The sequence below is a fragment of the Nelusetta ayraudi genome, unplaced genomic scaffold (assembly GCF_046127955.1).
Source record: "Nelusetta ayraudi isolate G7.1 ecotype Tasmania unplaced genomic scaffold, CSIRO-AGI_Nayr_v1 ptg000031l, whole genome shotgun sequence".
Taxonomy (NCBI): Eukaryota; Metazoa; Chordata; class Actinopteri; order Tetraodontiformes; family Monacanthidae; genus Nelusetta; species Nelusetta ayraudi.
In genome coordinates, this window is record NW_027466081.1 from 6,128,304 (window position 1) to 6,189,251 (window position 60,948).

The following is a 60,948-nucleotide window of genomic DNA, read 5'->3' on the forward strand; positions in this document are numbered from 1 at the left end:
CACAGCAGAGTCGGGGTCTCCTCATCCAACAGCGGTACCATGAGCGACGTGTCGGTTGGGACCGAAGAGCCGTTTCCCCCTTCTTTTTCTCTTCCTGCAGAGTAAATACAAGGCAGAATGATCAGACATGATGAGTACAACCAGCAAGCCATGCATTCAGTGACTGAAGGTAAATTAAATAGCTTGAAGAGGTTGTTTTTTTTTATGAACCAGCAACCTCCTAAACTACAGTCAGCCTGAGCAAGCTATGCAGGGTGAATGAGTGAATAAAATGCATCATTCAATAAATAATTAATTGCATCATTAATTAATTAATTAAAACTGAGAAAAAAATAATACAAAAAACATGAATTGATTCATTTAAACTCCTATTTCTTGATTTTGGTTAATATTTAATTGTTTTATGCTCGTTCTTGAGCCTGCAGCACCACAATGAAATCCTTCGTTCATTTCCACCAGTAAGACGGAGCGAAGTGCAGTGGATGATGAGAGGAAAGCCTCCACGTACTTACTATTGCATTGCTAATTTGATTGCACATATATATAATATATATATAATATAGCAAAAAAAATTCAATCTCTGCTTTGCACAACATATTGATTTTGCAGGAGAGTCAGTGGAGTCACTGACTGGCTGTCTGTGAAGGTATAACACATTAGAGCAAATGTGTGAGGACTGGGCAAAGACTGAGCCCAAGTGAATCCAAAATGACTCATAAACCAAATTCATTTAGAAATGTCCAAACAAACAAAAAAAAATCCCTCTTACAAGAAAAAAAAAAAAACTACAAAACACACTAACTAATGAATGTACAAACAATAATGACTCCAAATAGGAAATAATTCAATGGGCGCTAAGTATCAACCAAAAACTCGAAACAAAACTCATTCAATCCGTGACGTGATTTACACTAACAAGATGAACTGGGATAGGACAAAGACAGGCGCGTACTACACTGTAAATACACAAAAGGGAAGGGGGGGGGACACACAATCACTCAACAGGAAACATGACATGAGGCAACGATGGGGCAACTGTAGCTGAGGTCGGCAGTTCAAATCCCTCTCCATCCCAGTCTGCCGTTGTGTCCTTGGGCAAGACACTTAACCCTAAATTGCCCCTTGCATGGCAGCAGCCACCCATTGGTGTGTGAGTGTGTGAGTGAATGGGTGAATGAGAGGCCATTGCAAAGCGCTCTGGGCTACCGTGAAGGCGCTGGGAAAGCGCTCTGTAAGTGCAGTCCGTTGACCATTTTTACCACGACACACTAATAGGAGTCGAAAGCGGGCGGCTCTTCTCGGCGAACCGAGCCGAACGACCCGACTCACTGGAACCATCATCGCCAATCACCATGGCGATGGGCAATAACAGCCGCTGACGCATCCTGCGAGCGATTTGGCCGCTGACAGTCACTCCGCCCTCCACCCTCGGTGCGCTCCGCCTGACACGCAGCGCTCACATGGCCGGCCGACGCACATGGCGCGTCACGCCATCCCACCACCGCTTTAATTGTTTTTTTCTCTCCGTTCCCCTCCCGTCTTCCACGTTCTTCTCTTTTTTCCCCCCTCAGCATCCATTCTCCCCGGTCCCCCCTCGCCCGCTCCTCTCCCGTCTCCCTCTGCCGTGCAGGCGGCTCAGAAGTGCAAGTGTTATTACATGAAGCTCCCGCTGTAGCATTAATTGAAGGGAGATATGGCGGGACAAGGAGCGGCGGGGGGTAGAGCAGACCCATTATCACTCCAGCTTTCAACAGGTCTCACATTCGGATAGCTGCAAATTGCAAAAAAAAAAAAAAAAAAAGAAAGAAAAAAAAGAAAGAAAAAAAACTTGCAAGGGCAAAATGTTTGACATTATTTGATCTGCAGCCATATGGCGTAGGCGGCGAGGAGCGGCAAACACGAAAATAGATAAATAAGTAAACAAGAGTGAGAGAAAACAAAAAGCAAAAAACAAAACAGGGAGCGCGAGCGGGGGGAGGAAGGCGGCCAGAGTGAGCAAAACAAATCAAGAAAATAAATATCGCAAGGCAGTAATTAATGAGCGGGGGATGGGGAGGGAGGGGGGTGTTTATCCCTGCAAACGGCTCAGCCAAGTGCTTTTCCTCTCCTGCCTGCCACCCCCCCCCCCCCCCCCTGCCATGCCCTTGCCCATTCTCCAGTGACAACAGCCGTACTGTGGATGCTAAACAGCGCGCTGTGAAGTCCGCGAGGCAGGGCCACAAGTTCACATTGAGAGAGAGGAAAAAAACAAAAAAAAAAAACACGGCGCCTCCCTGCTCGCGACGTGCCGCTTGATCTAAGTTCGCCATGGTAATGAAGTCTGGACAGGCCCCACTCCAGCACCACCATCCTCCCTTAATTACCTGGCTCCTTCTCACCATGCTTGTCCTTAATCTGACCTAATGTGGCTAATAAGTGGAATTGGGAACGATCAAAACAGCAATTAGCAGGCGCAGTCCAGAAATGTTGCGCTCAAATTAATGCACTGGGGCTTTTGTTTGTGTGTCTTCTTCTTCCCGTGGTGCACGGACAGGACGTGCAGCTATCAATAATGTTTCTGTGGCCGATTCATTTAGCGATCGTCATCAACGTATCTATTCGATCTCAATTAACAATTCTATATTTGAATAGGTGAAAAATGGTAAAAATCTAAAAATGCCACAACCAGCTGAAAAAACAACAAGAAACCAGTGTAATAAAGACGAAAAATAAAAGAATGTCTACGCTGTCGTAAAAAAGCATTTGTGTGAAACACAACAGTGTTTAGCAGTGAAATGATTCGGGTTTTTTTTTTTTTATCATTTAATCGATTAAATGTTTTCGCTCTGTTGAGCTGGCCTTCCTGGTTTTATAGCCTGGAAAGCGTCAGGCAGGAATGAACCAAGAAGCAAAATAAGGACAACTTATGACGCACCGGGAACAGAGGTACAGGAGGCGATTACACACTCATGCTTACTCATGGGTGCAGATCATCATTCTTGGCACCTGAAGTATCATATCAGCGTCTTCATCTACAATGACTTTATCTGGTTGAAGAAAAAAAAAAACAAACATTCTAATTGGCCTTTTTAAATCCCCCTTTTGTCCAAATCAGATCTTCCAGGAGGTCTCGGTTTAGGCCGTAAAAATTCCTTGAAAGTGGTTGAGTGATACGGTCCCTGCGTGGTGCTGACGAAAACAGATGAGCGTTTCTCCTGAGGGAGAGGACGGCTGGTATGGAACCGGTTAGCGCTGCCTGTTATTGCAGCTGATCATAAAAAGGGGCCGCGTTGCATGGGAATTCCACTGTAAAGAAACGGAAAATGTTTGTTCCCATATAAAAAAAAAAAAAGGGACGTTAATGCAAAACAGTGAGGCGGAAGACGGGGCGGACGAGCCCGTGAAGGAAGAGGCGCGTAGGCGTGAAATAATTAAAGGGAACGCGACAAACGGGGTACGGTACGGTCGCGCATACGCCCGTGCGCTCGGCACAAAGACAGTTCCAGCCTTTTGGGTTTGCGCAGCCAAACTTAACAGCCACTATTGGCACACGGGACAAAGAGGCAAATCCTTATTGACGTTTGATTGAATTGGGCACCGCCTCTCCCGAGGCCCCCGGTGCTGCGTCAAACCGCCAATGGGGCGCGAGCTGGCGGATTAGCCGGGGACCCTGAGAGGAAGTTTAAACAAGAGGAAACATTAAGTTTGAAATAAAACACAGGAAGCGGGGTTAACTGCAGCTCCTCCCACCCCGGTGCCAGTGGCGGGGCTATTTTTTGCCCAATTATCCCTGGTTAACGGGATTAATTACTCTAACTTCTCTTTTCTTCCCCACGGAGCAAATGGGCAATAAATCCTTCTGTGTGCTGCATGTTCTGAAAGAGCCACTCCAATTAGCATAACAAGTTACAAAATCATTACACCTTTAAAAGAAAAAAAAAAAGTGCTTGTGGAGAAAAACAGCATCTGAAGCAGACAGGATGCAGGATGGGATTTAGGAGGGCTGTTAATTGAATAAAAATGTTTGGGGGAGGTGGGAGGAGGAGGAGGGACCCAAGGAGAGGTGTTACAAAGAGGGAGGGCAGGGCCACAGGGCAGAGACCCGACCTGCATGGGACCGAATGTCAGGATCTCTGGGTAGAAAAACACAACTTGACTTCTCCTCACCCACTCAGACGTGATGTAGCTTTTAAGTGCGAAAACAGAGTTGAAGGCTCTAAATTGTGAAAAAATACATTTTTACAAACAATGTTTTCCCACAGTGCCTCTGTCCTGCCAGTGAACTTCGCAGAAATGAGAAAAGTCCGTCCGAAAATGTGCGCCACGATGCAAAAATCTTGTAAATCAGCACTTTATGAAGCCATAAAGTGACATCACTCCTAGCCTGGTGTTGGCTCCGCCCTCTGGGGGCCGCCACCCCGGCTTGCTGCTGCTGTGTTTTGTCTCCGTCAAACGTAAAACTCAAAAGTACAACGAGGCATCGCTTTTAGCAAATGGCTGTCGCTGACTTGCTGCGGGGGGGGTTGTCAACGGAGGCTAAATATTGCGCTTTATGGAGATTTACGGACAGTTCATGCATCATGGAAGGCAATTGGGTGTGGAGAGGAGGTGAAAATGGCATTGACGGGGGGGCTTTGAAATTTGATCGCTTCCAAAACTGCTTTCCAAAGAAGTCAAAACATCTCTCAAAGAAACAGTTCATTTTTGAATCGCATCCTGAATCATCAAGTAAAGTGCTGCATGTTTAAACATGACTCGATCCTCTCAAAGGAGGCTGTAAACATAGGGCTAAGAATGCTGATGTGTGCGGTATAATTTTATGGACAGATTATTATGCGAGGCAACTGCACTGGACTTCAGGATGAAAAATAACATTTGAAAATAGGTATATCGTTTGAGTTTGTACTCAGTTATTGCACAGGTACGGTTGATATTGCACAAGTTTGTTTGTTTATTTATTTCTCTGTGAGTTAGTGTGTTTAAAGAGCTGATGGCTCTGGGGACAAAGCTGTTACTGCGGAAAACATCTCAGGACTGTTTGCTCACCTTGCAGCGAAAGACCAAGCCGCAGTTCCAGAGACCAAAAAAAAAAAAAAAAAAAAAAAAACCCAGCCGTTTCCCAGCCAACCTGTTTAGCATGAGTCCCACCCAGTCGTCTGCTTTCACTAACCTGTCCTGACAAGGACCCAGATTAACGTAATCTTATATCAGTGCAGAGGAGCAGAAGAGAGCAGATGGACCCCCTCTTCGCCTCTCCGCCCTCCACCTCTTCCACCTCTTCCACCGAGCACGCACACACGCACACGTGCGGCCAAATGCAAACCCTACCGCTCACAAACACACACACACACAGGCGTGCGTACGCACGCGCGCACGTGGCGACAGACTTTGTGGCAGAGAGTGCTTAGCATGCAAAACCTGGGCCACAAGCCACAGCAATTAATGTTCCTCCAGCAAATTGCCACAGCTTTGGGTGATGCTGTTTGGGGAATGCTAACTTGTGTCTTCATATGCTGCACCTCCGCGCGACGCCGCGGGCCCTGCTGGCGCGTGTGAGTGTGTCGGGTAGCATGGTCGTTCTCACAGAAGGCGGGCGGAGGGGGGAAATAAATTAAATTAATAAATAAATAAAGGTTCCCCCTTTTTCATTGGCAAACAATCCTAAATATATAAACAAATATTTTAATAGATAAGCAATTGGGTAAGAGTCAACAAGAGCACGCAGGCGGTGGAAATTCTTTTTTTGGAGGGGGGAGGTGGGGGGGTTCTAACACTTGTCATCTGCCGCGTGGAAGTGAGCTCGTCTTTTTACAGTTTCCGTGGTAAATCTCAACAACTTTGCTAAAGTGAACAGATGGGCTTGCTAATTAGCGGCGCTCAGGCTGTAAGTTTGTTTATAAAGAGAGAGAAAGGGTTCCAGACATCTTGACACATTTTATTAACATGTCATACCTTAAAGCTACGGCGCCTTGATACCCACTGGGCTCTTTTTTAGCTAGGTTGCGGGCACAGATTTTCACACGTGCACGCTAGCGCACACACGCGCACACGAACACGGCGCACACCGGGGAAACAATGAAAGTCAGCCTTGCGAAACGGAACACCCTGTATGTATGCTCATGAATATGCACGGCCAGGCGCGTGTGCACGTGCACGCGCGTGTGCGTGTGTGCGCACGAGCCAATGTTTTTACCGACGTGTAACAGGACATTTTGCACATGGGTGTTTCCGCAATGTATAAATATGCGACTGCAAGTGTTTGTTTATGAGAGTGCCACTCCGCGTGCCATGTGTCCTCGTCCTTGCAGTAACGGTGGCACGCTTCGCTCTCCTCCGCCCACCCCTCTGCTCTTGAATTCGCCCCCCCGCTGATTTGTCAGCTTTCACTGTCTCGTGTCGGGGAAGGCTGACGCGAGATGTCGTCACAAGGTGACGGGGACGCGTGACTCCAAATGGAATCGGCGGAAATGAACCGTTCCATGTTTTTTTTGGATGAGCTGTAGAGGCTGCGGTGGTATTTCCTAGCAGCTTGGCTTCAGTCAGAGCTATGATTCACTTCCTAAAATGTACTGGCTGCACACATGGGTTGAATGCATTCACAACCTGCTTCCCAGGACTAAAGCCATCCAAGCCAAATGCAACCATGTGTCTTGCGTGAGCCGGGCTTTCGGCAATTCTGGGCCGTTTATGCTTTTATGCTTCATTCCCCTTATTGATTGATCAGCTGTATCTCTAATCACGCGCAGAAGCAGTTTGGACCGGTGGGGCCGCTCACTGACATGAAACACCTACAAAGGCGAAGGAAGCAAACAAATTCTCAGCGAGGCAATGCGCCAGGCTAGTTGTCTAGGCCAGGCAACAGTTCTGGGGTTTCATGGGTGGAAGGACTACCATCCAACGGACGTCAGCATTGGCCAGGTCCTCCAAGGATGAGACGAAAAATAGCATGTGTTCATGTTCTCGTATGGTGTCATCCATCTGTCCGGAATATTACCGGTGACTCCAAACGGTGACGTCAACTTCAGCCTTTTTAGCCAAAATATCTGCGGCAGCCTCAGGGCCGGAACTGCGTGCACAAATGTGGAAGATCAAGAAGAACACATTGAGTGCATATTCACATGTTCTCAGGTGCTGTGGGGTGTGCACTCCATCTCTGCGTGAAGTAGCCCACACTCTGCAACTTCCAAAAGCATGAAGATAGGAAAAGTAGATATTTTGGCTCTGATATTTGTATAATCATTAAGTTAGAGTCCTTACCCACTAAAGACATTTATTAGATCAAATTCTCTCTGTCTGTGAAACTCCAGAATGGTTGCAAGGATTAGAAAATACCGCCTGAGTCAAACGGGCGTAAGTGATAAATGGGTGAAATATCATCACTTTGGGGTGTACTATCCCTTTAAACCTCCTGCCGGGCCTGATGACAGGGGGAGAGAGTGTTGCACTGTCCCACCATGATGATGCAGGGAGACATGCGGGAAGCTGCGCGGCAGAGAAAGGGAAGGAGGGAAAATCGGCACCGGTTGATGGTAAACTCGCATTGATCCATTATTGAAAAAATATATATATATATATATATTTTCCCAAAAACCGAACTCCCTGCCACAGAGGCACGGCGGCTTGGCGTCTGGGCCGCCACTATTGCCATGGTGATCCTGGTTAAGAGGCTTACATTCGGCCCATGCTGATGGTTGCTGGGGGGACACTCCCATTGCCATGGTGATGGCTAGCGGGAGGACACTCACATTGCCATGGTGATGATGGCAGGAGCCAGGCATGCCAACCAATGAGATGATGGATAGATGCCATGCAGGAGGCAAAGGGGAGGACGTGACTAGAATGTCCGCTTGTTATGTCTACTGCCAAGGAGACGCTTTATATAAATCATATGAAACTTCACACGCTCTTACGCCCAGTGGCAGCCGCCAAGCTTCCAAGTCACCGGGACCTTCATGTTTTTATAACGGTTAAAAATTATAATAACACGGGTGGGGGGACGGGCTGCGGTAACATTTCAATCTGTAAATATCACAGGACAAGTGCCGGGAGGTTGCTGTGAAGATTACAAACGAAAATGCCGCAGATTGCACGATCAGGATAGCAGATGACATGAATTATGGATGGGGAGCATTGAAAAAGGGGGTGGCGGCCAATTCAAAGCGCGTGTGAGGGAGGGGGAGGGGGGGAGAAAAAAGCAGAAGTGCCAAGTACATCACAGAAAAACACAGATTCATGCGAGATACAGGGTTGGAGCCCATTACGCATTCCGTCAGTAACAACGGCGACGCAGCGCAGTAAAAGCAGCTGCAATCCAGCGCTTTTATTCCTGATAATAGCTGAAGCCATTTCGCCCCGGCTCCAAGTAGAGGGAAGTCGGGGCCCGGGCGGGGGGATTAGCACCAGTGGGAATCAGGGGACTGGAGTGGCCTGAAGGCGTGGCTCCGGTCCAGGTCTGGCCTCGGGTGAAACGACTGTCAGGAGTCAGCGTACATGTGTTTGAGTTAGGAACGGAGAGGGTGGGCTGCAGTCAGGCAGGTGGCAGGCAGGACATTTTACGCTTGGGAACACACGCACGCACACCCGGCACAAATCACACCTGTGCCCCATTTCCCATGTTGTATTTTCTGTTAGCATTAGCAGGTTGTTCACTTCTTTGTTGTTTCCAATACTGAATATGCATTTAGCAGATGTAAAAATATATAAAAGCACATAGTTAGTGTATATTGAGTTACTCCATCAAGACAATCCAACACAAGTTATCATATTAAGTTTGTTACAAATGTTTGTACATTGATGTTATTGTGCGTCAACCTTTCTTATATTGGACATTTTGGAATTATTTCAGTATACTTCTCAACTCCAATTCTCCCAGAGATTAGCTTCATGGTTAGCGCCATCTTGAGGCTTTGGTCTGTTTTAAAAGAAAAACAACAAAATAAACAATGGAATCTCCTCCAAACAGAGGTGAGCAATGATTGGACCAGGAGTGCAGCATGTGCCCAACATCCATCCGCCTTCCGGCCAGGCAATATGGACTATATAGCCTATTTGCCATTTTTTTTAACAAGCGGTTTAGACTAACAAAAAATGTTTAAATAGTATGAAAAGGTATAAATCGAGGGCGCTTATGTGTTCACAGTCAGCCATTATTAGTCTTTTTGCAACCATTATTGGTGGCACCTGCTGGCCGAACAATAGAATGCATGTTTTTGGTACATGTAAGTTCCCCTTTTGCAACTGGAAGCTTCACTCATCCTTTAATACCATCAATGGCTGAAACACGTCGCCTTTGGTTGGTCACAAAATCGACAAGCATTGAGGGAAATGGAGTTTATGGTAAATGCTATGCTTCAAAATAACATAAGTTGCTCACTCGGGTGGGCCAACATAATGTGAATTTGTGAATGTGTCTACACTTCCATTTCAAGTCAACATGCGACATGCTGCGCAAAAAATAAAATCCATACGCCACATTTATGAAGATGAATGTTGTCGAAAATCCGAAATCTGAAACAATTTGCCTTCAGTCAAGAGGCCCGGACTCTCCAGGTGTATAAAACGAGGCTGCAAATATCAATCCAACCCAGCGTGACGCACACCACAACGGCCCGGGTGCCATAAAGCTATTCAAAGTAAATGCAATAATGATTTTCCACTTTTGAGCCACCTGTAAATCCAGTCAGAGCGGCAACTTTCCAATAGCGTGGCGTCGCACGGCCCAGCTAGAAAAAATAAACCTGTTGACAACTTTAACAACATGGTGCTTGCAGTGCTGTGTGTGAGAGATCCTGCAGCAGCATAGTGAAGGACGGTCAGCTAGTGGTTTGGTTTCCGTAAGAGTGATGCTACGTTGACATGAGATCAATACCCAAACGTGGAGATGAGCAAAGAGAGATATTCTGTGAAGGACAATGCTTAACCAAGAACATTTATTTGTGTTTCTATCTGAAATAAAACATGCAAGTGCACCAAAAAAAAAAAGAATAGAGCAGATTAACGTGCAAGTGAGTCTCCCTACACGGGGTTTGAGCACATTAGGACTTGATAAAGTGATGAGGTTATACAAAAATGTATAAACGGGCAAATCTTTTGTGTGGGAAGATGCTTCTACGGGAAAAATCACAGAGTCACAAACACTGTGTTTGTAATTCTTTTGTGATTTGGTGTCAACTCTCGTGGGCCCGGGGGAAGGATATATGTGTTGATAACACCTTAAAAGACAAGCCCAAATCGGGCCGGCCCCCAAGGAGGCCACTTGAGAGCTGCGTTACCGCAGTCCCCGCAGAGGCAACAAGCCACGGGAAGTGCGAAAGCCCTCGCCGAAACGCGTGTCTACGTTTTTTTGTTTTTTTTTCCCGTAAGAATGGAAATATTCACGGCGAAAGAGGAGAACAAGTGCACAAAGAAAGACAGAGAGAGCGAAAGAATGGACAGACCGCTGTTTGACAAATATTGTGAGACGCGGTCGAGGGGCGGCGGTGTTTTCATTGCTGACATCAACATAAATTTTCCTGGCGTGGCTCTCCTGGCCCAGCGTGGGCTCGGCACTGGGAAACTGGAGAGGAAATTCTCCAAGCCGCCAGGGAGAGGAATCAAAGACCCGGGGCTCTGAGACCTCTGACACACTGAACTGCTCGTTGACCCCTCCACTCTTTCTTGTTCCCACACACACACACACACACACACACACACACACACACACACACACACACACACACACACACACACACACACACACACAAGCGCGCGCGCGGGAGGAGGAGCTAGGTGTGTTAAACTGACAGCAATTTTCTGGATTTTCAAGAAGAAAATCATCTGGGCTAGGGCAAGGAAATGAGGGCTGCGTGACGAGTCATTACGTCAGTGGTCGTGCAACATGCAAGAAAATTGCTTTTTGCATAAAAGGAGAACGAAACGGCCCCTTAATGTTTCCTGTCGTGTGTCACCTGCTTGGGATGTTCGCAGCCACCCTGAGATGGTATGCAGCAGCCTTCACTCTTAGCCTGGAGAAATCAGACCTGTGTCCATAAGTGTTTGCAGTCATAAGGTTGAATTTTCTGCCCATAACTGGGGATTAGGAAGCACTAGGTGCTTATTCTGCAAAAAAAAACAAAAAACATTTAGCCTAATTTAAAGTTGCTTGGTTGTTTATGTTTAGCATTACTCAACTGTGACCCAAAACATAAAGTTTTATTAAAATAGCTTTTTCTTCAGAATTGAGCCACTTTACTGTTTACTCGTGCACGTTAATAGTAGAGTGAATAGTTACGAGCCCAGGTGTTAACTACAGCTTATTGTGGACGCTTGTTTGTTTGCAATGGAATTTTGGATGGACTTCACTTCACTGTGAATGTTGACCAGACGCCTCCAGTGGAATGTGGGAGTTAAAATAACGACCTCGACCACAAAAGCTAAGGCAGAGGACATCTGCGTTACGTGCCGGCTACATCAGCTCCAATTAGACAATACGATGCTAAACAATACTGTTGGGTGGCGTAAAAGCTTTTATTAAAAACCAAAGGAAGTTCACTTAACATACAGCTCTTTCCGTAAACTTGTCTAAATAAATCAATCAATCATTTACGGAAACACACCTACATTCTTGGCTCACATCAGAAATGATCCAAGACCGCAAGACGTTCAAGATCATTTGGGATGAGCGGTCATTAGTGTGTGTGTGCCCTTGTGTGTGTGTGTGTGTGTGTGTGTGTGTGTGTGTGTGTGATCAGTGTGAAAAGCACTGCATCTGTTTCTGGAATCTGATAAAGCAGCGTTTGTCCCTGTGTGGCTCTTGTGTTGTGTGTGGTGGGTTGTGGGGAGGCCACGGGTGGTGGTGGGAGGGGGTCAGGGAGGGGTTGAGGGGTTTGGGGGGGGGGGGGGGGGCACACTGGCCTTGCGTCAGAACTGTGAGCCGTTCAGCGGCGGACCAAAGGTTCAATGAGCCCTGTCTGAGGAGCCTCATTAAAACTTGACAGACACACACACACACACACACACACACACACACACACACACACACACAGCCACACAAACGCACGCATGTGCAAAAACCACATCCGGCTTGAGTTAATGATGATGTAAATAGCCGCCGCTACCCTTGAAACGGTGGTCGTCAGGAAGCGGCGACACGCTCGGCGTCGACTCCGTACAATGCATGCAATGTGCGAGCGCGCCACACTGCGCCACGCCGCGCGTTAAAAAGTTGTCGCGGAGTGCGGCCGCACAATGGCCACGGCGTTCTATGTCGCAGCGAGCCGGCTTTCCAGCTCAGCTCCCCCGAAAAGGAAGCGCAGCCACAATGGCGGCCGCCCGTAATGAGGAGCTCTTCCACGCCGTCGCACAAGTTTGACAATCTGAGCAGGTGTGGCGGACAACTGCTGCAAACCCGTTTTTTTTTTTTTTTTTCCCGAGAAGCGGATTGCCGTGAAGTGTGTATTTACGCATATTTGTGTGATTTTTGCCCCGCGCGTAGGATCCACACATCGCATCTGTGGATCATTCCTGGGCTCCAGGTGAAAGAGGCTGCAGCTGGCCGACATGAATGAACGCCCCCGCTTTGCCCGTGTGTGTGTGTGTGTGTGTGTGTGTGTGTGTGTGTGTGTGTGTGTATTTGTGTGTGTGCGTATTTGTGTGTGTGCATGTCCCTCACAGGGGGGGGAAGCAAATGGGGGGAGACTATGATGAGTGGACAAAGCGACTTTCAGATGCCACCACAAAAACACACCATCAGGCCCGAGAGCCGTGGAAGGGAGGCGACGGGAAGAAGCGGCTTTACAGCGGCGCTCAAGCATGGCAACTTGTTAAAACCTCCTTTCGGGTGTTGGGAGCAGTCTCGCCCCATCACCCACTGTTTGCAACGGGACCACAGACGGGTTTCCGAAGGGGGCGGGGGAGGCGTTTCAACTCCCTGAGCGCTGTTTTTTCTTTTTCGTTGAAACAACAGTTGTGGAATATAGGTAGAGAGAGAACAGATGAGATTCGATCATTTCTTCCAGTTTATTCATGTCCGTCTCCTCTTGGAGGATGGAACGAGGCGTCCAATCAGATCGCGGGGACTCACACCGAGGCCACACCGTCGTCAAAAGTGTGCGAGGCCCCCGGTTTTAATCCACTCTGCTGGAAGTCCCGATCTGCCCGTGGCCCGTGACACGGCGTGCACGTGCTAACGCCTGGAAGAGTGGCCGCGATAAGCCGCCGCCAGATAAAAGCCAGCGGGAACAATGATGTCATAGATTTCCGCAGGTTTCTTTCTTTTTTTTTTTTTTTTTTTCGCAGGAGGTCGATGAAGTCTCCCCAAACCGCCGCCGCGCACCGGCCTTCCAGCGTGGCGGGATTAGCCAGTCGCTGTGAAGCTCTTTGCTTATCCGCCGGCGTCGAACCCACCGCGTTAGCGAGCGCCGGCCTCAGAGCGCCTTTGTGATCCTCGGCCGCCTTCGCCCCCTTCAATCGAGGAGGGGAGAGGAGGGCGAGCAGAGGACTCCAAATAATGCAATTAAACACTGACCGCAGGGTTCAGTGCTGCTTATCAATACGCACAGCGGGGAAGCGGGAGACCCAGCTAAACCCGGCGCCTCGGCTCTCCCTGCTCCGCCGAGGACGCGCGTCCCGTCGGACAGCAAGCGTGGCCGCGCAGGCTCCCGGTTCCCGAACGTCGCCCTCGCCGGTCCCACTGGAAATCAGAGCCACTTGGAAAACTGTTCCCATAGCACCGGTGTAGTTCAAAGGGGTAGTTCGGCCCAAATTGAAAATTCACTCCTTTAACTGCTTGTCATGAAGTCAGTGGTGGCTTTTTAAAAGAAAAAAAATCCATATAACCATTCTTAGGTTTCACAGAATAAGAGAATCCCACCTGGAGGATATTGGACGTCTCAACATTCTTTCTTCTTTTTTCTTATACTGCTGCAGCCCAATCTGACTTCAAACAGGAAATGCTAGCACTGCTGTTTATAGCCAAACTGTCCACTGTAGCATTCTAGCAGCATCCATGTCTCTCTCACAGGTACAGCAAGTCCTTGAAGAACAGTTCCTCATCCTCCAAGGACCCACACGAACACACAGTGTGTGGATGTTTGTGGGTAAAAAAAAAAAATACAGCGTTAAATGTTGTGGAAAATACATGCAAAAAAAAAAAGTTTTCAAAACTACAGTCTTGACTCACAGAGGGGACAGAAGCTACAGTATGTTGACATGGACACAAATAATCGGAATACAGGCCCAATCAGATTAAAAATGCTTCATGTTAACACGTCAATCGGAAGATTCTGAGCCGATCCATTCGGAATGAAATGTCATTCCGAAAGACGGAGGTGGTTTATGCCGATCATTATTCCGAATGGCGTCCATGCACACACCCACTGGGATCCTGTCTTCCTGGTTTGGGCTGAAATTATCTCCACTGAGCATGTGTGCTACGTCAGCGTGACGCGTTTCCGCCTTTGCGGCAGCCGGTCGTTTTTCGGCAAGCAGAAAACACGACGGGAGGGAAGCAAAACTGGTCCATATAAAAAAATATATATATACATTGACAGACACTGCACCAGAGGGGAGGAAAATAAAATGTCAGGGGCACAAAGAGTGAACGAGCCGAGGATGTGCAGACAACGCAGCGTTTGTTTTCAGTTTCTTCCGGAACGATTAGACAACTCTGCACATTCCAAAAAGTGATTTGTTCTGATTAAATGCTTGCATACGCACGCCTTGATCGGATCATTTTATTTAGTGTCCACGTAAACAGTGGATTCAACGATCAACCAAAGTTTAGATCGGATTGGAGAAATTTGCGCATGTCAACATAGCTAGCGGGACACATCGTGTTCCTCACCTCAGCTCAATCCCGGTTAAATGAATTAAAAAAAAACAACACAAACCACGTGAGACTCCGCTGACATCAAGGTGAATATAGCGAGCAGCTGAAACTTCAACTTGGACCGAACTGGTCCCCTTTTTAAAAAAAAAAAAATGCCTGGAAAACAACAAAAGCTGACAATTATCACACAGCGGCCACCGAATTATCCGCAGGTGTGCCCGGGGCGACGCCCTCCTGGCGAGGCCAGGTGTGCAGCCCCGGCGACGCTCGTCGCTCATCCGCCCCCGTCTGGCCGGCACCGGCGCCGGCGCTGCCGACCTCGGCGGGAAGCTCGTCTGAAGTCAGCGCCAGATCGAGAGCTGCTGGGAGCTCCCGGGTCCCACCCGCCACTAAACACCTCCGCCGCTCCTTCGGCCGGTCGGCCCGCCGACAGGCGATCGGCCTCGCCCCGACCTGGTCGCCAGCGCACCTCCAGGAGGACGCGGCTCATACATAATAAACAGCAGCCCCAGGGCCCGGCGTGTGATCTCATCACGCATGTGTCCTCTCTAGGAAGAAATGTGACAGACTGCGGCGAGGAAGTGTGCGTCGGGGTGTGTGTGTGTGTGTGTGTGTGTGTGTGTGTGTGTGTGTGTGTGTGTGTGTGTGTGTGTGTGAAGAGCTGCGAGGGTGCCAAATAGAGAGGTACGGCAGCAGGCGTCCTCTCATGCTCGGCGTACACACAACAGCCCAACCTGATGCGCCCGGTGAAAATAAGGACGGCAAAAGTGGCGCAAGGTCATCCGCGGGAAAACGGGAAGCCCAGCGATTTTTACGAGGACGAAGTCCGGCGCAGTTTCCGGAATTCAAACGGCAGCAGAATCCTCGATACGACATTTAGAGAGAAGCTAGAATAATAAGCAGGGGGAGATTGAGGGGAAATTATTTAAAAAAAAAAAAAAAATTGATTGGCTTTCTCATAGGAACCCCGCTGGAGTGGTGGGCGACTCCAAACACCAGACTGGCGGAGGACTTTTTTTTTTTTCTTTTTTTTTGCGAGCGCTAAGAGCACATGAAAAGCACAGAAAAAAGACGCGGTGAGGTGGTCCGGCTGATTCATCCCACTCCAGGCAGGAGAATCAATGGGAGAGAGGCGGGCAGAGAGGGCATTCAGAGGAAGAGGAGAGGAGCATCCAAAAAAAAAGAAAGAAAAAAAAAGAAAAGTGCTTTTGGAATTTGTGTATTTTGTTTTCATATATACAAGCGCGCTTTTTTTTTTTTTTTTTTTAGATTGGCGCTCGTCTCTGTTGCAGAGCAGCCGCTATTGGCGCGACAGGCGAGGGAGAGCGGCTGCAGGCCGTCCCACGCCGACCCCGAGCTGTGGGGCCTCGGAGAGAGAAAAATAAGCAATCGTCCCTCTGCCTTGTGCAGCTGGACAAATGGACTATTGAGTCAGGTGGACGGCAGCAGAGAAAACACACACACACACACGGTGCAGTGCAGGAGAGAAACCTTATTATCATTGCCATCAGTGTCAGACCCCATGTTTTCCCTTGTGAAGAAGGAGAAGACGTCTCATTGGTCGGTTATGAGTGCTATTAAAGGTCCTGTATTCTACTTATTATCATTATTATTATTAGATTCAGACAAAGGCAAGTCTAAACTATCCACATGATTAGAAGGAGACAAAACAAAAGAGCAGAACAGACACCGGGCATGGGGTGTTGTCCTTCAATTAGTCAGGCAGCAGAGCCCTTTGTGACATCACCAAGAGCTGGTTTCAAGAACTCTGCAAGTCAGAGCCCACAATCTTTGGCAAGTGAATATTTATAAACCAGGTGGAGTTGTGTCAGTAAATCTTTGCATCATATTGGGGATCTTTATTGACTTTATTTAATTTCCCCAAAGGTTAATATGCTCAAAAACACTACTCGGCTTCAAAAAAAAGAAAAGAAAATGCAATGGCCGGCTACAACAGCGCCAACAGCAGGTTTCGCCAGCTGCGCGTCCCGCAGACAGGGCTCAGTGTGTCGGACGCACAAAGTCCAGGACAGTGTGTGTAAGAGGCGAAGCAATTAGCCAAACAGGGGCTCGCCGAGGTGGGCTTTGATCACAGGGGTGTGAAATATTTATGAAGAGATGTGATACATGAAATAAGCCCCGAGAATGAATATCTGTGGGGGTCCGAAGGAGGAGCTCCCCTCAGAGAGACCTTCAGGGGGAGGACGGCCGCTCGGACACACAGTGTGGGGTATCCCGAGGGCCGCTGCCCCCCATTCAAAATGAAGGGCAGGGGCCTAAAATGGCGGCCTGTTGTGTCGCTAATCCACGGTGTTTTGGGGGAAAAAGGGGAGAGGAGGAGGCGTGCACTGTGCTCGGGGACGGCGGGCTGCGTCTTTGTGACGAGTCTGACATGCTCAGTTCCACTTGGTTCCACTCAGACGAGGTCCAGGAGTTGTTGGGGTTTTTTTTTTCTTTTTTGGGTTGTTTTTTTTTAGCACGCTCAAGCATGCGCTAATTAAAAATCCACACTCTGCATCAGCCACCGCGGCAATCAATATGCTTGATTAATTTGTCCGTGCATCAGCGCCGCGCGCGACGGAGTGTCATTTTTGACACGGCCTGTCTCGGGGAGCGGAAAAAGAAAAAAAAAAAAAAAAACAGAACCTTGCGATAATTTCCAGTTGTAATTGTTGCTTAAAAAAAAACAGAAAAGAAGGAAAACAAAACGCGGTGTCCGCGCGCCATCTCCGTCATTAAATCGTTTATTTCTGCATCGGAGTCCGGCGAGGTGATTACCTATTTCTCCTGACGGGCTCTGGCATAATCAAAAACCATTATGATTCATTTCATTCACCCCCACCCCCACCCCCACCCCCCACCCCCCCTTTGGCAATCGTCGGGTGGAGTGTGCTGCGTACATGAGATATATTTCACCTGTGATTAATGTTAACTCGGCCTATGGATGGCTGCGCGTGTCTCGCCGCCGCTCCTCCTAATGAATTCGCCCTGAGAGCCTCGAACGAGGGAATAGTTTCATTTTCAGGGCCCCCGTTCTAATCACGCTGCCCACTGGAATGTTTTCACACTTCGGCATGGTGGGGAAGATGGGATTCTTAATGCGGTGCCCCCTCCTTCTCCAGGAAGTGCTAATTTGATAATATTTGAATATCAAAAAGGGGAGGAGGGGGTTCATTAATATTGTTTTGGTGTTTTTTTTGGCGATACAGGAGGGAAATTAATCAGAGTTCTAGCGAGGTTACTCACATCCAGGTTTGATTGTTTGTTTGTTTTTTCGCCCCATCCTGTTCTGATTAGGGAAACTATTGTAATGAAAGAAGGCAGACATCCTGCAAAAGGCTGAAAAAAAAAAAAAAAAAGAACCGACGTGTTTTTTTTTAGCAGCTAAAACACTCGCAACATATTTACTACAAAATGTTCTCCAGCGGAACTTGGGTCAAAGGTCAAACGCTTCAATTAAAGCTGCGTTCACAACAAATCTTTTTTCACACCCGTTGTCAGTGGGACTCCACCGTGCGCAAGTCCAACTTTCACACCAATCCAGCACCTAAAAACAAACAACAACAAAAAAACCTACGTCCCACTACGGCGATTACCTGCTGCAACAGTCCTGCCTCCACCGGACGCAGCTTGGAATTCTGTCGTGGAATTCACGCGCTTTGTCGGAGCTGCAGACCACGTTTAGCTTTGCGGTCTACAAGAGAACGAAAAAAGAAAGCAGAAAGCATTCAGGGAAGAATTTATCGGGCAGCTGCTCGTCTCGAAGGTGGCAAACATAAAAGCGAGAAGTTCTTTTCTTGCACTTGTGGCATTTAATGGCAGACTTGTCGTCCTTTCTAGCTCTGCTCGGGGTGTGTTGTCGCTCTTTTCTGCCTCTCCTTTGAGCCGGGGGGCCCACCGGCTCAGCGCTCACTCGCTGCACTTCTCCCCGCGTCTGGCGAGGCGGGCCGGGAAGGAGGAACCTTGAACGTGACCCTTCCCTTCACTGGAAAACTCACACAAGACGGATCTCTTGAACTCCCCGTCAACCCCCCTCCTCCTACCCCTCCTCCTCCTCCTCCCCCCCCCCCCCCCCCGCTCCCCCGCCCTTTATGTCCCCACTCTTTATTTAACCCTGACTATTTGCAGAGTTTCTGCTAAAAATCCAATTAGGTTAATTTGAAACAGGCCCGGCGCGAGAACTTTATCCCGTCGGCGCATAGATAACTAACCTAATTAAGACTAGACCTCTACCTCTGTCCTCTTTGAGCCCGCAAATTAAGAAAAGAAAAAGAAAACTTGTCAGAGATAAAGACTGAGATTAGGCTGCCAAAGTAAACACGAGAGGCGAGACTTCTTCTTCTTCTTCTTCTTGGTCTTACAAAAAAAGAAAAAGAAGCTCTTGATCTATTTGGAAGTCCTCAGCGGCAGGTTTTCACAGCCACCGACGGCAACTGGGTCGACGTGAAGAGGGGCCAGTCGGCGTAACGCAATAAGTCAAGAATAATACTGAAAATACAAAGTGATTGAATCAGGAGAGCGGTCGGGGGAGCGGCCGGCCTCGAAGGGACGGTTGAATCGAGGGCAACTGTGGCGGTCGGTCGGGCGCTGCAGAGTGAAGCAACGGAAGGGCTGTTCTAATCATCAACTCTCTCTCTCTCTCTCTCTCTCTCTCTCTCTCCTCTCTCTCTCTCTCTCTCTCTCTCTCTCTCTCTCTCTCTCTCTCTCTCTCTCTCTCTCTCTCTCTCTCTCTCTCTCTCACATGGTAAACACAAACACCAGGCCTGCTGAGCCCAGTTTACTCCTATCAGCTGGCTGCGACGGGGCCACTCGGACCACCCCGACTCCTCGGCTCCTCATCCTCGCTGGGACAGTAGAGGGAGGGGGGGGGGGGAGAGAGAGAGAGAGAGAGAGAGAGAGAGAGAGAGAGAGAGATTTAAATGGGGGGCGGGGGAGGGGGGCGCAGCAGCAGCAGCAGTGCGGCGCAGCGGCGGAAGCCCTCCAACAAAATTAAAACCCAATCAATCTGAATCTTCCCCTCCGCCTGGTCAAAGCCCCCCCGCCCCCACCCATCACCCCCGCTAAAGCCCCTCTCTGCCGGTTGCCCCACCCCCTCCCCCTCCTCATCATCCTCTGCAGTCCTCCTGGCTATAACCCCCCCCCCAGCCCCCCGACCCCCCCCCCACCTCCACCCCTCCCCCAAGTGCAGACACCCCTCCCCATGCCCTCTGCACACCCTCCCCCTGACCCACACTACTAACTACAGGCTGCTGCTGGCCTCTTTTTCCTCCACTCCACACCACCCAAAAGTCACCGGGGACAGGAAAAGCAACACAGGAGGATTTTGGAACGATTAATAAGGAAGAAAAAATTTGCTTTTTTTATTTGCTTTAGGAGACCAGCAAGAGACTGGCAAGACAAATAAAAGACGAAAAGATCACTGCAAGAGCTCATCTTTGTTGTGTTGTGCAGCACCTACACACACATACACAACACAACACATTGACATTTTAAGAGAGGGCAAAGACGCAGCCTAATTTCCTCATGTTTCGTTATACATAGCTGCAAGTTCTTTAGATATTTAAAGCATTTTAAACTTGTGCAGAAATTTACTTGCTGAACATTAAAGGCCCAGTCTGGAAGATTTAGCTGCATCTAATGGTCAGAAATTGCGCCGCAAAAACAACGTTTGCACTAAATCTCTGCTGTCAGCAGACTGATGCACGTGTTAAAAAAAAAAAAAAATGTCACACGAAAACAAGAATGTTGCACTTTTACTCCCTCTTGGCTAGAAGTTTGCATTATCTGTTCCATTTCCTTCCATTAAATCTCCAGATAAATTCATGCAGAGCGCCGCACAATAATTCATCCACAAAAATGCTTGTGCACCCATGCACAAAACACGCACCCGCCCGCCCGCCCGCCCGCCCGCGCATGCACACACACACACACACACACACACACACACACACACACACACACACACACACACACACACACACACACACAATTGCACACCACCTGCTGAAACAAAGATGGAGAGAGTCCTTGCTGGCTGAAGCCTAACAGTGGGGAACAATTAAACCAGAGGCCAGCCTTTGATCACTTGGTCATGTGAACATGACAGGTGACCATATGGCTGATAAAATGTAAATGACAAGGGGTGCGTGTGCGAAGCTCTGCAAGAGGAGGAGGAGGAGGCGGAGGAAGAGGAGGAGGCGGAGGAGGGGAAAAAAACAAGCAAAAAAAAAAGGAGAAGAAAAGAGACGGAAGTGAGGCGGAGGTGCGCTTTCCGGGAAAAACAACCTCTTCGCTGCGGCTGATTATCGTGTTTTTCCTCCAAATTCTGATTCTCGTTAAATTCTATATCCCAAGCAGGGGGATAGTGAGAAGCATCCTGAGTGGTTCGCATGCAGACAAGCGCGTAAAACACACACACACACACACACACACACACACACACACACACACACACACACACACACACACACACACACACACACACACACACACATACACACACAGGGAGACTCGTGAAAAAAAGGCACACAAGATCATTAGACTTTTATAGCAGGATGGGCAGACAAGGAGGGAAGGAGCCTGGCTAATAGTTGGCCGCCGCAAACAATCGCTAGCAGATGCTGAGGGCCGTCGTTACAGGCCGGCGCGGGGCTGAGAGAATGGAAGGTGAGGTCACGTACATATTTGTGGCAGGATGCAGAAGAATAGAACCCACTGTGTAATGTGATGAGATGGGGGGAGCCGGGTTACGAGTTCCACGCTAGCCGGGACCAGGGGTACAGTGAGACGTGCACGGGTTCACACGCACGGAGACACACACACACACACACACGCACGCATGCATGCATGCATGCACGCACGTACGTACGCACACAAAGTGAGAACGTGGAAGCAGTTTTCAGCAAGTAGCAGCAGGGGGAGCAGCTCCACTGTGGTTGTGACTTGATCCAGGCTCAGGATGGGGAGTGTGAGTGTGAGTGTGTGTGTGTGTGTGTGTGTGTGTGTGTGTGTGTGTGTGTGTGTGTGTGTGTGTGTGTCTCCCCAGAGTCTCTGCATGCTTCCAAGTATTTACATGCATGTTTATATTAAGGAACAAAATAACAACATTATGCTAAACGACTCTCCCACATGCAAACACGCCCCTAATTTCGGCTTAATGAGCTCAAAGGAGACTCCAAAAATGGGAGTGTCTGTTGCAATTTCTGGAAAATAGGCACAATACAACACTGACTTTCACTGTGTGTTGGTGTATGTGCGTGTGTGTTTGTTTTTGCGTGTAACAACCGAGAGTAGTCGCAAGTAGTCGCTTCTTAGCAGTGCGACGTATTGTGAATGACCTTCTGTCTCTTCACCCGTCCACTCCTGAGCGTGCTCAGTTTGCATCTCTGGCTAGTAGAGTAGAGCAGCGTGTTTCTATCATGCACCTACTCCTTTGATATGATGTATATTTTGCTTATTTACACTTACTGTACAAGCTTGGTAAGCTAATCAAATTTACCAAAAGAATTCCCCGTTTCTGGTATTTCTCTCACTAACGACACATTTCTACGGTAAAAGCCAATTCATCGACCAAAAAAACATTATAAAATTTGCCCATCTGTTGTTTTTGAAAACACACAACGTTGTCGTGATGAAACATAAAGCAGCCTTAGGAAACATTTAACCACTCTGTGTATGTAAAACACATTGGTGCATATTACTTTTAATTTGATAAAACAACCTTTAATCTCAACCGCTGCAACGAATCAGCGCCAACTAAACAGAACCAGGCCGCGGCTGAACGCAGCAGCCGGCTGCCGGCAGACGGCCGGCAAACGACAGCGGCCACGTGCGATCGCGCTAATTCGTTGTTTGCATATGTGTGCGGCGTCCCAAACAAGCGTCGCCGGGGTTCGTGTGCTCGCGGGCCTTTGTCTCTCGCTTCGCAGTTGTGTGAGGACGCCGGCGGCCGTTAACTGCGCCGGCGTTACAGCATCCGCATGCGGACAATTAAAGGGCCACTCGGCCGGAGGAGGCGGCTGAATGGCGTCGGCGCAGAAAGGAGAGAGGGCCCTCTATTCAACACCTCGCGCTCCTCTCTTTTCTTAGGCAATGCTTTTTAGCTGCCAAATGGGCCACTTCACCTCAAGGGCCGCTGCTCAGCTGGCTGAAGGCATGCGGGCACGCATACACACTTACACATACACTTACACACACAAGGCCAAACTTATTGTTGTGCCTTCCTTTTTTTCGTTTTGGTAAAAAAAAAAATCTGTTGACAGAATGCAGAGCGTTTTTAAATATGATACTAATTTACTTCATTAAAAACACCCTGAGTGGTTGGAGGTGGAGGATGCTGCTGCTGCTGCTGCTGCACGTCTCTGCAGTCCAGATGGACTTGCATAATAAATGCGATGAATAATGCTACAAAATACGAAAACAAATATTCTTAGTTTTGAAACACCAAGTTGTTACTCAACGATGAGTTCTCAGCACGCTTACCACAGAGTTCGGGAGTTAGAGCACTCGCAAATTATTGTCACAAACCCCCCTCACATCCTCTAATCTGACGCTGCGCTCGGAACAGAAACCTGAAAGCGACCGTTTAGGTTCAAATTGATCCTTTTTCCAGCTATGAGACAAAGCTGCAAGTCGGTCGCTGTCAGATGTTTGCTTAAAATATTAAATCCGAATTGAATTTAAAGGCCGAGGAGCAAAAAAAAAAAAAAAAAAAAAAACCTGGCAGCTAAGTTTGACCTGTAACTGATGGTTGTGGAGTCGACCTTCGACCCATCTTTAACCGGGCCGCTCGTGAAACGCAGTGATTCCCGTTAACGGGGACAGATGGGAGGACGTGAGAGGGGCCGATGTCCCGCCATGATTGTCTCATCTACAGGGACATTAAATAAGTTTGGGGAAATTATTATTTTTTTCTGGGCTTTTTTTTTGGTGGGGGTTGGGTGGTGGGGGAGGGTAGCGGCCCTGCAGACGCTCCAGTCGAAAATCCAGAGTGAGTGAAACGCAGCAGCGACCATCAATCTCGACCATTTTCTCCTCCCTGCTGAACAACAGACCAGAGTCATTTGCTGCCGGCCCTCTAACTGTGTGTGTGTGTGTGTGTGTGTGTGTGTGTGTGTGTGTGTGTGTGTGTGTCTGTCCGTCCCTTTGCCTCCAACAGGACCGATCACCTTGGACCCGGTCCACACTGACCTTGGCTCCTCCCATCAGCCATTAATTCTGCCTCGTCCTGTCCATCTCTTCCACGGAGCCTCCATCCCTCAAACCTCCTCTCCCACGGCTCGCGTGTGTGTGGGTGCGTGCGCGTGGCCTCCCACGGCCTGCCGAGCGCGTGCACGTGCCGGAGTCGGTCCCTCTGAAGGTGACACCTCGCGCCCCCGTGCCGAGATAATGAAGGCTTCAACTTTGCAACTCGGGCATATCGGATCGCGGTGCCGCGACACGAGCGATCCGCGCGGGTCGCCGCCCTCCGGTTGGCGTGCACGAGAGCGCTCACTGTGCACGTGCATGTGATTTTCCCAAAAAGGCCTCATTGTCATCGTCCTAAACATGGACTGATGGAGCAGGGGCGTCAGGAGACACGTCTCAGATCTACACATTTGCAGCAGTCGGAGGTGTGTGTGTGCGTGCATGCAAGTGTGTAACAACACACGAGAGGCCAAGCCTTTCAAACACCCCTCAACCGCAATGATTGGTTGAATAGAGGCAAAGAATATTGTGATCTCATCATGTCCTGAAATCAGAATCTATCGTATATTTGGAGCAATAAATGGAATTAGGTTTCAATAAACAACAGTTTCACACACAGAAGTGCAGGTTATAGTCCAGGAGCTGCTGCATGTTGGAAAAGGACCGCACTATTGCTTGTTTTCCATTGGTCAGTGAGTATCAGCAGCATTGCAACAGGGGAACAGTATCAAGATGTTCCAGTACAACAATAACTAATCAGTCTGTGGAACAAAAGAATATTTTTGCAATATATTTTTTTTAACAAGGAGACAAAGTATGTCTTTGACAGCGGTGCCGTCAGTTGCTTTTGAGAAATGATTGAAATACATGTGATTGAATTTGTCTGGCCTCCAACATGTCAGACTGAACTTGCATCCTTGCATGATTTTCATGTAAAGATTATCGTTTTTTTCTTTTCTTTTGCACAGCAGTTGAATCCATCACACATCCACTCCGCCGCAGAACAACATGCCTCCGAAAAAAAAAAAAGGAAAAAAAACTGCCAATGCCTCTCTTTTATCCTTTCTCCTCGACTCACCTTTTTCCTCCCCCTTTCATTCAAGAAGGGCTCTTTCCATAATAAAAGGAACCTGTGGAACTAATCCTTGCAAATCTCCCGTGCTTTCTGTCCTATACCTCCGGGCAACACAGGCGAGCGAAATCCTCCATTTGCATGCCTAAACTGCACTAACTGTGAATAAACCCTTTTAGCTGCTAATGTAATAACATCTCCATTTCAGGAAAAGGAGCGCGGGGTAGGCCGGCCCTCAGAGATTCGGCCCAGCTCGCCCCTCTCCCTCCCCCCTTTTCCTACCCTCTCCCTTTCTCTCTCTCTCTCTCTCTCTCTCTCTCTTTTTTTGAACCCCACGCTGCACAATGGGCCCCGGCATACAGATGCATCCAGCGTCCTGCCTTATCAGCCACATCTAGTTAGGGTCGGCTTTGGAAATGGAAGTGGCGTCCTGATTACAAGCAGATAAGCAAGAACACACACACACACACACACACACACACACACACACACACACACACACACACAGGGAGAGGACTGTGTGGCGGGATTAGAGGTGAATTTGACCGTGATATTTATTTGTCGTCGGTTTAATTCCCGCCACATTTGTGAGTTTTTTGCTTGCTCCATCATCGTCGCGAGAGGATATTTTCTTTGGTATGGGGTCTGAAATTTGTTTTCATGGAAATGAGGCGTTACGCGTTTTTTTTTTGTCATATGACCGAGTGGTTGTCCGATGACAAAATCCACCACAAGGAAAACGGCGTCAACATTTTGAGGATCGTAAAACAACTTCACGGAACATTTGTAGCCATGTTTTCTGAAAAGAAAAAGGCCACCAAAACTATTAATTACTAATAAAACAATTAATCAGTGATTGATCGATGATTGATGACTGAAAACTTAAGGTTGCAATTTATTTTTTTAATTAATTCCCTTCTCAAAACAATTTTTTAACCTCAATGCCATTCGTAATTATTTCTTCATTCTTAGGTGGAATTCTGGCGCGCGTGTCCAGGACCAATGAAAAAAACAAGAAACAAATATAAAACATATATTCAAATGTTTCACGTTATTTTTCAGCGCCGCTCCATCTCAGCTCACACGTTTCCCCTCATCTTCGGAAGCCGCTGACAGGCCACGAGAAACCCTCGCTCAGCCGCACTCGACCGCCTTTCCTCCGCCGTCATCTGAAGATGAGGGTCGGAGGAGATCAGCGGCTCCCGTTTGGCGGCTGCCTGCAGCCCCGGAGATGCCGCGATATCGCTTTAATTGTCCAATTACACGGAACGTCGCCGCTGCAACGCCGGCTCCTCCTCCCCAAAATCACACTCGCTTATTTATTTCACAACCAGTGCCCGTCCCCGCCCCCCACCCAGCCAGAACCAACAGTAGGGTTGTTGCTGTGGGTTTTTTTTTTTTTTTTCGCCCCCTCTCTCTCTTCCTGTCTCTCTTTCCCGTCGGTGAATTAAGGCTCGAGCGGCGGAGATAACTGAGACATCTCTCGCGTTTCCCCCCTCGGAGAGCCGGCGCTCGCTACCTCGCCGAGTTCACATGAATAACATTAACATCAAAGGGAATTTCTTGGAAAGCATCTGATCAAGCCGTATCGTACATGGCTGTGACATGCCTGGAACACTCCCCCCCCCCCCACACACACACACACCCATCCCGCTTCCTAAACACGCACTCTCTCTGTACATACTGACACACCTTCCATACATACATTGGTATTCTCCCCTCGCCGGGAGCAGATCCGCCTTCTTCAAAGGCCCCGATCCCACTGCGACTACTACTACCGCTGCTGCTCCTACTACTACTACTACTACTACAAACTACTACGACTACTACCACCACTGCCGCTCGGCGACGTGATCAGACGTCAAAACGCGGAGCGCGAGTCCCGTCGCACCGCGCTGGGGAACGTTGAAACGCGCCGTGACGTAACCCGGGTGTTGCAGCACCCGTCACGCGGGGAGCCGCCGGTGGCAAATGTATTCTGCTGACCCATTTTTTTTTTTTTTTCTTCCCCTCCCGTTCAAGATTCTTCTTGTCTTGAGTCTTCCCCGCTCATTCAAGCCCGGGTGCTTTTCCCTCTTCTTATTTTGATACCCACAAACCCAGTTGACGCCACTCACTGATTATTTTTCAGCCGGCATTGCGTATACCCACTTCTTAATCCCCTCTGCAAGCCAACTGGTTTGATTTCCCTTCACAGGTTGTTGACCCATCTGACGCTGCATCTAATTGGCCAGCGCTCGTTGCCTTCGTTGGTTAGATTGGTTCAATTTAGGCATGAAGAAGACCGACGAGCCAATCAGAGGCGAAATAGGGCGGATGATGCCTGGGAACAAATCCTGCCAAACAGCAATTTTGTCAGTTTGCTTTACATTTTACGCCTTTAAAAAAAAAAACATAATAAATATGGAAGATGAAGTGAGCACATTTTATTGTCTTTTTTTTTTTTTCAAATCCTGGTCAAGTAATAATTATATTATCGGCAAACTCTGGCCTACCCCATCTTATTGCAAATCAGCTATACCAAGAAAGAAAAAGCTGGCCTATATGGAATACTTTAAAGAAGGTATTAGTAAATAAGGAATAGTTTACTCAAAATGCACATTCAGTCTGTGGGGCAGCATTAGGTCATAAATCACATGATTTCATGATCCTGATTCCCTCAGGTCAGGCAGCAGAAATGATGCGACAATACGCAAATACTAACTGGCTCATTTTTGGCTAAAACTACAAAGTCACACCATTTATAAAACCTTTGCTTGAATGGGCTGCTCAAAAAAAAAAAAAAAAAACGGCATGAATTAAGAGAAAACCCACTTCCTCCTGGGGATCACTACGCCACTGAAGCCGCTCGTTACGTGTTGCAACACGGCAGAAACGTGCGCGGAGCAAAGGTCGGTGGGGTGAGGAGCCGGTGTGATGATCATCCTCGCCGTTAAATAAGTAAATACGCGGCACGTGCAGAGGTGGGACGGCTGAGCAACAGCGGAAGGAGGAAGAACCCGCAGCTCTGAGACTCATTCAAAGCAGAGCAAGCAAATGCCAAGGCCCGGTAGGAGGAAAAAAAAAAAAAGCGTGCGCGTGCGCACACACACACACACACACAAACACGCACGCACACACACGCACGCACGCACATGAAAAAGACAAACTTATTGAGGTCTCTATTTCCATGGCAACACAGAATAGTTTTGATGATGTTCCTTCCCAGTCGGCAGGCAGGGTTTGGCCGAATCACGGCACAGATTGGTGCTCTGTGGCTTGTTACTAAGGGCGGTTTTAAAAACGTGCACAGAGAGCGAGCGAGAGAGAGAGAGAGAGAGAGAGAGAGAGAGAGAGAGAGAGAGAGAGAGAGAGAGAGAGGGAGCAGGAGAGGGAGGGCGAGAGGCGCAGATGGTTGGAAGAATTGCCACTTTGAAGAAAACCCCAACCCACACGGCACAACTGGGCTCTGCAATATTGATTTGAATGGGTGGAAGAGAAGAAGGGGGGAGGGGGGGGGAACCTAGTGGCCTATGAATAAGTAAGTGACGGATAATACGGGCTAAATCAAAAGCCATTCAAAGCGAATGGGATATGCGCTCTCGCCCGACACTGAGGTCCGGCGCGTCTCTCTCCTCCCCACATGAGGTCACGGGCGAGCGGTGGCGGCGGCGGCCGGCGGCAGCGGCTCAGCCCGTCCTCCTCCTGTCGAGCCTCTGATACCGAGTGGCGGCTCTAAAGAGAAAAAGCCCCTGCGCTAAACGACTCAATCCCATTTAAATGAACTCCAACCTGAGCGTTTCTCCTTTGTTTTGTTTTTTTCTCCCACCCACCCCCGACAAGTGCCAGTTGTGTATGCGAATAATGGCAGCAGCTGCAGCCGCAGCTCGCCGGCGGCTGCCACCGCCGCTTTGAGGCTTTTTTTTCGTGCCCCGTTAGCACCTGGTTTTAAAAGGCGTCCTGAGCGATCGGATCGCTGGCGGGAGGGATTGAGCGCAAGGCGGTGCAGGTGGAAGACGGATCCCTCACTCGGAGCCCACTGGGAGGTGGTGCAGCCTCAATCTTTCAGCCACGGCGGAGCTCTTTATCGGCTCCAAACGCCGAATTACGAGGCAAGAAGAGCTTTTATTTTATTCGAATTCAGTCAGAGCTGCTACTGCGTTGCTTATTTTGTGTTTTAATAAAACTGATTAAACCCAAATGCATTTTCCTCTCCTGACTAATTCCAGACCCCAAATCTAAAATTCAAATGGAAAAATTGCCTCAAAGCAAACAAACGACGGGATTTTAGATTTTGCATCATTAGTTAATCACGTCAACGAGTCGAAAGCACACATCCGACATTCAAAGGAAAAAGACGAGGCATCCAGCCTTTTCCAGCGGGAAACAACTGTGTTTCGATGGGCCATGGGGGCAGGGGACTGATATCCAATCACAAGTGGCTGTTGGAGGTGGCAGGTGGAGGCGGCCGGTGGTGCCAGGTAGAAAAACATGCGCGCGTGCGCGGAGCTGCCCGGCCGTGATTGGATGGCGTCAAAGGGCCAATCGACACCGGCGACACAGGTTCGGTTTTTAATGTTGCCTTGTAACCGCACTTTTTTTTAATTTTTTTTTCTCCCACTTCCACTGCACTGCACTGCAGTGCCTGCAGAACAACCAGCAACGCACATTCCATCAGAGGCTTCTGTCAGTTTAGCCGGCGGGAGGATTCACGCTTATCGGAATCACTTTTGCCAAAAAAAAACAAACAAAACAAAACAAACTCCTCCAAACTCCCTCAGTCACTGCCGCCCTCCTTCCCCTCCTCCGGAACCCGGCTCCGCCCTCCTCCAGATTCCCGCTTGGCGCCGCGGGCCGCAGGAAGCGGACGTTTAAAAAAAAAAAAAAATGAGCGGCGTGATCCGTGTTCGACACAACTGCCGCTGCTGCTCCGACAGGCGGGGGCCCCCGCAAAACGTCCCTCTGCTGCACCCCCGCCACCCCCACTGTTCCCACCCCGCAACCCCCCGGAATACCCCCTCCTCCCGTCCCACCCGCCCCCCAGCACACGGCGACACGGCAGACAGGTGACCGTAAACAATTAATCAACGTGCTGACACCTCTGCATCTGCCAGGCCCAACACGGGGAGGAGAGCTGTCAGCTTAGCAAAACAAAGCAGCCCCTCACACACACACACACACACACACACACACACACACACACACACACACACACACACACACACACACACACACACACACAGCAGAGGGAGTGTCACTCACAAAACGTGGCGGCTTGTAAATATGAAATATTTACCTCGTACGCGTCTCTCTCGGAAAAACACATTTCTCTCATCAGCGCTGGGCTCTGGCCGGGCGTCATGTGCGTCCCAGCGGCGTGACATGGCGGAGTTGCAAATTTTTAAGATGTCTCCGCTGTCCCGCGGCCTCTCTAACAAGACGGCACAGCTGGGGAGGGAGGAAAAATACTGGAATTAAAAAAATACTAATGGCACCTCTGGCTGAGAGTTGCTTTCACTCATGTTTGTGTTTTGTTTTTTTTGTTTTGTGTGTTTTTTAAGAGGTTCCCTTTGCACATGCCAGTAAATAATTAGCTGTGCTATTTGGTAGCTGAATACATATGCAAAAAAACAGCAACAAACACTGATAATAGGAGCTCGATAATCCAGAGAAAAGTCTTTTTCCCTGGTTTCACTTTGAAGAAGTGCAGCTCTGCAAATTGATCATGGTCCTAATGGGCCTTCAGGGGAGAAATAAAGTTTGTCTAATTTTGAATGAACACACAAACTAAGTTTCTGTTTAATTTATCTACGTTTAATTGTGTTCTCGTTTTGGGGCAACTAAAGCTCCCAAAGACAATTTTACATTATTGTTTTAACAACAACTTTTAGACGTAAATTTTTTTTGTTTCAACTCTGCAGCAACAAGTTGGGGTCACAGTCACAGCCCCTTGCCCGATGCAAACAAACAGACATGACCCAAAATGTGGATGTGCCGCGTTATCCCCCCACAATGGGCCATCAGTGTTGAGGATGTTTTTCCTCGTGTGCTGTGCATTGTTTGATCCGAGCCACCCCCACCCCACCCCCACCCACTCCGCCCCCTCCCCAGCGCGCCCTAAATTCATCCTCGGGGGCCTGAGAGGAGAATTCACCGGCATATTCATATGGATGAGTGGAGCTAACAGGTGATGAATGTCAGAGCCGCTGGTGGCCCATTGTCGCCGGGGACAAAGACAATATGGAGGGGCGGGGGTGCAGAGAGGTCATAGCTAAAGTTTAAACCGTTGCTGACTTGTGTCATCAGTCAATACAGGCACCTTAAGAAAAAAGACCTTTAAAAGGTTGCGGCGGATTCAACATATGAGCGGTAAATCTGACCGTTTCATCCGCCAATGGTCCGTCGTTCTTTTTCAAATATCTTTCCCTGCTATTAACTTGTGATATTTCCCTCGTGTTTTTTATCCCCATTTTATTTTTTTTTTCATTCAGAGCGATCTTGTTGACACGGAGAAGATGCAGGAGGCCAGAGTGTGCCCGTGCACAAACACTCCCGGGGATTCTAATAACAATGCCGCAGTCCCGGGGAGTTTCAGAGCTGCAAGAGCTGTCAGGCCTTTTGTTTCAAGGGGCCACTCATTACATTACAATCCCAGGAATAAGGCTCCTTCAGGGGCTTGCGCAAGGCCACGGAGGAGGAGGAGGAGGAGGAGGAAGCATTGTTCCTCACTCCATGCACGCCTCTCCGCTTTTGCAAGCCAACAGGAAACGCACTCCTCGGAGTTTAAAAAAAACCCCACAAAGATAAAAGCCCCGACAATGAGAAGATGCACGGGAATGACGCGGCTCACCTGGAGAGGGGAGGATGACAAGTGGGAGGAGCGGGAGGAAAACGGGAACGAAGCCGGGCCTTGAATTAAAGCTGCCATTTTCGTTAAGGTGATCATTACAGTGCCAGCTGGAAGCTCGGTGGGGCGAGGGGCCGAAATCGCAAACACAAAGCTCCCCTCTTGATTCCGTTTGTTCCGTGCAGAATGGCGGCGGGAAGAAGGCGGGCGGGGCGGAGGAGGTGGAGGTCGAAGAGGATGGTGGTGGTGGGGTGTTTACGGCGGATGTGACTTTCGGGGGTCTTGTTTGGTTCGGCTGCCGCATCTCGAACACATCTCACACTCTCAGCGGCGGCAAAGTTGCGGCGCGCGAGTCGTGGCGGCAAATGAGACGCGCGCGCGACGAGAGCGCAGGCGTAGGTGCGAATTGGAACGCGGAGGTAAAAGTTCCCCCATGGGGGGAAGGCGACAGAGTGCGCAATGTTTGTGCAGCGGCGGCGGAAGGAAAATGTTTAGATTCTTTTTCAGAGGGCACTGATTTGTCTATTTTTTTTGAGGGGGTCAGGAAGCCGAGGAGCGAGACTGGGACAGTTGACTGTGGTGTCTGTTCAAGATATGGCTTCAGATTGGAAAGAGATTTTTAAGTGATAAAATATTAATCTATTAATCTGAGAGATTTTAACATGGATCTGATTATTAATGAATCAATTAATGACAGAAAATAATTTGAGTTCTTGTCAAAGTTCCATGTGTGACTGAAGATTTTCTGAAAATTCTGCTTTACTGTTTGCATGTATACATAAAAATAAAAAAAAATTCTACTATTTTATACCTTAGTCCTTTTGTTTCCAACATTTATTTGTGAGACTTTATGGGCTGGAGAGCAGCACTTGACCGAACCGTGTCAGCTGAACATTTCGAGCAGGACATTTTTGCATAAATCCACAGCCGCGCTCCCACTTAGAGGCATCAGGCGGCATTTTTGTGGGTTTTCACTCACTCCATAATTCAGTGTAACAGTCAGAAGTCAGTGGAGTCAAGTATGACTCTCCACTTTTGAGCCATTTGCGGTAATGTGCCATTTCCACGACTGCTCCGGCTTCTGATTGGTCTCTTAAATTGTCTTCACAGGAAATCTGACGGTTCAGGAAAACCTGGAACGGCTTTGACTGACATTACCTGCCTGCCAGCCTGCATACGCAGTCGACCGAAGACATGATTATTTTAACATTACCGCAGCGTTTGCAAGGATTCATTGTGATTGAAAAGCAGCGGCTGAACGAAGATTTGTAAAAAGAAGCATCCCTGTACATTCTGGATAAGCCAAACATTGATCTTTTTGGTGTTTACAAATTAATCAGACAACTTTACTTACATCATCTAGCAACAGGCCACCAGGTGCTTTACGTTAAATAGACACATGGTCCCCATGATGACCAATCACGTGCGAGGTCTGCATTTGGCGACTCAACTAAAGACTAGTTTTGGTTCTGTGAAGTTTAAATCAGGAATATAGTGATAAAGTCCAAGACCTTCGCCGCACTGCACCTCCTCCAACACAGCTGACTTAAGTTGTTCTACAGTCGATGCCGGCGCAGGTCCTGTAGGATCCATGACTCATTTTAAACGAGTCGAAAGTGGAAAAGCAGCCCAGCGACGGCGGCTCTGTATTTAAAATGCCGCGATCATTAAGCTCTGGAGGGACGGCGTGTAATGAAAGAGGGAGTTGATGCACCTCGCGCCAAAGGAAGGAAGGAAGGAAGGAAGGAAGAGGAAAAAACTGATCTGACTTTCATCACCTCGCAAGGCTCTTTCTTTCTGTCGACCCTTTGATGTTCCACAAATGTCACCAAGACCATCTTTTAAGGAAAGATTAAAAGATAGACTCCCGAAAATGTCTCGCACTCGGCTCCATTTGTTTTGCATACGGGTCCCAGTGTGACTCCTCTGTCTCGCCTCTAATAAAGCCGCTCACGGTGGAAGCCAATGTTGTTAATTTGTACAATAACACGGCAGCATTCACGCAGTGCGGACGCAGATGTAAATGCGGCTCTGTTTCTGCATTGGGCACATGCCCACAAAGAGTCCGGCATTGATTGGCCAGCTGACTTGAAAGGCAATCAGTAAGGGATGATGGAGAAACCAGGAATACACATTATTAAATGTGATTTTTTATTTTTTTTGAAAGAAAAAAAATTAATAAATAAATAAAAAATAAAAATTGTTCATCTGTGATTTTTTACAGTGTAAAGGGAGTCTTCCCATCGCAGCCTGATCTCCACTTCTGGAAACGTGCACCTCTCCCTCATCACACCTAACCTCTCATCTCCGTCTCTCTTCATCTTCTCCATCCTGGGATTGAAAAATGTCAAACTGGAGTTTGCAAATCCTCTCTCGGGAGAGAGAGCGAGAGGGAGTACTGGAAAGTCTAGCGCAAGAGCCGCGAGGCAGCTTTTGACAGCGCAGACGTAGTTAAAAGCCGTCTCACCGGATCCCGATTTCAAATAGGTGCAACTCGGGCGTTGACCTGACACTTGTTCCCTGCGCCACTCGTGGCCGCTCCGCTCGGACGGCCGTTTAAGTTGTCAAATTATCCATACAGGAGTAATTGGACCTCCCCTCTCCTTCTCCTGCAGGCGCACGGTGACCCCGCCGCGCTTTTTTCGTGCATATGAATGTGCGAGTGCATGCGTGAAATGCATGTACGTGTGCAAATGGCGTTTTCACCCCCCCGAGAAAGTGTGGCTTTTGATTAAATTAAGGCAAAGGTGTTAAAGCTGTTGATTGTCAATGGTGGAGGCAGGCGTAGAGCAGGATAATACCATGCATATCAATGCGGCGGCGAGTGACTGCGGTCCCCCAGGTGTCAGCCAAATGAGTGTGAATATTCAGCTTTTATTTTTTCCTGTCCACTTAGGTCTCACTTCACTCTGATGGCACTTTATTAGCCTGCCCTCTTGGCAGCGGTGGCGTGAGCGACGCGCTGCAAACAAGGAAGTGCCCCTGAGTTTGTGCACACTGCCACTTCACCAAAGCCCTGAGGGAGCTACATGCAAAATAGAGATTATTCAGATTTTTGGTATCTACAGAACTAGGGAGCGACGCAGAACGGACAACACCATTCAAAAGTTTGGGGTCACCGACTCATTTCTGCATTGAGCTCCATTATAACCAGCTTCAAGAAATAATCTACTGGAATGCTCTTAAGAACATTACTAGAGCATGGAAATCAGTAAGAACGTGCTGAACACATACGGGGATGGCTTTGACAGTTGTTGCCTTGAATGTAATTGAATGGGATTTTGAGAGAATGAATATCAACTGAGCAAAATGCAGCCATCATTACAGAAGTTGAATTCTTTAAATTTGCTATAAAAGGAAGCATTTTTAAAACAAAGCTTTGTATTTAGATGTGTGTGCTAAACCATTAAAGAGTAAAGCATCAAGCTTTACATTTTAGGCTATTTAAAAAGGCCTATTTTTAGTTTGCACACTTGGAATTCTCTCAATAACTTTTAATTAGATATTGGAAAAAATGTTTCCATACTTGTTAAGCACATCTTGACTGATTTCTGTGCACTCATAATGATCGGAGAGCAGTAGTGTGCATTTTTGATCAGGTTAGACCACAACAGGCTCATTACCAACACTAAAATGTTAAATGGCTGTGATTGTGTGCCAACAATTGTTTGTATATTTTCCACTTTTAAAAATGGTGACTTTGACTCCAAAACAGCTGCTCCAGCAACCCTGGTCGCGGGAGAAGCTGCGACCGAAAATGGATGAATGGAGGCTGGAGTCAGGGATGAAAAATCAGATACGGAAATCGTGATAAAGTTGGACAGCGAGTGCGGTGGCACAGCCATCTGGCAACCATTGTCGCTCATAGATAAACATGTCGTGTTAAAATCAAATCAGAAGAATTCAGTTCGTAAAAAGGCACCTTAATCAATTTAAAACCTTACTTGAGCAGAATCAGGGCTGCACTCTGCACCGTCGACCCGGGTTCCTCTTGTCAGGCCGGATCGGCGCTCGCTCGCTCCTGACGGCCGCTCCCCTCATCCGTCCGCCGCTCCTTTTTCCTGGCGCAGTATATTGATTCAAATGAAAACAAGTTGCCAATCCAAATAAACACCATGTCAAGGAGTCATCCAAGCAGACAGAAATATCTGCCCAGCATGATACCATGGGGCAGGAAAACCACAGGGGCACTGGTGCTCCCGGCGTCACGGGGGGTCCACAGGGGTCTGGCGAGGTGTATGTGTGCGTGGACACATGCATACACTCATTTGTGCATGAGCGCACATATGAGTGGCCAATCATGTGTGGCCTTGTGTCTCTATTCAAGACATTTATCTGGTCAATAAGTGCTATCACTGTTATTGCGGCCCCTGCACTGCATCATAAGCAATTCTTTTAGAAGGTGGGGTGAGGGGTGGGTTTTAGGGGGCTCCGATATGGATTGGTCCATGCGAGAGCAACCAGTGATCAACTTCTGCCCTGACATGATATAAGTGGAGGCTGGAAGATATCATTTTTTTTTTTTTTTTTTTTTAAATGCAAAGAAAATTTTGCACTGGAAGTAAGAATCCGTTGAATGGTAGAATTCCCTCTAGAGGAAGTGACATTTAAGAGACTTTTTATTTTTTCCCGTTTCGTTTTTAGGGGAGACAACTACTGGCATTATGTTTGTATCTGGGCAACCTGAGCACATAGAAAAAAAAAAGATGTGACCAAAGCAGAAAATAAAAAATATAGAAAACATCAATAAAGGAATATTTGGAAGTAGATTAAGGATGACGTGCATGTCGTATCTAAATCCTTAAATAAACAATGGGTGGCTGAACGTTGCACACTTCGGCAAAGTCGAGTATCCAGGCATGCATGTGTTGTTCTTACTCGTTTAATTCTGTAATACAAACACACACCAGTAACTGCCCCGCAGCTGCACTCAGCAGGCGATTAGGTACGTTGGGTGGCGTCTATATCCTGGTCTAATGCGTAAGCCACTTATTCCCAAACACACTTTAGCTCACTATTCGCGCGACGTGATGCGACAAACAAACAACGATATATGAATAATAGTGCCACATGTGCCTATTACACACTTGAACATTTGAATATAGTCATAGACATGACTTTATATGAGTTTCGTATCACTTCCGCTCACCTGCTGTAATTAGCCCCGTTGATGCATTTGGGCGGGCGAAAGGTCCGTTGCATAGCAGTAGGACCCCTCTGAAGCTATAGCTGCCACCAGGTGCCTGTGTAAAATATTTCCCCAATTATTAAACTAACCCTACACTCGACTACGGCTGCTTTTGCCAGTCGTAGTATTCATGAACAAAACCATTTTAAATAATTGAAAAAAAAACTCAAATTGTCCAATACAATTCCGCATCCCACATAAACATAAAATAAAACACAAAAGATGAGGAGGATTGAGGAACCAGAGAGTATAAGTGGTTGTGGTGTCTCGTCATACATACTTACAATGATTCAGTGGGAAACAGCTGCTTGTGAAATGGCAGTAGAGTAGAGTTATCCCTGCACGGCAGCTCAAGTTTCATTTCTGCAGTCGAGTTGGTCCATCTCGCAAAATTCTAGTCGAAAGCCTTTTTAACTGGACTTAAAACGTTGTTAGATTTAGCTCAGATTTCTTTCAGCAGTACTGAATAACGGATGAGAGCAAATAAGTGATTCATGACCTGACTCTGGAGGTCTGACATTGACTTTAACAATGTTTCATGACATTAATATCCATCTCAACTGCTTCAGTGAAGTCTGTTCAGGAAGCAAGAGCTAATGCGCCCAAATCTCTGTGCCACTTCATCCAGGCCCTGCAGTGGTTCTCAAACTTTCTCTGTCACGCCCCACCTCGGAGGAAGCAAATTTTTCATTTGGGGCTAGAAGCCCCAAATTTGACGTGGCTGTGTCTTGAGGGATCCCGATGAACCTGCAAGTGGTCCCATGTCTCTAGGACTTTTGACCCCATAGACTTGCATGGCATTAGGGTTAGCAATAAGGTTGGAATTAGGGTTAGGGTTAGGGTTACTGCTGGAATTAGGGTTAGGGTTTCGGGGTTCCTCATGGGCTAGAAGCCCCAAATTTGACGTGGCTGTGTCTTGAGGGATCCCGATGAACCTGCAAGTGGCCCCATGTCTCTAGGACAAAGTTGACTTTTGACCCCATAGACTTGCATGGCATTAGGCCAGGCGAATGGCTCCCAGCCTAGTGTCTCTCTGAGACTGCCCCAAGTCAAAGCGCTTTGATTTCAGCCGGAAGCCAAACTGGCGCATTTTTGGAGGAGGCTGTAAACAGAGGGCTACATATGCTGTAGAGTTGTCTGGATGCTCAAATGGAACTTCAGAATGAAGCACAGAAGTTATGTAACGGGCAAATTATCCATCCATTTATTTTCTGGACTCTGTCTCAGCTGCCTCATGGCGAAGGCGAGGTTAAACCCTGGACAAGACCAGATTACTGTGGAATAAGAACAATGCTAGTTTTGAACTTGAATCAACGCTTTGACCCGAGTGTGTGGGCTCATTTACCACCTTCCAATTTAGTCTTTTCGGCATGCAGAGTGGGGGTGCCATCAGGGAGGGCTCATCTAAACGTTAACACCTTATGTGGTCCACAGTTGAGAAATTATTTGGGGTTTGACGCAGGAGGAAGCTCCCCGAGGGAACCTGCGCAACCTCTGACTTCTACCTGTGGCCCCGATGGTGTTCCTCAGCGCCCCGTAGAGCACCGGGGCTATAATAATCGCACGAACCCCACTGAGATTGAGCGTAGCCACGGTGCAAAGGGGTCAGGAAGAAGGACGGCAGAGCCAGAGGTCCAAAGGGGGCAAAGTGAAACGACGTTGTGTGTGCGTGCGATGGGAGGCGACGATCTCACGCCATTTTTAAGGTCATGCTAATTGCCACGGACGCACAGGACGCCTTCAGCCAGCCCTGGCTCTGCTGAGGAGGAGGAGGAGGCGGCGGAGAAGGATGAGGGTTGAGGGGGTAGCGGCACAGGTGTGGACCTTTAATTAAATACCACGGCAAAGGTTAATGCATAGAACCAGGAAGTACAGCCAGCGGTAAGTGGAGTGGACATTTACAACGCGGCTTAAAATACACCCCCACACTGAGCGTGTGCGCGTGTGTGCCACGTGCACGAATGTGCACAATTACATGAGACAGAGGTGCCTAAGAAAAAAAAAAAAAGAGGCAAAATTCAATCAATGTATCTTTGGAGGTGTAACCTGAAACTTTGGCAAGGATATTATTAGGAGTGCAGTCAGACTTCAGAGGTGAGGAAGGTGCATTAAGCTGCCAGCTTAGTTCAAATTAACCCGCAGTCACATACGAACACCGACATCGGCTGTTTTATTTATTTCTTTTTGCTAAAATCTATAAGAAGCTACATAAGGAGGCTTTGTCACGTTGTCACGTTACAATGTGTGTGTGTGGAGGTGGCGGTTAATGACAGAGGGACTTGCACGTGCGTGTGACCCTTGATAATTAGCACCATCTGCCATATCGGAACACCTCTGGAGAGATAGGTTGTCTTCCAGGAGCGAGACGGACGCGTTGGCACGAGGAGAGAAAGGGAACAACAGTTGGGGACGGAACGAGAAAGATGGAAAGCAGAAGCAATTTTTTTTTCAATTTCTTCCTTCTTTTTCATCTACGCACAAAAACGCCTCCTTAGAGTTCCTGTTCGTGGGAAAAAAGCTCTCTGCCCTCCATTATAATTTTGGCTCACACCGCGCAGCGCTATGAACAAGACTCTGCTTTACCCGCAAAAACAAAGGCGACACAAAACAAACCGTCTTCCTCCTCGGGAGCACTCGACAGGGAAATTGCAGGAGTGGGCCTTTTGGGACCGTTCAGTCACAACAGAGACGGTAACAAAGCCCAAAAATAAATAAAAATTAAAATACACATGGACCAAATCCACCAATTTAAATACGTCGTCCTTGGAGACGGAAGACTCTTTCATCTCGCAACTCAATTTAGACGAGAACACTTCTTCTTCTTGAGGTAAGCTTGAGCGGGAAACTGTCGATTGCGAGCGAGCACACGGCCCGTCGCGATAACGAAGAAGCCGCGCAATATCTGAAGCGCACACGCCACTACGAGCGATCCGCCGCGATAAAGCCCGGAGTGGGGCCGCGCTCGTCGCCAGCTTCCCTCCAAACGGAGCCGATGAACGCGGCGTTCGGCCTTCACTCAGAGGTTTATTGGGTATTCATGTGGTGTTTTTGTTTGTTTATCACAGCGCTACCGCCGCACGCCTTGGTCGAACACATCTCATTTTCATCCCGCACATGAAAGTCAAAGCCGGCATTAAAAAAAAAAAAAAAAAAAATCTGAACTGTCTTTCAGCCACAGAGCATAATCTCAGTTAACACAAGCCAGTTCCCGCTTCTCTTTCACTATGAATTACCTCCCGCGGTGGTTTTGTTGTCCTCCCTCCACAAGCCCCCAATGTTCGCTTAAATAATTTATTCTGCCTTTAAAATTCACTCATACCATATTCTGATTTTTTTTTATTTTTTTTTTGTAATGCTGAGCAGCGAGAAGAAACACGTCCAGCGTGCTGGCGGGTCTCTTGCAAGGGCTGATTTGACACATGGCCATGTGATCTCCTTGTAGCTATATGGGATTTTTGTTTATCATCCTCTGGCATTTGGTTCCTACAACGGAATTCTGCAGTGACGTCAAAATGCCTGATGCTAATTTGTCTTCACAAAAGAAAGGGGAAACTAAATCCCTTTTTTTCTTAAAGACGTGAGGAAATGATAAGGTTGAATTACAATATAGTTAGGGGGCTGAAATCTTTAACCCGAATCTTGGTTAACCATAATAAAAGAAAAAAAGATCTTACGGCAAAGGGTTTAGGTTAGTTTAGGTTTCCCTGCTGAAAGGGTTCAACAAAGACATTAAGGCAAAACTGAGGCAGTTGTGGATCTGAACATCCATGCAGAGGCGCTTTTCATAAGGAGCAAAAGGTCTCTTTAACTCCCACAATTTCACTCATTTAGTCCCCTTGCATCGAATCAGGCGTTGGTGTTGATGGTGCGGTTATGACTTATTAGGCGTCTGATTGTTTTCTGCGGAATCTAATTTGGCGCAGACCTGCGCTTGTGAACTGAACCGAACAGCGGGACTGCACAGATGTGCAACACGCTGCAGAGAGGAGGAGGAGGAGGAAGAATGTATGATCTCACATATGTCACAAAAGATGCTAACAGGGAAAAGAAATATATCCTGTCACTGATAGGTGTGAAAAGTATGTGTTTTACTGGATTGAAAAAAAGATGAAGGGGAGTCTTTTAATGGTGACACATTCGTTTCCTCAGCCCCGACTGCTGTTTCATTCCAATTATCGTAGTTTGCAGTGGAGAGGACTCCTTCTTGCCACTGACTCTGCTCAAGGTACAACTTTGTTTACCACAAAAAGGTATTTGTGTACTTCCCCATGTGTACAAGGACACAAAAAAGATGTGCTATCTGGGTTAAAATCTCCACCCTTTAATGCAAATTCAGGAGGATGGCATTGAAAAATGTTGATGGGAGCCTTAAAAGTCTTATGACAAAAACACACACTTGAAATATACAAAGTGTGCTTTGTGAATGCTTGGGGCTGGGTTTGACTTATCCAAAAAAGGAGTAACCCCTGATTTACAACAAATGCTTGTGTGTTGCAGCAGGGCGTCGTCCGGTAACACCCAACCAGAGGCGTGAGGAGTTCACACTAGCAAGCGCGATAGTGCAGTTTGCATACACAAAAACACAAACTAACACGGTGCAGTTCGCATAGGGAGGCAGAAGAAGGAGTGAGCTGTTGATCTGCATTTGTTGGGGGATTTTTTTGTGTGTGTTCTACCACTTAGGACCTCCTATGAACCGCTGCTGTTTTTGGAGGAGAATTGAAATATCATTGGGATGCTCAGGCTGGTGAGTCTTTCCAGTTTCCCAATAATGGTAACAACAACAACACAAGATACGTATTGACCAATCAAGATTACAAAATTGTCCTTGGACTTGTCCGTGGACCTACAAAAAAGTACTACTCACCTTAAAGCTAGAATTTGTACATTTGTACACCATTTACAACTGCTGCCAACCCTACTTTATATGACAGCACATTACAATACGTTGGGTATGTTGCCGTCGACTGACAAAACTAGCATATAGGCGGGCCAACCAATTGGTTAAAAGACACCTAATCTACACTTTTTTGATTGCAAACTCTCAAAAAAAAAATTCACTTTACATTAAAATGGAAACCAGGCTGGCAGTCGGCCGGTCATCTCAGCTCGTCCTGATTCTGGCACACAAACATTGTTTATACATGCAGATTGGAGGAGCAGCATTCATATGCCGCACTGTGCTGGCACCCTGGGCAGAGCAGCATAATTAAATTGAATTGACTAAAAGGGATGTGATGAATATCCCAACACAGTGTCAGATGAGCCTAGTTCACAAATTAAAGCCAGGGGCCAAAGACGGTAAACATTAATTGGTCTGGAGTGGCCGAGCAGGAAACATATTCAAAATACGCCCTGTGTATCATCTTGTGTGCGCTTGATATCGAACCCGGTGTGGTATGGAGCAAGTCGATCGGTTCGCTCCTATTTATTTGCAATGTTTACGGTAAAACTGGGCTGCTGTCATGAAGTGGGAGGGCTGCATACTCGATGGCAACCACATAGAAATAAACCCTGTGTGTGTGTGTGTGTGTGTGTGTGTGTGTGTGTGTGTGTGTGTGTGTGTGTGTGTGTGTGTGTGTGTGTGTGTTTTACGCGCTTGTCTGCATGCGAACCACTCAGGATGCCTCTCACTATCCCCCTGCTTGGGATATAGAATTTAACGAGAATCAGAATGTGTGTGTGTGCTTTGCTCAAAGAAGAGGCTAACTTTGTGGCAACCATTAGAGACACTTTAGGGGAGTCCAATCACTTCAATAAAAGAAGTCTAGGTAGTCTGAATCTTTTCCTTCTTTTTTTTTTTTTTTACTGTATTATAAAGTTGTTCATGTAAACAAAGCATTAAATGATGCCTTAAAAAAATCAACTTTTTTTTGTTGAGAAAATGCTGCTGTGAGACTTTGCAGGAGAAGGTGCTCAGCATTTAATAGTCATTGCAGGAACATGAAATGCAAAATAGAAATTATAGGACAAATTGTTTTTGTTTGTTGTTGTTTTTTTTCTGAATTTCAAAAGCAACCTTCACATTTTTAAAATCAATTCAGTTCAATATAATAAATAATGAACAATGCAGCAAATTAAATGTGGGCTTTTAAGACTCCAAACTACCTGGTTCGGGGGTCTGACTCAACCACCCTCCTCCATGAGGTTAAAGCTGCTGTGACTCACTTCCCATCGTCATCCTGCATTTGCATTGGATCCCTATGTGTTGTGATGGAAATTACCTTTTCAACCTAACAACAGGTTAATGGTGCAATTCCCTTGCTCTCCAAGTTCCACGGGGGGTAGTTTGAAATCCTCAGAAGGGGCTTTAGAAGTGTTGAACCATTGGGGGCGTTTCCAGCACTTTTAGTTTTGTGGTGATTTTTTTTTTTTTTTATTTCACGCTATCGTCAACTATCGTCAGATTCATTCATTCAAGAGATTCATAAGTCGGACTTCTGTTACATCCCTCCAAGACCCCCGCCCGACACCGTAAGTGTCCTATTAACGGTTCCTCCTGGCAGATTGGTGAGATTGGACCTCAAAAGCTCCCCTTTGTGTTTCTGACGCGTGGACCCATTGTGGCCTTAACTAGGAGGTACAACAAGCCTGAGTGTTGCAATCAAAACAATCAAGCAGCCTCAACCAGGAAGTAGATGGAGCTGGGGGGTAGGGGGTAGGGTAAAAGGGGCAGGGTTGGGTTGGGTTGGACCCGAAAAAGAATACAGCGCCTTTTGTCGCATTCAGCGCTAGGACTTCAATGGCACGGGATATTAAAAATAATGAAGCAATCTGAGCACGCACGCAGGCCTGAGCCTTGTGTGCGTCGCGTTGTTGTTCGGGAGGCCCGAGCGAGGAGGCTGCTAACAAGTCTATTGTGCGGCAGGCATGCCCTCTCATTGGTGCGCGCAGCCCTCTTGCATGTCAAGCAGAGGTGGGGCACCGTCCCAGGAGTCCACTATCACAGCAGGTTAACCTGGCACTGCTTTTCTAAGGACTGATTGCCAGGCCCCCCGCGGCTCGAGGTAAACCGACAATTTTCCATCAGCAGGGAACATGGCTTTATTAGTAAAAGTAGGGGGTGGCTGTGGGGGGGGAGTTAAAGGGGGAAAAGTGAAATGAAATGAAAGTTCAACGTTGGCTCCGGTCGGCGTAGAAACAGGGATCTTAATCAGCGACAAATATCTTTATTTAAACTAGACCGGCGCGATGGATCTGCTCCGACATTTATACACCTGACAATTAGGGAGCCAAACAAAAGCCTTCAACCTGGAGCGTCTTTATTCTGTTTTGCTTCTTCTACCCTCTGCGGTACCTTTCAAAGTGGTCCGACAGCGGCTGTGAAAAACACAACTCTGCATCCGAGGACTCACTTTAATGTCAAGCGGTGCCTCGCCGTGAGAAGACTTTCTGACAGGTGGGGAAAACATTCACCTGGATAGAAAAAAGCAAAGAAGAAGAAGAAGAAGAAGAAGAAGAGGCAACTCTTGTATCAGAGATGAGACGGACTCGGTACACAGCAAATCAATATCATCCCCGGGCTGCATGTGAATTCAGAGGGCCCTGCTGCCGGGGAGATTTAATTTCTAAGCAAAAACAAACACGAGTACAGTTTCCAAACAAAAAACACACCGAGAGGTTTTCTCGGTTTAAAAAAAAAGAAAAAGAAAAATGAAAAAAAAAAAAAATCAAGGTAAAACTTGGAGGGCAAACAAGCAGCGCCTTATGGTTTTCAAGGTCTCCATTTGTTTTTCCGTGTTCCACTGTCAGGTGCGGCGGGAGGAAGGGGCAGCGGAGAGAATGGCGAGCTGTGGTGGGTGAGAAGGCCACGGCTGGGATTATAGCGCCAGTGGGGGGACCCCATACTGTGGGCCTGACATGCCTACCAGCTTACAGTGCATTTTCCTCTGACAATGCCGGGTCACCGACGGTCAGAAAGCATGAAATGTTTTCTCACACGTGTTGAGAGAGGCTTCGACGGTGACGAGCCTCCTCGTCTTTCCCCGGGGTTGTCCGTCGGCGTCGCGCTCCCTCAGCGAGCAAAGTCACGGCGCAAAGTCAAAACCAAATTGCGGGAGAAGCATTTTTTCTGTCTTTATTAACCAAGGAGGGGGACATTTAGGACGTATGACCTTAAGATGGTATAACATGCCTTCTACTTTTTTTTATATTGTTTGAATCTAGTTACACACGAGGAACGTTTCATTAAAGATAATTAGCTCTATTGTAAAGAAAAAATAGGTTTTGATTTAGCCACAATTCTTCACTTTTCATTGATTCCTACTATTTCTAAGTGACAGTATCGGTAGGGAGACCATTAATCTCCCTTCTCTGTTAATGAGGGGCCCCAGTCTTTGGGACATATAGCGAGGGCCGGGTGCTAGTTAGCGATCAGCATGGGAGCTGGCTAATCCTAGCGCTGATGAGCCCAACTGTCTGTCTGTCCACTCTGCTGTCAGACGTGTGCTAACATGCCATAATCGTCATAATTCCGCTTCCACCCCGAGCTCCGCCGCCTCAGCCACCTGATTAGGGCCTAAATCCCCAGAGGAATTGGCGTCATTCCGCCCTCGGCTTCACACCACGGCCGCCTGCAGCCTCTCTCCGTTCTAATGTGACACATCTGTGGCGGACAGTAAGGCTACACACGTCAAGGACGAGGATAAGTTAAAAAGAAAAAAGGGGGCAAGGGATGGTGTACTGGTAAAATGATCTATTAGGGACGTAACAGTGTCATCGAATTTGCAGCTTGGCAGTGACAAAGTGTCTTTCGACGAATTCAAAGATGTTTCAAAGTAAACTGAAAGGAAGTGCGAATCAAATGCGTTTTGACTTCCATGCTTAACAGTTAGCAATGTAGCAGTCAAACAAATTGATTTTTCTCACCCCACCAAAAAAATCATAAAAGAAACAGATGATCTGTTTGACATTCTCTTCCTGCCCAATGAATCTTTGCTTTGTTAAAAATGAAAAATCATAGCCCAAAAGCTCCAACCATCCATAACAGCTTTGACAACAATGGGTCAAATGTCAGGGTAAAAATTATGGCGAACTTGCATGGAAACTTATACAACCCTATTGTTACCATTATTCACCAAAACTCTGTATACAAGCTTCGGTGTGATCTAGGTTGGGGTGACGTTGATTCCAGTCGCTGCAGCTTCAACAAACTTTTCAAAATTCATCTTAAAGACGCGACATGAAAACAAAAAATACAAAAGAACACTTCATATCATTGTGGACACAAGATGAATTTCATACGACAGCTCCAGGTCCAGGTGAAGCAGAGTTCCTGGAAGTGAGAACTATGGACCCACCATCCTTTGTGATCAGCTCTTTTGAGGACACAACAGTGGAAAGATGATGATCGCTGCAAGTATAGAGTGAGGACTAAGTGACAGAGGTTGCACAAACTACAGCGGTGAGTCATACATGTGGAACCTGGAAATAGAGAAAAGCTCGTAGTTGTAACCAGCATGTTGATGGACTACGACCAACACACACCGACAACCAATTTTGAACATCTTGAAACATTCAAACTATGATAGTTTGGCAAATGTCATTTACACTTTTCCGAGACTTTTTACACTATATTGATATAAACATTGCGCCGTGGACTTGCTACTAAGTGATCGTGAGACTTTGGTGTCTCCACCATCATCGCATCCCAGAAAGAGCAGTGTTGAGATAGCTACCATACAAACTACAGAGGGAACTTCTCAATCCGTATGAACACACTGCAAACTAACTGACCCAATTCCCAATCCTGTACTTCAAACTACCCATGTGTTTATTTATTCATTTGTTCAATACCATCCATGAAAATACCTGTCATGGGTACCATTCTCCGATCTCACACGGTTCCCCGTCCTCCTGTCAACAACGTGTCCGACTTTACTTCTCAAGCGTTGGAGAAACCGGCGCTCGCCACATGGAGCTCCTCGACCAGGAGGCGGGACCAGCTCCACGGGCGGGGAAGCAAACGCAGCCAACACTTGTGGAACGGGGGGAATCGCAGACCCATCAACGCCTCCTTTGCAGGTGAGCGGCGCGAAATACAGGAGATGTGGTGCTGTGGGGGGTGCGGGAGGGGTGGTCGGGGGGGGGTTCACGGCACCAAATAGAGCAGCACGTCAGTCGCACTTTCGGAGTAATGTTTATATTCATGCACTACGAGGCAAACAAAATATGGATGCGTCAGAAGAAAAAGAAGAAAGCTGCATTGCACGAGTCTGACATTGAGACGCGTCTGCAGGAAACTGAAAAAGGAGGCAACTGACAAAAGTGTGCTGCCCTGACAGTTGTGCTCACTTGCAGATGGAACAGATGCAACCGTCCATCAGCCTGATGGGTCTCAGCTTTTTTTTTTTCTCTCTCTTTTTTTTTTAACAGTGAATTGTCTTTTTTCCCCCTCAACACACAACACAAGCCGACTTGAAGTTATCAGCTTTTATCAGCATGGCCTTTGCTTTTCTTCGGGATTGGAGGGGTTCTAGTCTCTAGTCCAGACTGTTTGTTTTAACATTTGGCCGCCAAATGACTGAGACTGAGGTGCGAGACACGAGGGGGAAAGGTAACAGCTTCAGATAAGGGGGCCACTGATCTTTGGGGTGTTTCATTCCAGATTTAATTTGCTGCTGCTGAAAACACCAAGTTATTTATTTATTTATTTATTTTAGCAAACATTTACTTGCATTTTTTTTTTAGAAAACAATGTCTATGTAATCTGTCGGCCAACTCCGCCAAAATGAGGAAAGTCCATCCTTTGCTTCTTCTGCTCGACCTACTTTACAGGCAGTGTGTTCTGAAACACACTGTAGGAGACAGGCATTTGTGACATGACAAAGGGCAACGATAACCCTCCTCTAAGCTTCCTTGTTTTGCCCTCGAAAAGAAACGTGCCAGACGTTCGACCATGTATTAGATAATTTCCAGTTGACATATGTCTAAAATAAACCAATTACATTAAATAAAGTATATTTAAGAGATTATATTTGACATAACTTCAAGTAGTCCTTCAGATTTTAGAGCAAATAAAAATTTGATGTAAATCAGAACCACTGAGAAACAGCCGTAGTGTGAGCGGCCCAGGCTGGACTTGACATTGACATGTCAAGTGTTGGCTGACTGCCTGTCAATACACTCACTGACCAGAAAGACCTCTCACTGTCAGGGGACTGGCAGGAATGAGGGAAGGAGGGATAATGGGGGGAGAAAGTCAATCAAATTAGCTTCTTCCAACCCACTAAATTCAAGAAGCGGGAGCCGCCGTAACTTGAGGGACAGTTTTTGGGGCGAAGCCAGCGGGACACCCAGCAGATGAAGGAAAACATCACCTGGACATCCTTCAGATTTGACCAGGAACATACCAGTATCTCTAAATCAGGGAGTCGGTGAACCGAGTTTCCAACAGGAACTACTGTTAAAAAAATGAGACAAAGTTTAGCAGGGCTGCTAATTTACATGTGACAAATCCTGCAGTGGCGTGCTATTTGTTTACCCTCCCCCCCCCAGCTCCCACCCCCTCCCCTGCTGCCCCATCCCAACACACACACACCCGCCGAATGGAACCCTCCAGAGAGGAGCAGACAGAGAAGACGCTGTTAAGATCACAGTGATAATGACTTTAGCCAACGCCAGTCCGTATCTTGGGGACAGCGGGCCGGTTTGATCCCTCGCCCCCTTTCATTCCCATCTCATTAGACAAACCTGTGGAAGTCGGAAAGCCTTTTAACCGCCGACGTGCTTTAGAGACATTAAACACTCAACGCGGCCGTGTCACAACACATCATAAATTGAATGCCGTCAAAGTGAAGGCTGCGGGGAGGAAGTACGCGCGTGTGTGTGTGTGTGTGTGTGTGGGAGGCGTGGTAGTGCCGAAAACTGCCCTCATTTTTCCTTTAAATTGAACTCATGTCAGGGGTGGGCGGATCATAAATCAATAAACAAAATCTGAAAGGATAAGAAAAAGAAAACAGAGTGGGTGATAGATGGCTGGGAGGTGTGTGCAAAGGAAGAAAAAGTAGGGGGCCACACTCGGCTCATTCCTTTGTCGTGCCATATAAATCTATTTGATTTTGAGCGCTGACTTTAGTTTTCTGATCAGTCCTGAAACTGAACGTGAGTGACAGCGGAAGGCAGGGGGGGGGGGCGTGACAAAGACTCGCAGTCACACACCTGGATTTCACCAGAGGGATTTTGTTTTTATTTTTTTGTTGCTTTTTTCCCAAAATACCCCCCACCTCCCTAACTCCACGGTTAAAAAAAAACAATAATTTGCTTTGCTGAAGTGTCACTGAGGACGTTCAGACGGGAAGATCAAACCCAGGAGCTGATTGGCTGCGACGTACGGATTACATCTTCACGTTTGCTCCTCTTTAAAAAATTGCAAATTACACGATTGCCTCTTTTTGTCATGAGTTGTCAGCGTTGTCTGTCTGAATCAAGGCCTCGACTAACATCAGAGCCGACTGCCAGCATCGTGCTTTCACACCGGAGCAAAGAAAAAATGTCTTATTAAATTGTATGCAAATGTTTGATAAAAGTTTGATTGAGAGCCCAGCTGATGGTCACCTGGACAGAGGGGGCGGGGTTTAGGGGTTTACATCCTGCTCATGATTGTTCAAAAACTGTGTGTATTGAAAACTTATAAATAAAGTGCTAAAAAAATTGTATGGAAAACTTACCACTTACTACCACTAGTAAACAACATGTCACATACATATTTGGGAGCCATTTAGCAAATGCTAATAATGTTTTAGGAACTAAAGATGAAAGCAATATGTCTGAAGCTTAGTAAAATGTAGTGGTGTTAAATGATACAAGCTTGACTACGAATCTGAATCTGCAAGCAGTGATCAAAGATGGGTGAACATCCCTGACATTATGGTGTATATTCAGTATTTCTGCTCTCTATTTCTTGAAACGTGTTTTCCCCCTGCTAAACAAACAAAATAAATACACACTTCTGTCCGTCTCAACTCTTCCCTGCTCAGTCTGTGGTCTTGATGATGGCCGATGCTTTGTCAAAACCTTCTTCCAGCGTGGGCTTAAAATATTATTGTATTTAAAAAGAAGCAGCAGCAGCGGAAGAAGAAGAAGAAGAAGAAGAAGAAGAAATGGCCACAAGCTATGTTCCATTACCTGCCGGGCTTCCTCTAAAACAAGAGAAGCCAGGCAGCAGCACCCAGTGGTCCCGGTGCACGCGGGCCCCTCGGGGCACAGCTCTGGCCCCGTTTGAAGATCAAAGCGGCTGAGGTAAAACAGCATGTTTACAGGTGTGGGGAAATTGAAAATTTCCTCGGCTCGAGTGTGGCTTTAAATGGAGGAGGAAGTCTGCCTTTAAACGCGTGTGGCTGTCTGAAGCCCTCGTGCTTCTTCTTTTTTTTTTCTTCGTTTTTTTTTTTTTTTTTTTTTTGCGCTTATTATCATTTTTCTTTGTCCCGCAAAACCCCAAGCAGATGCGCCCGCAGTCTGAGCGGAACAAACAGACGCGCGCATATGATTGTGAATACATTATTTAAATGGATATATTTATTTATTTTTTCTTGTTTCTTCATGAAAAGGGGGCGGAGGAGGGGGGTGCGCGGCGGTGATGCAGGGCCACCGGTGGCGCGCCTGGTTCCGCCGGCGGATAATTGCGCTTTGATGGCTCACCTGCTTCTTTTCTGGAGGAGCCGCAGAAAAAAGAAGGGATTCCCGCGGAAAAAAAGCGCGGCCCCGTGGCGAGGCGTAAACGCGGTTGGCGTGCGGCTCCAATCCACGTTGAAAAACTCGGGAGGATGCTGAGTTTTTTTTTTGTTTTTTTTGTTTTTTTTCTAAAGAAGCCACTAGTCAAAATCTCACAGCATCTTATGGGGGGTGGGGGGAGGGGGGTGGAGTGTAACAAAAAAAAGTGCACCTTGCCGTGTCATTTACTCTGAAGCGGGAGCGCGCCGAGCCGAGCCATCGCGCTTGAAAGGGAGCGTTTTTGCTTCTTCTCTCTCTCTCTCTCTCTCTCTCCCTCTCTCTCTCTCTCTCTCTCTCTCTCTCTCTCTTTAATCGAGCCTATTTGTGCTTCGGACTCCAGTGTGGTGCTTGTGTCCTATGGGAGGCGCCCGCGCCAGCTTCCTTGGAAGGAGCAGGAGTGGGGTGTGGGCGCGCGTGCGCGTGCGCGCGGCGGGTTGGGTTGGGGTTGGGGGAGAGGAGAAGGCGGCAGGGAGGGGCGGGGGGGGGGTTGTTCCTCCTCCTCCTCCGCCGTGCCAGCTGAAGTGACAGCCATTCCGGCTCGTTCACAGAACAACACGGCGAGCTGTGTGCACGAGGAAGGCGGCCGCACAACTCGGATGAAAGGCCACGGGGGCCGCGGCGCGCGGGAAGAACAGAGAAAAGAAAAGAAAAGAAAGGCGGACCGAACAAACACAACAGAAACAGGGGCGGACGGAGTAAAAAGTACACAAGTTAAAAAATATATGTATATGCGTATTCTTAACACACTCACACTAGCCTGGTATACTTTACTCTTTATGACAATAAGAAAGCGAAAAACAGCCATGCGTGCATTGTATGCGTGTAGATATATGAAGGTAGAAGTCCGACAGCCTGCTACATTTTAAACACGTTTAAATACAACGAAAACATTTTGAAATGAAGTGGAAGTTGAAATGAAGACGGCCCTATTGGTTTTGAAAAATGGGTTGAATTAATTAAATATTTGTGTTCTCAAACGGTTCTAGTGTGTTTTTATATATACATATATATATATACATATATATATATGTGTGTGTGTGTGTGTGTGTCAATAAATGAATAAATAAACAAACACAGATGATAAAATATTTGTTTAGGGCCATGCAATGACTGTGAGAGGAAACGGTGCGAGGCAGCGGCAGCTGAAATTCGATTAGTGGATGTGTTGCTGGGTATTATTTTATTTATTTACTTATTTTTGTTTGAGAGGTTTTCTCTCCAAGTGTTTGCTCGTTCTCGCCAAGGAGTGACAAGATCCAAAAATGAATTCGGTTCATTAAAATGAATCTAGAGATGTTTAAGGTGAGAGTTTTTCTCGCGTCAACTTAATCAAAAATTCATATGTTGCCCTGGCGTCGCTATTAATAAGGTGGGCGAAATCGATTCAATTTTAAAAACATGAGGTAAATCAAAAAAGTTACTTAAATAAATGGAAAATTGAAAAGCGTCATGATCAATATTGAGTTATTTTTGTCATTGCTGTCTCCTCACGAAATAAAATTTAAAAATAAATGTTTTTTGCCATTTTAAAAACAGTGACGTCCATTTAAAGTCAATTGACAAAATCTCACGGGTTGTTTGAGATATTAATTTCCTTTTGTATTGTCATGAGAAACTTTTCTGCATAAAAAAAGTTTGCCTAATTTATTTCAGTTACTTCAACTAGTTACTTTAAAAGTCCACTTAAAAAAATAAAATAAAAAAATATTGGACTTTATTATGATTATTATGATTATTATTTGGGGTGAATTCAGAAATTCCAAGAGCGTCAGGATGCCAGTTAGTTACGCCTGTTGCTGCAGAAGTGTATAGATTGTCATAAATAATGTTTTTAAATTTATTTATTTATTTATTTTAAATAGCAATCTTATTTTGAAGTGTGTTTTATTCAAAAGACGAAACAATTAAGTAGAGCAGACGATCAGTACAGTACGCATGACTGAGCAGGAGAGTGAGAGGAGGAGTGTGTGCGGCAGAGAGAAGCAACGGGTCACACCACTGATCTCAACACGGGTCGCTGCAGCGGACCTTCACCTGAGCTGACTGACTGACGGGCCGCTTCGCCTCTCTGCGCATGTTCAGTGCGCACCGGCTGGATTCCCCCGCGTGCCTCCGGAGGCCTTCGGAGGGCTTCGAGAACCACAAACTTCGGCGGAACACGAGCGTGGAAGCCGGAAGCGGAAGTGGAAGCAAGCTTCGGCTCAGCCGGTCCGGACCGAGACGGAATGAAGCGTCGTTTGGGCCACATTGTCCCCCAGAAATGTACACAAAACCCACAGAGAGCCGGTGCTGCAACACAACACTGTCAGAACATGGGGTCTATGATATGACAGACCCCCACCCCCACACCTGTCACACACGCACGCACACACACACACACACACACACACACACACACACACACAGCCGCAAAAGTTGTTGTGTGCAATGGCTCATTCACTGGTAAATATAAATAAATTATTCTTAAAATGTCTTTTTTATAGATACAAAACATTGCTGCCACATCATCTAATTATTTTTAATACAACCTCATAACAGGTAAAGGTGAAAACACATGACCATAAAATAATTAACAGATAGAACCACACTGGTTTGTGCCAAAGGTCAAATAAATAAATAAATAAATATATATTAAAAAACAAGGCCCAAAACAACCATGACAAATAAATAGAAGCCTCAACTCCAGCGGCTGCTACTGTCAGTATACCTATGAGTTCACTGTCTTTCAAACAACCTTTAAGCATTAAGCTTTAGCATCACCATAAATAGAATCTTATCCCGGGAATCAAACTAGCCGAAATTCAGCTTTTACACACGGCTGAACATTTTATAAAAACACACAATGACATATTGCGCTACCCAGGAGAAACGTCACATTCAAGCAGCAGGCCCGTCTCAGCAGGTTCCACTTGCGTGCATGTGTGTGAGTGAGCACTTGTGTGTGTGTGTGTGTGTGTGTTTGTGTGCGTGCTCGCTCGCTCGCTCGCTCTCCGGAGTTTCAGTCAACGGCGTACAAGATGTTTTTTGCTGGGAGAGAGAGAAAAGAGTGCTTCCTCCTCCGCGGATCAATATCAGCGCAGCTGGAGCCGAACAGGAAGCGCCATCGACGCGCGGAGCTGACCTTTCCCACTCGCCACGGGTCACACCTTCCACTGGCGGGGAGGTCGCCGGGCCGGCCGACCCAACAGGCCGTCGGGAGGAGCCTCCAACCGGCAAAAACAATATTTTGGTCGTTAATTGAGAGTTTGCATCTGTCAGTTTGGGGGTGTAAATATGTGCAAATAGTTGAAAGTTGTTATTATTATTTATTCACTTTTTAATTTACAGGACCTTAGTTAAAAATATTTATGGGCTACTTTCTAAGTACGAGCTGTAATTGATTCTAGTTGGACACGATTTCCTGGTTGTAAAGCGTATCGCCTCCCCGGAGATGCACATTTTTATACGGCACATCCTCGCTGTTGTACGCCAGCTAATGTGAGCAGCTTGCGCGTTACGACACAACGTCGCCCGCAGCCTCACAAGACGCCTAGTGCCACTTGCTGCTGCTGCTGCTGCTGCAGCGGAAATCCGGCGTCACTAACGCAACCACACTGCATGTGTTCACTGCCTCTGGACAAATTAAAAGCATGGGAACTAATAAGATATAAGGGAGAAACAGAAAAGTGCTTTTTGTTTTAAGCAAAGGCCCTGGTTCAAAAGACAGCAGAGACAATACAATCACCTCTCCGAAGCTCTCGCTTCATCCAACCTTAAATCTGAATTACACTCAAGAGTGATCAACACATTCCCCACTTTCCTTCAGCTCTGTCGGCACCGAGCCAAGCCGTTGCACGAAATATCACAATTATGCACCGGAAGAAGCTTTCAGACCAAGTGGAGCAAGAAGAAGTCTCCTGACTGTGAGCTAAGTCAGGTTCAAGTTCATGCACCCACATCCACACACACACACACACACACACACACGTACACCCAGCATTGTGTTTGCGTGTGAGTGTGTCTTAGCACGTGAGGGAGCAAGTGTGTGTGTGTGTGTGTGTGTGTGTGTGTGTGTGTGTGTGTGTGTTGTAGGGGTTGGTATTTTCCAGATATCTAAATAAAGTAATAAGTTTGACCCTGGGAGGAATATAAAGAGACAGGTTTAAAGAAGGAGACACTTGGCTGTGCAGCCCGAAACCAGCGGACACATTGATGTTGCCAGCGGAATGTGTGTAAAAAAATTTAAAATGCGTCAAGCTTGCAGGCAAATTGCAAATTACGCTAAAAGATTGCATATATTGTTAATGCCTTTTTTTTTTTTTTTTTTTTAAGTGCATCCCATTGTAAACACAACAGCCTCGCCGCCTGGCATTTAAGCATATTTTGACCATAAAAACAAACAATGTAAAAAAAAAAAACAACAATATCTTTTTCTGGTAAACAGAAATCAGTGCAAGTTGTAGGAGCTGTCAACAGATGAGGGAGCCTGGGACTAAATAACCTCTCCTCATGGGGGGCCTGCTTATTCCCAAAAGGACAAAATGCCGCCCGCACAAGAGGCAATGCATCTAACGGCAGCAACAATCAGAAGGAACAGAGGCAGGGTGTGTGGAATAAAAATGAAAAATAAATGAATTGATTAAAAGGAAAACCAAAGGGAATATTTAGCACTTGCAACACCTTTTATTATATTTTTAAGCAGTAAAATTCTTATCACAATAAAGAAGAAAACACCTCTTAAAACTTTGAACAAAAGCACAGAACAAAACAACTGTCCATGTTTAGATCGTCATTGTACATATTTATAGTAAAGAAACATTCTTTATAAATACTGTTTCATCTGTAGCAAGTAAATACCATAATTTAATTACAAATGGATAAATATGGCAGCTGATATTTACAAAAGGAAAGGGTGTAGTTACATAAAAATCCAACGGCACGACGTTTATTTATTTTTTTTCCTCACAATCTTCCAGATAGTATTTCACAATTCGAAACTTGCAGAGCACAAAACATCACAAGTTAAGCCCAGCGAACTAAAAAATATACATTCACAAGCATAATATTGTGGTGTTGTTTTGAGTTAAAATGTTAACTTTGGCACTCGTTCCAGTTTATAGGTGTTTAGTATCGTACAATCAATTTGCCTTTAGGATCACGATATTCAACATTATAGTACAATTTCATTGTAATATGTGCACTAAGAGTCCAGTTAGAGAAATAGCTACCATTGAAGGAACATCTATACACCAAAAAGACGGACAAACTATCACAACCATTTGGGAAAGTGGGCTTTTTTTTTTTCTTAGTAACTCTGTACAATATGAAACACACCTGCGCTATGATACATGTTTCCCCCCTCTGTTGGTAATCGTCATCTCCCCTTGGCCGATCAGAGACCAAATAAAAAATAGACAAATGTCTGTGTGCCCCTCTCTCTCTCTCGCTCTCCCTCTCACGTGCACGCGTGTCCCAAAAAAAATGTCTCCTGCCAGATGGTCCCGTGCAGTTGGAATGAAGTGTGTGATGCTTTGCTATCCAGCCGAGTCCTACACATACCACTCGCTGAAATTGGAGGATAGGCCACTGTGGCTGGCGTTGTTGTGCACTGCTGAGGCTGGGGACATGGTGGTGTTGCTCTGGGTCTCCGTGGTGGGAGACACCAGGCCCGGTGGGGTGGACGATTCGTAGCCGGAGCTGGCTGCTGGTGATGAGTCTGACGCTGGTGGGGAGGATTCGTGGACCTGCAAGAGACCAGAAGACTCCAGTTAGAAATGTAAAATTGGCACAGAAAAAAAAAAAAAAATACCAGAGTTGGGTTGATGCAACATAGAGGCCTCAATCTCTCTCACACGTATAAACACACACAGTTCTCTGCAGGCCACGGTTTGGTGCCATATTTACCTTCATGTGTTTCCGTAGGGAGCTGGGATGTGTGTAGGACTTGTCACACATTTTGCACAGATAGGGCTTGTCCGACGTGTGAACGTGCATGTGCTTCTTTCGGTCGCTGCTGTTTGCGAACCTTCTGTCGCATCCCTCGAACTCACACTGGAACGGCTTCTCTCCTGGAGGATGGGGGGGAAAGAGATAGATCTGGTCAGATACGTATATTTAGACACCAAACTGGATCAGAAATATGCGTGTCTGCGCGAGAGGAGCGGGGCAGCTCTTTCAAGCGTGCGTAAAAGAAATGGAAAAAAAAGGAGAAGAAGAAGAAATCGCACGCAAGAAAACTTGAGCGCAGCGCCGCGTCCTTTCTCAAGCAAATGCGCGCACTCGCAGCACGTTAAAGGATCGCGATTATTATTTTTTAAATAAGAATGGAGGGGCCCGCGTACATCTTATTCACCCCTAAATAATGCGCATAGTGATTTGGGAGGGGGTGGGTGGCTAGGAAGGCTGTCCTCGCTTGTAGGCCTTACAGAAGGAGAACCATTTGCTGGGGGAGACAATAAAAATCTAATTAGCACCTGACTAATTTCATGGCGTGGCACCATCGCGCATTAGCCACGAAAATAAGTGCAAAAGGTCTCCGATGGCCCCGTCTAGCACCTCCAGCCCCTCGGTGGAGGGGAGCGGAAAACAAAAGGCGATTCTGAGTGTTTTAAAACTACACTGAGTGCGGCTCAACTCGACCAAAAAACCCCACACTCTCTATCACACACACATACACCCGCAAGTCCCAAACGAACAGGAATTGCAAATCGATGGGGAATTTATTATTAATAAATAGTCTAAGGCCAAAAAAGTGGGCCGGGGGAAAATCTATATAGAAAAAGAGGAGGGGGGGAGCAGCGTTAAGCTCCAAAAACGCAACAGCAGCAGCGACTACGGGCAACACTAAACCAATTGATCTGATTTACTACCAGTCTGCTTACGCCACCGTGCACGCGACGCGACTCCGACCGTCCCATCCGCTACGTTTGGGGAAGTTCATCACAAATAATAAAGCACATACAGCAGGGGGGGAAACATTTACTGCGCGCTGACAGCAGGGTTTACGCACTCGGTTGTGGGGGGGGGAAGAATTCGACTCGAATTTGCACAAACTCGGCGGTTTTGTTTTGTTTTTATTTTTTTTGAAAGGGAGAAACGACTCGGGCGGATTCGTCCTCGTCTGACTCCTTGGATGCCTTTCAAATCTATTTGGAACTCTTTCACCAACAGACGCCCGTGTACTTTAGCGGCCCCCAAAAATAGCCACGGATAATTCGAGTTTAATGAGCGACAGGAGGAAAAAAAAAAAAAAGTGCGTTTTAGTAAAGGCGGGATGGAAGCAGCCCCACCACGAAAAATCATCATTCTTAATACACACAAACGAAAACAAAGCAAAGTTTTAAAAAAATATATATATATAAATGGGTGAAAGTACTGTGATAATTACCCGTGTGCGTCCTCTTGTGTATCTTCAGGTTCTCCGAGCGCGCAAAGACCTTCCCGCAGCCGGGGAACGGGCACGGGAAGGGCTTCTCCCCGGTGTGCACCCGAATGTGGTTGACCAGCTTGTACTTCGCCTTGAACGGCTTGCTCTCCCGGCCGCAGTCCTCCCAGAAGCAGACGTGGTTGGTCTGCTCCGGCCCGCCGACGTGCTCCACGGAGACGTGCGTGACCAGCTCGTGCATGGTGCTGAAAGTTTTGTTGCAGCACTTCTTGGGGTTGCTCAGCTGCTCGGGGTCGATCCACTTGCAGATGAGCTCCTGCTTGATGCACTGCTGCCTCATGTAGCGGAAAAAGGCACCCGGGTGGTGGTGGTGGTGGTGGTGCGCTGCCATGTTCATCCCCATGTTCATATTCATGGAGCCATACTGGTTGTGCAGCTGCGCCGCCGAGTAGGGGTCGGTCCTCGGGCTGGAGACCTGGTGGTACTGCTCGGAGCGTCCGAAAACTTCTCCCGGTAGTCCGAGCCTCATCTGGCCGTTGAGGACGTTGGTGGATCCGTGGGAGCCGTGCTGGTCGTGGATCCCCGGGAAGAGAATGTGGCCTTGAGTGTCTGTGTGGGAGTGGTGCAGGGATCCCGCCGCGGGGCCAAAAATAGTGTGCTGGCCGCTCGCCGGAGAGGATTCACCGAAGCCGCGGCTGCGGAAGAGAAAGTCCCTGGTGGAGTTGAAAGGCGAGCTCGCGTACGACGTGACATGGGCGGCGTGAGCCCCGAGAGCCGCAGCGGGGTAGCCGGGCGCCTGGGTGGAGAAGGCAGAGCTCTGTCCCGGCGAGAGCTCGTGGTTGAGCTTGAAAGCGCCCATGTGCGCCGCCGAGTCGACGAAGCTGTTCTGCGCCAAACTCAAGTCTCTGTCCTGCATGTCGCTCGCCGAGTGATGCCTGGCGAAGGAGCCCAGCCCGGGGAACTGGTGACCGGCATCCAGGAGCATTATTTCGCTTAGGATGGAGGGAGGGGGGGAAAAACTTCTCTAAATCAGCGCGCTGCTATCGTAAAATAAGTTCTTAGAAAAAACGAAACCCAAAACAAAACGAGAAAAATTAAAAACAAAAAACAAAAAATTAAAGGCTGGTGCTGGCGCGCAACGATTTCACCTCCAGCCTCGGAAACACCATAGCAGGCAGTGATTTAAAACACTGCTCCGATCATGACACAGAGGGGGAAAGAGACGACACAAAACACTACAAAACATGTACAAAAAAAAAACTATATATCACGATTTGCTTATCGAAGCCTGGAATTACTGAGAGTCAACTAGAGCCGCGGAATCCAAACCCCCTCCAAAAAAAAAAAGACACGAAATTAGTTTTTCCTTGCGTCCGCGTCCCCCTCGGATGCGCAAAAACGCACTTGCGAAGTAGGAAATAATTATCTTACTGGGTGTCCTCTGCGCGCACAGGGCGAGAATGGCTGGAGCATCTCAAAAAACCGGCCGCTCCAAGTGTGTTGGGTTGTTGTTTTTTTTTTATTATTATTATTGCTGTGCCTCGCTGTGCTTATCGCGGAGGGTCCCTGTTTCTCCGTGGACTGGCCCTACCTCCTCTTCCGCCCCCTTTAACTGGAGCCCGTGCACTCGTTCCTCGCCGTCTCATTGGCCACCGCGCCTCATCAATCCCAGGTGCCCCTCCAATAGCAGGTAGCGGCTCGGGCGACTTAACGCCGCAACGCCATTTTTTTTTCACCCCCACTAATAATTACCGCCTACTTTCAGGGGGCAGAAGATTTGGATGGTGTTACAGGATGGGAGAGGATCACGACTGGGAGGGAAGAGAGAGAGCGAGACAGGGAGGAAGAGAGAGAGAGAGAGCGAGAGAGCGCGAGAGAGAACTTGCGTGCCTTGTTTACGTTCCGTACGTGCCGCGAGTTGTGGGATACGCGGAGGAGAAAGAAGGGCCGTTTTGTAATTGAGAGGGAGAATAATGGGAGGAAATCGGGAAATGTGTCCACGCAAGGAGAAATAATAAAGAAAAAAACTTCAAAAAAAAATGATACGTGGGTTATTTAAAATCTTCCAAACTACAGTATTGTTACGCAGAACTAAACCGAAGATTGCGATACGGGGGGGGGGAATTCAACAACCACGTTTAAATCACATTAACGCCCAGGATGCATCGCAAGTACTGGCAATTTCTTGGTATTTTCATTTGTATTAATAATTATTGAAACATGCATTTATATATATATATTTTAAAATTCAATGCTTCAACTCCTGTGTCCTCAAAAGTGTTATCAGTGTAACACAACAGCGGTTCAAAATGACACATTTGAAGAGAAAGCCACGTTTGGGAAATTGGTCGCACTCCATTGTAAAGATTAGAGTCACGCCACGCATGTCTGACTGAGGTGTCGCCACCTTCTCCACACACACACACACACACACACACACACACACACACACACACACACACACACACACACACACGAACGCGCGCACGCACGCACGCACGCAGCTGAGAAAGCACTTCGGGGGCGTCCGCGCGGGCTCCGGTGGGCTTGTCTCGTTTTACTGGCTGCAGAACCACAACTGGGCCTGTAGCGGTGTTCACACACTGGCAAAACCGCCGGTGCTCCGTCGCTGGTTGGTTTCCCCCCTTTTGAGCAGTTCCACGTGTTACTGGTTCTGCCTCCTCGGCGGTTCTCTCGCGACCACCGCAGCAATTAACGTGACACCGTTACGGCGGTGAAGTGCGCGAATCCGAGCAAGAAGAAGAAGAAAACCGGTCGTGACCCGGAGTTGGAGGGTCGAGCCTCGCTTGTGTGTGTG

At 47.3% G+C, this 60,948-nt stretch overlaps 1 protein-coding gene and 1 long non-coding RNA gene across 2 annotated transcripts; both read right to left on the reverse strand.

The window, feature by feature from the left end:
* Nucleotides 1-18,163: 18,163 nt before the first annotated feature.
* On the reverse strand, nt 18,164-35,951 carry LOC142891297 (uncharacterized). Its single transcript, XR_012927257.1, has 3 exons — nt 35,814-35,951; nt 30,319-30,470; nt 18,164-18,479 (listed from the first exon to the last, which is right to left on the reverse strand). It is a non-coding gene; the product is annotated as an uncharacterized LOC142891297 (long non-coding RNA).
* A 19,458-nt stretch (nt 35,952-55,409) lies between these two features.
* zic2a (zic family member 2 (odd-paired homolog, Drosophila), a) lies at nt 55,410-60,140 on the reverse strand. Its single transcript, XM_076031100.1, has 3 exons — nt 58,134-60,140; nt 56,651-56,814; nt 55,410-56,490 (listed from the first exon to the last, which is right to left on the reverse strand). The coding sequence occupies exons 1-3, from the start codon at nt 59,113-59,115 to the stop codon at nt 56,296-56,298; spliced, it is 1,341 nt and encodes a 446-aa protein (XP_075887215.1). The 5' UTR covers nt 59,116-60,140; the 3' UTR covers nt 55,410-56,295.
* Between the last annotated feature and the right edge of the window lie 808 nt (nt 60,141-60,948).

Excerpts from the sequence above, each read along its gene's own strand:
- zic2a (XM_076031100.1), bottom strand. The coding sequence starts at position 59,115 with ATGCTCCTGGATGCCGGTCACCAGTTCCCCGGGCTGGGCTCCTTCGCC. Across the intron at positions 56,815-58,133 it reads ACACAAGAGGACGCACACGG|GAGAGAAGCCGTTCCAGTGT; the intron begins GTAATTATCACA and ends CCCATCCTCCAG. Across the intron at positions 56,491-56,650 it reads CCCTACGGAAACACATGAAG|GTCCACGAATCCTCCCCACC; the intron begins GTAAATATGGCA and ends GGTCTCTTGCAG.